We start from the raw sequence: 55,393 nt of genomic DNA, 5'->3' as shown, positions 1-55,393 counted from the left end.
GTCGTTCCTGCAAAAGAGAGGCTGCCTCTCAGTGAACCTCCCCTGAATAAATAAAGGTTAAAAAAAATGCACTTGGTCAGCTAGGGGTACAAGCCTTTTCCTTAGGGATCCAGTGTGAGGGTTCAACAACTCCACTCAGCTCTTTGACATCACAAGCTGACAAAAATGATCCTTAATAGAAACCAGGAAATAAAACAAAATTACATTTTAATTCCAGGAACGGAAGCTATATGCATATAGCAAATTCAAATGCCAGCACATTGGTCAGAATAGGATCAGGGAAACATAGACTTCTTGGACTGCATCAGCTTATCTTAGAACTAGGTGTGCCATGCATAATCATCTCTCATATTTGTAATATGCTTGTTTTCTCTCTGTCAAAGACCCTGTATCCCAGAGCCCAAAAAATACCATACAAAGTAAGTGCAACAAAAACAAAAAATATCTAGGCAGCTATGTAACAAAATAGCAATCATCAACATTGCCATTTACAAGGACAAAGCTGACATGAATTGAAGTTAAATCCTTGGATCTATTTTTTTATTTTTTATTTTATTACAGAGACAGTGCATATTAATAAACATTTCTGTCAATATGCCAGAGTTAGCCAGAAGGCTATTTTTCATCTGCAGTCTCTAGACAGATGGTAAAAAAGTCACCCTAAAAGAATGTAAAATTACACATTTACATAACAATATAACATTTAAAATACATTTGGTAAAAGGTACTATTAAGCCACAAAGTACAATAGGATCACAACAGACCACAATCAGACAAACATTAGACAAAGACATGAACACATAAACACACACAGGGCAAGAAGCCAGCAGGGGGCAGCTTGAGCAGGTCAAGAAGTTAATGGTAATGTTGACAGCTCTGATTATCAATTATCCATTTCTTTAACTGTATCTTGAATGTGCTGTAAGTGTTTAGATTTCTGATGGTTATGGGGGTAAGGTTCCACTCTGTAGCAGCTCGAACAGAGAAAGAAGTATGGCCAAATACACTTTTCTTAAATGGAATGATTACAACTGATCTGACCATAGTTGTCATTAATCAAGTGATCACTTGAGAACTACTGTTAAGGTTAACTGCATAGTATGCTATACATAGGACTGAGTCCCTTTATAAATGTTTCATGTTCTAGACTTTATAAGATAATAACTTTTTTATTTCTAAATTGGCTTATATACAAGAGCAATTCTTAGAATTCTAAATAGAGACCCCGATGAAAGTGAGTGAATTTAGGCTTGAGTCCCTGAAAAGTGCTATAAAAATTCAATTTATTTTATTAAGTGCAGCTGTTGATTATCCTACATTATGCTATAGTTGCAGAGTCTGGCAGTGAGATGGTGGTGGAACCAGCTCCAAAAGCAGACGAGGTAAAGTATTTATTCTGTTTATAATATATTTATACATTGCCACCACCACTTTTACTGTATGTACTACGTTATGGTCATACGATTGAAAGCACCTCACGTAACCCCTGAGTGTGTTTCCTAGATGGGAATCAGTTGTGATTGATCTATTAGCATAACTTCAATCAGCTGTTTCTTAATAATGTATAAAATGCAGGGGATACATTTGTGTTACAATTTACAATATGAACAGCTGTTCACTTCTACTTTAGCATATAAGTTATGTTTAGAACATGATGTTATCTATTCTCACATACAGTGAGAAAGCATTTGTAAGTTTGGCAGTAAAATCCATTGTTTTGGTCTTGGTTGAGCTTGTGTGTAAAATAAGTTAAATATAAGTTGATTTATTTTAAATTTTTGTACTGTTATTTATGAACTGAATGCATTTTGTGTCAAAGCAGCAATACATGTGTTAATTGTATAGCCTACACAGACGGATGTAGTAACTGTTAAAAGTATTGAAAAAATTGACATAGCAATCGGAAAAAACTGTAGTGTTTCTTACTTTTGTATGCTGTATGATATACTTTGATTATTTTAGTTTTGGATTTTTGGCAGATACAATTTGGGGAAATCCGACTACGGAGAGAGGCCTGGGCCAGGATCGAGAGGACTCCAAGGGACTCTTTATTTGTGAAAGAGTTGGCGGTGACTTTTTGGGGCACCAAAATACTGGGGGAAAGGAGCCTCATGGGAAAAGAGTTCCCGACAACCAAAACCACCAGACAGCCTTTGGCCCCAGAAAAATTCCACACATTGAAAGGTATGGCATTTTTAACAACAGTAGCCACATACTCCTTGTGGGATACCAAAGCATTTTGTCATTTGATATTGAGTGTTAAAAGTGCACAATGTTACAGCCTATAACAAGGCTGGTTTTCATCAAATTCCTTATATAGAGAACTCATGTGGACTGATATATTTTATACCATATTTGACACTTGTTTTTCTCTACAATTCTTTGTTTTCAGTCTGCTTCAAGGAGTGGCTTGTAAAAAAAAAACCTGGAGGAGGCAGAATTAAATGCAAGATGGGGAAAGGCTGTCTCAATCAGGAGAGACTTCATTTAAGAGTGAAAATAGTTGAATAACATGATGCATAATAGGTAATTTGACTCCATTGCAATCTTAAATTAACAAGGGTTATAGAGGCCATGGATATATTATTTATTATTTATTTGGGGAAGGTTTACTGTGAGGAAGCCTCTCTTTTGCAGGAACGCCCTGATCACATTCACACAGTTACACATTCATACGTGGAAATCGCCCAGTACAACCACAGTCTGATCTGCTTGCCACTGACAGACGTTTTTGGGTTAGGGCGTTGCTTAACGGCAGCTCAGTGGTGGTTATGAGGGAGAGACAAACGCTGTTCTTTCACTTTCCCCACCCATGCTATGTTTACACATGGCCCGCTATTTTCATAAACTGACTTTTCAACCTCTCCGTTTTCAAAAATAACACTGTGCACAGCTGTCAGTTTTCAGAAAAGCGGTCGTTTACACGAACCCGTGTATTTATGCCGTCAATGCCGTCGAGAGCATGCCAAAACTGTAGGTGGCAGTGTAACGAGAAGCTCAAGCCCACGTTAGCCAATCAGAATCCCGAAAATAGCAACAACAGCAACGAATCACTTCCTCTCTCTTCTCTTCCTCACTCCGCTGCCTAAACCTCCGTTTGTCTCAGTTTACGTGCAAATGTGCAAGCGAAGTGTTTCAAAATCTCCACTCTGGCCGGAGTTTTTAGAAAGAATCGTTTTCAGAGGAGAATTCTCAGTTTGCGTGTAAACGAAGGGCACAAACGAAGGGAAATGTCTCCATTTTTCAAAATAACCATGTATGTGTAAACAGGGTACCAGATTTCATTCTGTCGGTCTGGGGACTGAACCAGCTACCTCCCAGTCACAAGCTCAATTCTCTAACCATTAGGACACAACTGTCCCGTAAGGACGTTGCACAAGGAGGGTTGCTGTGGACAAATGGTTTGAACATGCATGCTGTGAGATATTTTATTAGATTCAGAATTCAGATTATATATGATAATCAGTCATGTGAGAATCTGATTAAATAGATCATTTAGTAATGTGCTCTCCTGGTGATTGTTTCCTTTCATGCGGACATCATGGAGTAGTGACAGTTGGTCTGGTGCTCCTGTAATGAAATAGAGACATATTTAGTACAGATTCTTCAAACACAAACTAAGAACACAACAGTTTGCTTTAGATGCATAAGAACAAATGAGCAACGGTAAACTATCGCTAACCTAAATTGCAATGATGTGTAATACTGTTGACCCTGAAGGTTAACTCACATTGGCTTCCATGAATCCAGGCATGTCCTGTATGATCACCACCTTGTCGCTCTCCTGCTGTCTTCTCCTCCTCCTCATCCTCCAGGCGTTCCCTGCGATCACCATGGAAACCACCAACATGACTGCTGCCACTGACCCTGCCACAGCTGTGACCAGCATGGAGTTATCAGCAGCTTCCTGCCGAGCCCCTTGGTCTACAGCCTTCATCATCAGACTGGCGTCAGCATGGACAGCCGAGCGGGGAAGAGGCTGAGATAGCAGCAGAGCAGATATATCTGAGGACAAGTAGAAGCACAGCCGTGACCTTTCAGAGACAGGTTGATCTTAGATATACAGTACAGTACAGTACAGCTGTCATGTCTGAATGGCTCCATACCTTCCAGACTGAAAACAAAGAAGGCATCTTCTCCTTTGATGAAGTTTCTGCTCTTCAGTCTGCTGTGAGTGATGAAGGCACTTGTTCCACTGCCTGGGCCTCGATAGTAATAGCTGCCATCAGACACAGTCACTTTACTGCCCACCTTCCTGGGATTGTCCCAGTAGTACTCAGTGCCTGGTAGAAACAAGTGAACTGTCATTCTCTGTCTGACGAACAAAGCAACAATTCATTGTAAAAAGCAGTGGTTCCCAACCTTTCTGGTCTCAGGTACCCCTACAGCCCTGTCAGATGAACTCACTTACCTCTTCATCAATTCACACTGTATGTTCTAAATATAACACTGTTCATTATATACAAGTGGATACTGTTAATTATTTCCTACAATTGAACTATCAATATTGAAGGTTACTCTAAGCCGTAATTTTTAGCTATTTAAAATTTTAGATTTTTTTAACTGTTTCTCTATTACTTTAGCTATCATTTGAACTGTTTCGTTACTTTCAACTAGTTATTTCTACCATTTATTCATTACTTTTAGCTAAACTGCGCTTGCTTGCTTACTTTTCACTCTTAGGCCAGTTACACACTGGCTGTGTGGCGTGAGCGTGGCGTTTCTGTTGCGTGTCAGCTGCGTGGATTTTTCTATGTCTCAACACACCAGAAACGTGTCTGACGCGGTGCTGCTGCTGCTAGCCTTGTCTGGACACATGTATGTTTCCCATTGATAAAATGAAATACCATGTTAAACATAAATATACACTGATTTGATTACAGCAAAGACAACGTCAGCAGTATTGATGGCAAAATAGGCTACAGAATATCTCGTTCTGTATTGACAGGTGCAATATTAGAAAATCTATTTTTTTATATTACATTTATATCTGCATTTATATCAAAACCTAGAGACTTTCAAACATCAAAATTTCATTTATTAATATGTATTTGTGTCTAAATGACATATAAACATCTTTTTGTATTCTATTTTGCCTGGAAACGCTTCCAACACGCTTGCGTGTCACGTGAAAAATAGGCATTGGTTCTAGTTCTAGCAGGCACGTGTTTTCGGAGATCTAACCTGTTAACACGGGAGCCGAAATATAAACGGACACGCCACGCAGCTGACACACTCACACCACGCTCACGCCACGCAGTCAGTGTGTAACCGGCCTTACATAACTGCAACATGTAGTGTTCAGGCCTTTTGTTGACTTCATGTTAATTTGTGGATATATTCTTCCATTTTTTTTTTAAATTAGTTGAGCTACTCTACAATCTTTCCACATAGCCCCTAGTAACTGCAGAAGTACCTCCTGGGGTACATGTACCCCTGGTTGGGAATCACTGGTATAAAAGGACAAAATGAGTGGCTAGTGAGGCTTGCTACACTACAAGTTATCCCCCCATCTCTTACCATCAGAGGACTTCTTGTCAGGGTCAGTGGTGACCATTCGGTGCATGTTCATTTGCTGTCTGATGTCAGACTGCTGATCTATCAGGGCCATAGTTGCCTGCTGCCACGGACACGGCCACTTGAGCTTGTGGTCGTTGGGACCTGAAGTCAGGTGGAGGTAGGCGGCCATTTGCCCTGGACTGTCCCTTGTTCCGTTCAGGTACACACCGACCTACAGATCACAGAGTAGTATGAAATACTATGCAAGGATGTGATGGTAATGTAAATTAATTGACCATTCTAAATGCCTCCCCAGATAAGCAATTGTCCAATCATAGCTTAGCAACCATAACTATACACAACAGGTGTGTAAAAACTTTGGATTTCTTCAAGATTGAGAGAATCACACACTTAAAAGACATTTACCTGGAAGGAGTAACCTGCTGGTGACAGAAAGCGAGGGCTGTAGAGTTTACCTCCTGCTGGTGTGGTGGCCAGCAGGCGGGTGATGTTGCGGATGTGCCAGATATGCTGAGGGCACTTTGTGGATGACAGGTTAATGTCATCCAGAGAGAAACCTCCCTTTGATGGACTACGTCCTCTCACGCCCTCAAAAACCACACGGCCCTTTTGGGTCATATTCAGATTGATGTTATGCAGTTCCCAGGAGCCCATGACACCTCCTGTAAAGAGAACAGGTAGAATAGAGAATCTCTTTCCGACCAAGTACTTACAGGAACGTAGTTATAGTGGCAGCCCACTTCAAAACCGGTTTTGCCATTTGCATTCGAATTATAGCATTGTCACTTGACTTTAGCGCCACATACAACAACAAACCAGAATGGAGGAGGCCATCGCAATGTTCCTGTTATGACAGAGTTTCTTGTGGATCCTTCCAGGTCCCTCTGCACCTCCTCGGTGGCGTACATGGCCAGCAGTGCCTGCACCTCCACATAAGTCCACTTTTCAGAGTTCAGCCTTCCGTCCATTCTTGTAGTAATTCACGTAGTCAATTAATTCAAGTAGTCAATGTTTTGCTAACACAGACTGCATGGCTTTTATAGATGGCGCGCTGCAAGTGTCGGTTTGACAGTGTGCGTGACTTATAAGTAGGACCAATCAACGTAGACCTACGTCACTATGCGGAAAAGGGAAAAGACCCTGCCCTGAAGTAGGACCTGAAAGAGTTACTAATAATCCCCAAATTGGTCCAGTCGGAATACGAGAAAAAAAGGGTTCTAGGAACGTTATGTTCTAGGAACTGCAAAAATCCCTCGGGTCAGAAAGGGACTAGTAATCACTATTAATCACTCATTTATTATATGGATAAGACTGAAGGTGAAATATTTGAGTTTTTAATTTGATTTCATCCATCCATCCATCCATCTTCTTCAGCTTATCCGGTGTCTGGTCGCGGGGGGAGCAGCTCCAGCAGGGGACCCCAAACTTCCCTTTCCCGAGCCACATTAACCAGCTCTGACTGGGGGATCCCAAGGCGTTCCCAGGCCAGGTTGGAGATATAATCCCTCCACCTAGTCCTGGGTCTTCCCCGAGGCCTCCTCCGAGCTGGACGAGCCTGGAACACCTCCCTAGGGAGGCGCCCAGGGGGCATCCTTACCAGATGCCCGAACCACCTCAACTGGCTCCTTTTGACGTGAAGGAGCAGTGGCTCTACTCCGAGCTCCTCATGGATGACTGAGCTTCTCACCCTATCTCTAAGGGAGACGCCAGCCACCCTCCTGAGGAAACCCATTTTGGCCGCTTGTACCCTGGATCTCGTTCTTTCGGTCATGACCCAGCCTTCATGACCATAGGTGAGGGTAGGAACTAAAACTGACCGGTAGATCGAGAGCTTTGCCTTCTGGCTCAGCTCTCTTTTCGTCACAACGGTGCGATAGATTGAATGTACTCCGACCAATCTCCCGCTCCATTGTCCCCTCACTCGCGAACAAAACCCCAAGGTACTTGAACTCCTCCACTTGGGGTAAGGACTCATTCCCTACCTGGAGAAGGCATTCCATCGGTTTCCTGCTGAGAACCATGGCCTCAGATTTAGAGGTGCTGATCCTCATCCCAGCCGCTTCACACTCGGCTGCGAACCGATCCAGTGAGTGCTGAAGGTCACTGGCCGATGATGCCATCAGGACCACGTCATCTGCAAAGAGCAGCGATGAGATCCCCAGCCCACCAAACTGTAACCCCTCCCCACCCCGACTACGCCTTGATATCCTGTCCATAAATGTTACAAACAGGATTGGTGACAAAGCGCGGCCCTGGCGGAGGCCAACCCTCACCTGAAACGAGTCTGACTTACTGCCGAGAACCCGGACACAGCTCTCACTTTGGTTGTACAGAGATTGGATGGCCCTGAGAAGAGACCCCCTCACCCCATACTCCCGCAGCACCTCCCACAGTATCTCACGGGGGACCCGGTCACACGCCTTCTCCAAATCCACAAAGCACATGTAGACCAGTTGGGCATACTCCCAGGCTCCCTCCAGGATCCTTGCGAGAGTAAAGAGCTGGTCCATTGTTCCACAACCAGGACGGAATCCGCATTGTTCCTCTTCAACCTGAGGTTCGACTATCGGCCAAACCCTCCTTTCCACCACCTTGGAGTAGACTTTACCAGGGAGGCTGAGAAGTGTGATACCCCTGTAATTGGCACACACCTTCTGGTCCCCCTTTTTAAAAAGGGGAACCACCACCCCAGTCTGCCACTCCTTTGGCACTGTCCCAGACTTCCACGCAATGTTGAAGAGACGTGTAAACCAGGACAGCCCCTCCACACCCAGAGCCTTGAGCATTTCTGGACGGATCTCATCAATCCCCGGGGCTTTGCCACTGTGGAGTTGTTTGACTACATCAGTGACTTCCACCCAGGAAATCGACGACAATCCCCCGTCATCCTCCAGCTCTGCCTCTAACATAGAGGACGTATTAGTCAGATTCAGGAGTTCCTCAAAGTGCTCCTTCCACCGCCCTTTTACCTCCTCAGTTGAGGTCAACAAAATTTGATTTCAGCTTATTTCAAATTATTCTGGTTACATAATATATGTTTTTTGTTTGTTAAAAAATTTGAGAATGCTGGTGAACATCGGTGCAGTCATAGAGTTGCTTGGAGTGGCCAAAGTCACAAACTTCCAAATCATGCATTCAGTGGGCTTTAACTATAACTATACAGGTGTGTCACACAATGTGTAATATTTCATTTGTTACCTGAAATACTCTTGAAGAGCTTCAGTTTACCGCTGGGGTTGGCCTCATCATACTCCCGCACCCAGATATTGAGAACATCATCATCTGCCCCGGTGTTATAGAGGAAGAACTGCAGACACTGGGCTCCAGGTTTCGGGTAAAGCAAACGACTCTCCAGGAATGCACGGTCACCAGGTTCTGCAGAGGCTGTGCTGAAGTGCATGAAGTATCCTTTTCCTGAGGGCAGGAGGAGACAACAGGGGCTAATGTTGGGCCTCAGGAGTTTGTCACATTACATTTTATGGTACCATATTCAAGAACATACTTCATCATTGTCAATTCAGTATGCTTACTATGCTTATTACATACCTGCAAACTCAGAAGGGCTAAAAAAGGTGTATATATATATTTACATTTTATATTTATATTTAAAAAGGAGCACCTTGTTTAATTTTTTTCTGTTCTGTATGTTAAAAAATATAAAACAATTAAAAGTTAATATATAAAAAAAGGAGCCCAAAACGACAGTTGGTGACTGTCAGGTTTACATGGACTTTTCTGTTGGTTTTCATGGACTTTCAAGGTTTTCATGGACTTTCAGTTTGTGTTTCACCTGCACTGCATTACGCCAGATCATCAGTTCACCACCTGCATCTCATCAGTTCACCACCTGCATCTCATCAGTGACCACCTTCATAAGCAGCACAGACACACTCACTCTTTGTCGAGTCTTACGTTTGTTCATGACACTCTGACTTGCTCTTGCATTCCTAGTTTATTTCAAGTACTTACTTACCTATTGTTTAGCATCCTGTTGTCTGCTGCTGCTCTGAGCATTACCTCGTCTCCTGCCGGTATCCTGCCTGTTCATACTACTCTCTGTTGGATCATTGTGAATAAAGCTCACTGCACTTACTCCAATCTGACTCCTGCTCCTTCCGTGCGTGACAGTGACATTAAAGAACGGCTTGTTTATTGCTTAGGCCACAGGGTCACAATGAAATGATTTATTAAAAATGTAATAATTTATAACAACTTATTTCACCAGTAAATTCCTGTTAAATGACAAAAACAACCACTGAATGGGAAAAGGGTATTTTACAACAACTTTGAATGAAAGTTGTTTTTCAGAGAACGGCAGCTACAGACTGTTGTTAGAATCCTCTCCAGTGAAATACAGACACACTTTTACACCGTTTAGCTGTCAGCATTTTAACCGTGTTTACTCCAGCTGCTAGCTAACAGTAGGCTAACGTTACCTGTTGCAAGGTGTAGTGTTAACTAGCATCCCGTGCGGCGATGTTTCAGTTGCCTCTAACGTCCGTTTTCGGAGCATCAGAGAGAAGCGGAGGCATTTAAGTGGCGCCTAAATAAAGCACCGAAATCCGCGTTGCTATTTGGTCCGGTAGATAACGGTCGTTAAGGCAGATATGTTATTATACCTACATTTCACTGGAGTTGTATTTTATATGATTACATGTGACTGGTTGGTTGGTTGGTTGGTTGATTAAAGTCTCCTTCCGTGGTACTGCCTGGACTTAGAACTAATTGGCCAAATTTCAGCAGAGACATCCATTACACTGTAGTTTACTGCATGTTTGTTAAAGGCTAATAAATAATTTTCACATGTTAATTGATGACATTGACAATGTACAGTAATTCCCAGATTATGTTTCAGCTTTTCATAACAAATAATGAAAGAAAATGCTCTAAATTCTATCTAATAAATTACTAATAAATTGGCATCTTCAAATAATCAGTGTGTTTTTAATGACAGCCTGTACTTTGTACAGGTTATGTTATAAATCACTTCAGGCACCTTTGTTTTTATCTTCAGACACTACACACCCACCCACCCACCCACACACACACACACACACACACACACACACACACACACACACACACACACACACACACACACACACACACACACACACACACACTGATACACTAAACACTAAGGCCAGCTATCTATGTATGAGGCTAGATGAGGTGATACAGTGATTAGCTTTTTTAAATAACTAACTGGACAACAACATAGGTATGTGTATACTATAAGATTATACTGTAGCCTGTATAGTTTATCTGCAGTTTCCAAAAATTCAAATGTTCAAACCCAAGATGCAATTTCTTGTGGCTGCCTTATTTCCTTAGAATTGGGAGTTCTAGATATTTTGATGCTCTTGGAGCTTTTTCCAGCAGATTTTAAAAGGAAAGTTGGTAACAGGTATTTGTTTGGATTGACAGCCACCTTTGCATTGTCCCATGTTGGAGAAGTCAGTCCAAGGCCCTCCCCTCGCAGATCTACGTTGTTCCCACTCAGCGTTGCCAGGACCCTGAATCATCCCACAGATGTTCTCCTCCTCAAAGTCACAGCTATCCACAAAGCTAGAAGACTTGGCTGTGGAGAGGGAACAGTCACAATTTCATTCAGTTACAATTTCAACAGTCACAATTTTACTTCGGTAAATCCTTACAGAGTTCGACACCAAACCGCGGCCCTTTTTATAGTAGTAGATGCCAAACTGTTAGTTGTATGAATCATTTCTAATTAGAGCACCAGTCTCAATAACTATTTGATGGAAACTTCTTATGTCAGTGTTTTTTAATCAGGATACCTTTGGTCAAATGTGTTATCACAAATCCTGCTTTCTTTTGCCCTCCATGAAAGGAGTGATAAATGTGTCGATATGCCACAGTCCTCTATCTGTCAGCCTGATAAGCATGGGCTGATAATGCAGATAGAGCCCAAATGTGCCACCACACAAATATGGTTACATCATCTTGCAACAGAAGTTCACGAGGACCAAGAAAAAAAAAATCAGAAAAGAGCTGGCTGGTACAGAAGAGGATTAGAACTAGGGCTGCACAATATATTGTTTTTTTTATCGACATTGCAATATCAACTGGCTCAATATACACATATCGCACAAGACACTCAGTGATGAAAGAAAAAAGCAGAAGAAAACTGCACTTTAAAATGTATCTCATTCTTCTTTTTTAGTGGTTCCAATTTATATTCAATTCAATGTTCAATTTGTTTCATATAAGAATGTTGGAAATGATTTCCTTTCATTTGTTTTAAATTCAACAAGTCATTTGTTGTATTTTAGAAGAACACTGTAAACAACAGAAAGGCATACGTAAGAAACACTTTCTGTTTATTTATTGCAAGTAATATCTTTATCGCAATATCGCATAACACATATTTCCTTATATCGTGCAGCCCTAATTAGAACCAATGTGAAAAATTGTTTTGAGTTCTGAGTTTAAAGTCTGAATTCTGAGAGGAATTATTATCAGTATTAAGACTTTAATCTCACAATTCTGATTTAAAACTCAGAACTCAAATACATTTTTCACATGTGGCCCTAATCCTCTTCTGTAAATAGGTTATTATGGGACAAAAATCATTCTTATTTTATAAGGTGATTTAGTTAATTGATTGTTGCAACACTCAAAGTGCAGGTTTTAGGTCTCATTTACTGGACAAAATGACAGGTTGAGAATGAGATGACTCACTGCAGTTGTAGAGACGGTTGAGCTTGGTCAGATCACTAGCACTGAACCCCATCCTCTGACCAATCACATCCATGAAGTAGGGGATCTTGGTGACAATGGTGGGCTCAGAGCCAATGTTAAAGGATGTCTTTGTGTAGTGCATCACAGAGCCGTAGTCATAGGCAACACCTAAAGCACTGGACACTTTGTCATCGTATTTTTTGAAGTTGTGCTCTTTACCTGAGGAAGGCATTAAAACAATAAGGAGAAAAACACAGGAGATTATACTTTTTGTACAGTTTGTCATTTATTGTATGAAGTTACTACATACACTAATTTAACAAGACCAGGTAGAAACCTAGTGTATAGCTTGACCTCATGGTCAATGTGCTTAATTGCGGCCATATTGTTACAGGGATAGTCAGTGGCGTCTATCACGTGAATTCTCGGATATCAAATGTTCATCAGTAGTGGTCAAGGTATTTGCTTTTAAAGTGTACTATTACTCATCCTAAGTGTCATTGTGTAATTAATGTTACTTTGTTAAACAGACCAGACCTACGTAGGTTGCAACCCATTAAAATTATGAACATGTTCATGGACAAACTAAAACCTACAGTGTAGGCTTTACTTAAAAGTAAAGGTACATGGCGCCTGGGTAGCTCACCTAGTAGAGTGCGCGCCCATATACAGAGGCTCAGTCCTCGACGCAGTGGCTGCAGGTTCAATTACGACCTGTGGCCCTTTGGTGCATGTCGTTCCCCCTCTCTCTCCCCTTCATATCTAAGCTGTCCTGTCACAAATAAAGGCCTAAAATGCCCCCCCCCCTCACCCCCACAAAAAAAAAGTAAATGTACAGTGTAGATCCTACACAATCGGTGTTGTAACTGTTGCCACAATTCATTTTGAAAGAGCAATGGGCAACTCCAACCCGACCAAAGTCATTACTCACCAATGGTGTAACTTTATCACTCAGCGACAGAGGGACAGAGCGTTCATAGACACCCCCCCCCAAGCTTGGCGATTCAGCCCAAAAAAAAAAAGTGTTGAGATGTAATTCAAGGTGTTATTACCAGGTTCAATGCGATCCCACATGATGTTGACATAATCATCGCGGTCAGCTCTGGACTGCTCATGCCAGAAGCCCAGAGCGTGCAGGAACTCGTGCTCAACGGTTCCAAGACGGTCACAGTTTTTACCAATGGACAGCCGCTGCTTCCCCACACGCTGGTTGCCTACAGAGGAGGAGCATCTATGGAGAGGGAAAGCAAGCACTCTTGACTAAATGGTCTTTCAAGCCACGGAGAGAAGGCCATCATTTAGAGTATGCCAAATACACCTATAAATAGCCTTAGCTAGCTGGCGTTAGCTCAGAATCAGCCTCAGTAACACTATTCATTAGGTTTTAGTAAACGTCTATGAGCAGTAATACTAATATGTTTTACCACTTGGGGACAGCAGATTGTATAGAGCTGGTAACAAACAGTGTCTATTTATGCATCTAGCAGACAAAGAACAACATTAGCATCATTTGGAGTCATGTTTGTGGTCAACCGACAACTCCAAATATTGACTCTCCTTTTACTTGCTGGTGGTTAACTTTATCAGTCTCCTGCTTTGTGCTCGGCAGGTAGTGTATTGTCAGTTTATCAGAGGTTTTTCCACTGAAAACGGCTAAAGTTATGTGCCGTAAAACCAGGTGCTAAAAGATGCTAAAAGGTTCTATAGAGCTGAGGGGAACTGCAGAGTCTGCTGATAATTCTCTGTGGGTTTGCTACTACAAGACATTTCACCCATTGCATATATAAAAGTATTTATTAGTGCACCTTCAAACATTTGTTGAGGATGCAGTGATTGCATTAATGTGTGTTGTGGCTTCATGTACTAGGACACATGTAACGAGCAGGCATGTAATAAGCACTGACAGTTTGGTTCAAGAATTCAGCGATATTAAGTGAACACGGTGCTCACCCGCTTCCTTTGTACACAGAGATGTAGTTCTTCTCTCCTTTCCATGGTGTAAAGTCAATGCAGGTCTTCAGTCTGTACTGGTCAAATGCTTTCAGGATCACTCCCTTTGCATTCATCTCTACAGTACATGTTACATGGTGTACGACAAAGAAACATGAGAAAGCATCCTAATTTAGTACATATCCATAATAACATAAGTACTAGGAATGTGAGTTTCTTACCCAGACTGTCCTCAAGGTAGTAGGGAATGGTTGTTGGCCAACGATACTTGTCTCCTATAATGGAGTTTCTGCTGAATGTCTGATGGAAATGCGGTGAACAACAGGTATAAAATTAGGGATGAATCAAGAAGTAACAGACTCACTGAGGTGAGTGCTTGTGGTCTTATAATATATATGGCTTACTTCCTCCTGATCGATGTCTCCCTCCAGCAGGTCCAGCCCAGCCTCTGCAAAGGAAAATTGTATTGGTTGATGAAAATCCTCAGATGCATCGAGACATTATACAATAAAGCAAAAAAATTGTGTGTCGACAAACCTTCATTGATGTTAAAGATGTCCCAGTCATGGCCTTCATCCACATCAGTTTCTGTAGATGTACAGCAGAATCAAAAATATTCTGCTCAGAAATGGGATTGCAGGATGATATTATTGACGTAATTATTATTGTGCTGTGTACTGGTGCTATTAGCATTGAGCCCTGCCCCACAGACCTGAGACATGTTTACTTTAAAATGTCACATATTTTAAAGCTTATTTATTTCTATATTTAAATTTTGCCATCTGACTCTTTAAGATTTGCAATGGACTTCCATGTTGTTCTGAGTGAATTATGCTAAAATTGATGTATGATTCATACATGAGGGTAATTCATCACTAATTCACTAACAAAGATACCAGCAAGCATGCTGTTCTTCCCATCGCCATCGAAGCATGGCAGCACAATATCATAAACAGTGCCCTGCTTTAGTTAGACCGTATTTCCTCGTACTGTGATGTTTGTTTGTGATACCTGTGTGGAGGTTTATTTTGGTCATTACTGATTATTATAGATTAGATTCTGCTGACAAAAAGCAAGTAGGCCTACATGCTTTCAGCTTGTTTCTTTGCAACAACAGTCGCAGTCAGTCCTCTTGTTCAGAAAAAATAAGCTTCCCTGAAAGCCACGGTATAGTTCGCACACTGATAATATGTGACTCACCTGTATCACCTGTCAGCTTAGCTGCTGCCTAGTAAATACATTAGAAAATACATTAATCAAAAGAGAAATTTGATTATAAAGAATGATCTGATATTCTGGGTGGCAACTCCACATTAAAGCAATGTCACTGTTTTGCACATATGTTATGTTTCACAAAATGACTTACCAGTCCTAGGCCAAAGAACAGAATGATCCACCTGAGTGCCATGGCTCCAGCTGCAGACACACACTCACTGTGTTGGTTCAACCTGCCTCAGTCCTGCGGCGTGCTTTCTTTTTGTACAGAACAAGAAACACTGCAGTGCACGCAACATTCACATGATGTACTCGTTTTTATGACTCAGGTTAGACACCTGTCAAATTAATTATTAATTTAATAGTCATGATTAGGTTATCTAAGTACTGTAGCCACATAGCCTACACATACACTGGTGCAGACGGTTTGCAAAAGTTCGAACACACACACACACTAGAGTCCGGATCGGGCCGAATTTTCCTGTCCGAACCCGCCCGAGCCTGACAGCTATTAAGAAATTTGTGTCCGAGCCCGACACAGTTAAAATCTCATTTTTTTTTCTCATACTAATGACACATGTAGGCTATGTTTTTGTATGGAAAGCTTTTATTGAGCAACTATAAGAAGGCATTCGGAAATGTCAACAGATGAGGCATCAGTGCACATGGGGCAACAAGCACACGTTAATAAGCTGTTAAAATGTTCAATGTGTTAACCTTTCCTGCTTGCTTCTTTTGTGGTCAGAAAATCAGGGGAGACTTCCAGGGCCAACGTTATAACATGAACATCGTCAGGGTTAATATCCTGTTTCTGGTGAGCAAATGAGTGAACTTGGCTTTCAGTCTGGGGTTTATATCGGACACCACACACACTGTGTAGCCTAGCTACAATAAAACTTCACATTGACCCGTTTAAAAAATTTTTATCAGAAAATATGGGACGTAGAAATAAGCGCTGAAAATGTGTAGAAGAAAAATTTAACAATTTAAAATGTTGGAAAACGCAAAAACAAACGTCAAAAGGCGTCAAAAACGCCGTTTTTTTCAAGGTTGACAGGAAGACAACCTGTTAAACTTATTGCACCAACTCTGCTCCGTTTGCATACAACATAGCTGCTTCCTCTTTCTCTCTTCTGCCCACTTTCCACACACACACACACACACACACAAAATCCCTTTGACACCCCTTTACTATGAAAATCTCATATTTTGAAACTGCTGCTGAAAACGGGCGTATCTCAACAAAGCTAGTTGCTTACATAAGCATCCCAAGACCTGTACCTTTGTCACGCCCATGGATGTATTAAGAGAACGGTCACGCCCCAACATTTACATAGGCTACACAACTGACCTGAGATCAGGTATTCTTCTGAATCTAGGTCATGCAGATCTCTGCTATTCCATTACAAAATTCACTTCTGAAACTTTTTTATGCGAGAAATCAACTATGTAAAGCTCAAATATGGGCCGTTTTACGAAAATGGATGGCTAATTGCAAATTTTGTCCGACTGTGTGTGGGAGTTCAGCGGCCGGTGCTGCCTGGGTTGCTACATCGCCACTGCTGTGAGCTCGATTGAGCTCCGTCACGGCACGACCCTTTCTGGGTGACTGGACTACCAAACGCCGCTGCCCTGACAGAGCTCCAGGGCCTGCAGCTCGCTGTTCTCCCTCCCCTCTTCCTGCTAAATGGCTGGTGGCTGGCAATCTCTTACCGCAGGTTCCAGTTAATCTTATAATGGATATGTGTGTTGAGTTATTTAAACAAACGATTGGGGAAATAAACGCCTATTGTCCGCGCGCGTCTCTTATGTGTGTGTATGGGGATTCGATCAACCAATCTGCGTGCAGCTCATCTAAATATTCATGAGCATACCATATTTGGAAGAAAAGCTCTTGTTACAAATAGGGCCAAAACACAGGGATGCATAAGGGCCAATAAAATATCAACCAGGCCATTTTCAGCCCAACCAATGTTACATACACCATTAGGAGACCTTAAGGAACAGTGTGAAATACCCTATATAATCATTGTATCACACCTTTAAAGCAACACTATGTAACTTTTCTCACTTTGGTCCCCCTACAGGTTGTTTCATTGGAACTACAGCTTGCGCGGCTGTAGTTCCAATGACACAATCTGTAGGGGGACCGAAGAGGGAAAAGTTACATAGTGTTGCTTTAACAGCATGTGGACACATTTTACATGTACAATTAGATGTACCTGCTGCTTGATGCCAGTAATTTTCAGATTCTGATTCAGGGATCATTAATCTGTTAATCAAACTGGACTGGAAAAAGAGCACCCACCCCTCTACCTAGTGGTGGGCAGATCGAGGCTTCGTGAAACAATGAAACCGTTGAAGCAAATGTGCCATATTGTGTCGAGGCTTCGAAACAATCCGACATCCGTCTCAACGATGACACCTAGTGGTCACTTGCAGGTGTTGATCTAAAACAACCTTGACAATGAGCCATTTTTTATTATTGTATTTTTCTAATATGTGAAGCTTGTAACCTGTAGGCTCCTCACTGTGCATAATGTTATTTTGGTCATGACAAAAGAATATTAATAAAAGAAATCAAGCCACAATGTCTCAATTCTTTATAGATTTTTATTCAAAAATATGAATGTCCCAACAGTTTATTATATTCCAATCCTAATTATCTATCTATATCTATATATCTATATATCTCTATCTCTATCTATATATCTATCTATCTGTGTATCTATATATGTATCTACCTATCAATATGTTAATGTGTCACTATGTATACTCTGTCTGTCTCTAGCCTATCAGTCAATGTGTAAATTTAAATGTAAGCCTAAATATAACTAAACAACTCGCACTATGAATGTCACTATATCACCAAAAATCCGCTATCTCAAAATCAAACTCCTCTCACAAAAACCCACGAGGTCAAGATGCGTTGACTTCACTTTTATACTGATGTGCGATTGTGTGTTCCCGACCCTGTCAATCAAACGCTGATTCATGCCACCTGTTGAAACACTTGTGAAACACTCCGATGTTTCATTTAGCCGTAGTCACGTGACATGGGTGTTTTGAATCACGCTTTGAATCAGTGTTTCGAAACATCTGCGCTTCGGGATCTCGACAAAGCTTCGGAACGTCAGTTTCACTTCAGCCATCCCTACCTCTACCCCACTCACCACCACCAACGCCTTAAGGATCCATTTCCTTGACCGCCCCATACCCCATGCATGCCATTTTTCTCTCTGCTTAGGGACTGTTCGTTATTTATTTAATGGGCCACAGGAAGAGTTTTGGGACCTTTAGCCAAAATAGACATGTGCCCCTGCTGGAAAAACCAGCATAGACCAGCATATGTTGTTAACCAGCATAGACCAGTATATGTTGTGTTTTGGTGCTTGGATGCTGGGATGCTCCCATGCTGGTGACCAGCAGGATGCTGGGATGCTGGTGAGGGGATGCTAGTCACCAGCACCCACTCACCAGCTGATCACCAGCAGATTGAGGATGTTATTGTTCACCAGCCTGGACAACCACATTGAATTTTTTGTGTGATGATAAGGCAGAGCACATGAAAATATTATAATATACAATTGTAATATTTTAACAATAGTATTTTTATTTAATAAATAGCCTAAGTATAATAACAGAAACAACATGAATATTCAATAAAAAGGAAAAATTGTGAGGTTTAATAAATAAAATAAATAATCTGTTAAATATTTAACAATAACAACAACTCTATCAATTTCATTTAACAATATAACAATAATAAATAACTGAATATTTGACAAAAAAACAATAACAAATCTCAAGTTTAAAAAAAATATTAATTTAATAAATAATTTAATAAATAAAATAATAAATAAATGATTAAAATTCTACAAAAAAGCAATAACAGTAATGGTTCCCTAACTATCTACATTTAATAAATAGGAATAATAAGTAAATAAATTAAAAATAAATTAATGAATGTGGTGCCATTTTTCAGGAACACAGGACGAGATGTAATACATCCACTGAGTGCAAGTGCGTACCACGAGAATGTACTTGACCTTCACAGTGTAATTGACCCAGTGTTTTCAGGTGGGCACCCTCCCTTAATGGGGGGGTGCTCATCAAGGGAGGGTACCCACCTGAATGACATGATTAGTTATTGTTTTGTTTTTTTGCTTGTTAATGTCCATTATTTTTTCTGTAATGTACCGCCCGGCCTTTCCCCATCTTGCATCTAATTCTGCCTCCTCCAGGTTTTTTTTTACAAGCCACTCCTTGAAGCAGACTGAAAACGAAGAATTGTAGAGAAAAACAAGTATCAAATATGGTATAAAATATATCAGTCCACATGAGGTCTCTATATAGTGAATTTGATGAAAACTAGCCTTGTTATAGGCTGTAACATTGTGCACTTTTAACACTCTGCCAAAAATCCAAATCTAAAATAATCAAAGTATGTCATACAGACAAAAGTCAGAAACACTACAGTTTTTATGATTGCTATGTCAATTTTGTCAATACTTTTAACAACTTTCCTAAACTCTTAACACAGTTACCACAACATCCGTCTGTGTAGGCTATACAATTAACACATTTATTGCTGCTTTGACACAAAATGCATTAAAGTCACAAATAACAGTACAACAATTTAAAATAAATCAACTTATATTTAACTTATTTTACACACAAGCTCAACCAAGACCAAAACAATGGCTTTTACTGCCAAATTTACAAATTCTTTCTCACTGTATGTGAGAACAGATAAACATAACTTATGAGCTAAAGTAAAAGTGAACAGCTGTTCATATTGTAAATTATAACACAAATGTATGCATTTTATACATTATTAAGAAATAGCTGATTGAAGTTATGCAAATAGATCAATCACAACTGATTCCCATCTAGGAAACACACTCAGGGGTTACGTGAGGTGCTTTCAATCGCATGCCCATAAGGTAGTACATACTACTACTACAGTTGTTCTACTGTTTTATTATTTAATAATTGCCTGCCAAAGTCCTATACTGTATACCTGGCTATATAGGCATATTTGATAAAATCATAAAAATTTAAATCAAATTGTTTTCTGCAAACTCCACCAGATTATTGTTCTTCATCTCATTGACTACCACTGTGGTGATTTTCATGGAGCTTTACTGTTTCATACTGTAATAATTGCCTGCCAAAGTCCACTACGGTTTACCTTGACATATAGGCATATTTTATAAATTCATTAAAAAAAGCATAAGTATGTCATTTATAATAATAATAATAATAATAATAATAATAATAATAATAATAATAATAATAATAATAATTTTAAATAGGATTTTAGTAACTTGGCTTTCCCAAGCCAACTTAAAGGAGAATTCCGGCCAATTTTTACGTTAATCTTGATCGCTATAGCTACGCGAGTACTTTCGATAGAAAAAACCCCGACCCAAATCAGTGCAGGTAACACGGAGAAGCTGCAGCTACGTACTACAAGCGTCCCCTGAGCTAAAACGGCAGTGCTCGGGGCAAGTTTTAGAGTGCCGTTGTGCCTCTTAACAGACACAATATGCAATTAATATGTCTGTGCCACATGAACAGGGCCCTTACGTGTCAACAAGATGCGTTTTCAACTCAGACATTGTTTAAATTCACCTACCCTGGTCCCTGTCTCGATCCTGCCAGTAGCTAGCTTGCCCTGCTAGCTGATAGCCGTTAGCTGCCGTTTGGTGAGTGTATTCAGACAGGCTTCTGTGATAATCATCCCAAAAACAATCCACGGAGCGGTGGTGGTGTGGCTATGTCCTCCAGAGGACAGGTCATGTCACGTCTTGAAGTGTATTCCCCCCTAAAAAACAATAGTGCTGTAGTAGCTGTTAGCTGCTAGCTGCCCTCCGGTGAGTGTGTACAGCCAGATAGCTGTTAGCCGTTAGCTGTTAGCTGCCGTCCGGTGAGTGTATTCAGCCAGGCATCTGTGATAATCATCCCAATAAAAATCCACGCCCGGTGGTGTGGCTATGTCCCCCAGTTACTGAAGGCTACCTTTAGCTTGTGCTTGGAGCAGCAAGTTCATCTGCCCGTTTCCCCTCTGTCTGTCAGTCTCGTTCTTTCCAACTCTTGAGGCTAGTTCTTCGTCTGTATACTCGGGTTTGAATATATCTGCTATATTCTTCATACTCCAAGCTTCTTCCCTTATAAACAACTCCGCTTTTCACTCTTCACACACACTATGCTCCAATCTGCAAATTACTGTTTACCTTTTTCTGCTACAACTGAATTCCCAGGAGACCGCGCGATGCAACAGCTAGGCTTCAGTGCTCAATTACCTATTTTGAGGGGGAAATAATCTAAACCTTTCACTGCGAAGGCATGATCTGTCCTATGCAGGATATCCACCAACCCACCGGGCGCTCCGTGGCTTTTTATTGGGATGATTAGCACAGATGCCTGGCTGAATACACTCTCCGGACGGCAGCTAGCAGCTAATGGCTAACAGCTATCTGGCTGTACACACTCACCGGAGGGCAGCTAGCAGCTAACAGCTACTACCGCACTATTGTTTTTTTTAGGGGGGAATACACTTCAAGACATGACATGACCTGTCCTCTGGAGGACATAGCCACACCACCACCGCTCCGTGGATTGTTTTTGGGATGATTATCACAGAAGCCTGTCTGAATACACTCACCAAACGGCAGCTAGCAGCTAACGGCTATCAGCTAGCAGGGCAAGCTAGCTACTGGCAGGATCAAGACAGGGACCAGGGTAGGTGAATTTAAACAATGTCTGAGTTGAAAACGCATCTTGTTGACACGTAAGGGCCCTGTTCTTGTGGCACAGACATATTAATTGCATTTTGTGTCTGTTAAGAGGCACAAAGGCACTCTAAAACTTGCCCCGAGCACTGCCGTTTTAGCTCAGGGGACGCCAGTACGTAGCTGCAGCTTCTCCGTGTTACCTGCACTGATTCGGGTCGGGGTTTTTTCTATCGAAAGTACTCGCGTAGCTATAGCGATCAAGATTAACGTAAAAATTGGCCGGAATTCTCCTTTAAATACATTTTTTAATATACAAATGAAATACCTTTTTTAAATTGACTTCCCATCTATCTATCTATATGTTTATGCTGTGTTTTGGGGGATATTAATTCTTATTATTTTTTTATCAACTTACTTAAATACACCATTAGAATGTATATGAAATATTATTTATTTTTTTGTGGGGGAAAAAAACGCTAATGATGATCAAAATTAAATATGAGTTGTTTCTGAATATTGATCTAGGTGTTAGATGCAGAATTCCGCCATCTGCTGGTGAGAGAAAAGTTTACGGTTGTTTTATTTTATAAGGTATTGGGCGATGGTGTCAAACCAGAGGAGTGCCAGTTTGTGGAAAGGAACATGAGACAAACACTATACAGAGCATTCCAAAACAAAAAGGCTCCAGTATTTGCTTACAAAAAAACCCAAGCAAAACCTGAAAGGGAAACAATTCAAGTGGAGGTTCACTGCATCTGCAAGACCTCACACTACAAAGAGTTGATGGTGCAGTGCAGCAACTGCAATAATTGGTACCACCCCAATTGTGTGTCTGTCCCACACCACTGCAGAAGAGTGGAACTGTGAAATCTGCACTAATTATGTATGTATGTATGTATGTATGTATGTATGTATCTTACATAAATGTTCATAGGTACTTTGGAGTACGTTGCAAAATACATGTTCATGTATTAGTCAGTGTTAGTCATGGAGTCCATTGATTTCCCTTTACCATATCTTCTAAAGAATAAATTAAGTTTTGGTTCACAGAAATTCTGGCTGGTGAATTGTTATCTTTATTGCTTTTGCAATATACAGTATATGTACACAAACAGTATTGGTCATGACTTTGGCAGGCAATTATTAAATACTAAAACAGTAGAAAAACATGAAAATCACCACAGTGGTAGTCAATGAGATGTAGAACAATAATCTGGTGGACTTTGCAGAAAACAATTTGATTTGAATTTTTTATCAATTTATTAAATATTGCTTTATAGGCAGGTATACAGTATAGGACTTTGGCAGGCCGTTATTAAATAATAAAACATTAGAACAACATGAAAATCACCACAGTGGCAGTCAATGAGATGAAGAACAATAATCTGTTAGTGTTTGCAGAAAACTATTGGATTTTATTTATTTTATTATGAATATTTTTTTAAAGTCTGCCAACACCAAGCGCATACACCTTGAGCCTACCACACAACCTTGTGTAGACACACAATATATTTCTAAGCGTAGAACGGCGTGACCACGCTTCTCCGAAGCACAGAGGGCATGACCGCAGTCAATTCTGGGTAGGGAAAGTGAAAGAGCAGCGCTTGTCCCTCCCTCATCACCACCACTCCAGTGGAGCTGCTCAGTGGCCAGCAGGTCAGACTGTGGTTGTACTGGGCAGCTTCCAGGTATGAATGTGGAACTGTGTGAATGTGACAGGTCGTTCCTGCAAAAGAGAGGCTGCCTCTCAGTGAACATCCCCTGAATAAATAAAGGTTAAAATAAATGCACTTGGTCAGCTAGGGGTACAAGCCTTTTCCTTAGGGATCCAGTGTGATGGGTCAACAACTCCACTCAGCTCTTCACAAGCTGACAAAAATTATCCCTAATAGAAACCAGGAAATAAAACAAAATGATTACATTATAATTCCAGGAACGGAAGCTATATGCATATAGCAAATTCAAATGCCAGCACATTGGTCAGAATAGGATCGGGGAAACATAGACTTCTTAGACTGCATCAGCTGTGATCTTAGAACTAAGTGTGCCATGCATAATCTTTATTTTTTTATCATCTCTCATATTTGTAATATGCTTGTTTTCTCTCTGTCAAAGACACTGTATCCCAGAGCCCAAAAAAGACCATACAAAGTAAGTGAAACAAAAACAAAAAATATCTAGGCAGCTGACATGAATTGAAGTTAAATCCTTGGATCTGTTTTTTTTTTTATTTTTTTTTTTTATTTTATTACAGAGCATATTAATAAACATTTCTGTCAATATGCCAGAGTTAGCCAGAAGGCTATTTTTCATCTGCAGTCTCTAGACAGATGGTAAAAAAGTCACCCTAAAAGAATGTAAAATTACACATTTACATAACAATATAACATTTAAAATACATTTGGTAAAAGGTACTATTAAGCCAAAAAAGTACAATAGGATCACAACAGACCACAATCAGACAAACATTAGACAAAGACATGAACACATAAACACACACAGGGCAAGAAGCCAGCAGGGGGGGGCAGCTTGAGCAGGTCAAGAAGTTAATGGTAATGTTGACAGCTCTGATTATCAATTATCCATTTCTTTAACTGTATCTTGAATGTGCTGTAAGTGTTTGGATTTCTGATGGTTATGGGGGTAAGGTTCCACTCTGTAGCAGCTCGAACAGAGAAAGAAGTATGGCCAAATACACTTTTCCTAAATGGAATGATTACAACTGATCTGACCATAGTTGTCATTAATCAAGTGATCACTTGAGAACTACTGTTAAGGTTAACTGCATAGTATGCTATACATAGGACTGAGCCACTTTATAGATGTTTCTTTTTCTAGACTTTATGAGAGAATAACTTTTTTATTTCTAAATTGGCTAATATACAGGAGCAATTCTTAGAATTCTATATAGACACCCCGATGAAAGTGAGTGAATTTAGGCTAAGGCTAAAGCGACTTTGAATCCCTGAAAAAATTCATCCATCCATCCATCCATCTTCGTCCGCTTATCCGGTGTCGGGTCGCGGGGGGAGCAGCTCCAGCAGGGGACCCCAAACTTCCCTTTCCCGAGCAACATTAACCAGCTCCGACTGGGGATCCCGAGGGCGTTCCCAGGCCAGGTTGGAGATATAATCCCTCCACCTAGTCCTGGGTCTTCCCCGAGGCCTCCTCCCAGCTGGACGTGCCTGGAACACCTCCCTAGGGAGGCGCCCAGGGGGCATCCTTACCAGATGCCCGAACCACCTCAACTGGCCCCTTTCGACGCAAAGGAGCAGCGGCTCTACTCCGAGCTCCTCACGGATGACTGAGCTTCTCACCCTATCTCTAAGGGAGACGCCAGCCACCCTCCTGAGGAAACCCATTTCAGCCGCTTGTACCCTGGATCTCGTTCTTTCGGTCATGACCCAGCCTTCATGACCATAGGTGAGGGTAGGAACGAAAACTGACCGGTAGATCGAGAGCTTTGCCTTCTGGCTAAGCTCTCTTTTCGTCACAACGGTGCGATAGATTGAATGCAATACCGCACCCACTGCGCCGATTCTCCGACCAATCTCCCGCTCCATTGTCCCCTCACTCGCGAACACAACCCCAAGGTACTTGAACTCCTTCACTTGGGGTAAGGACTCATCACGACTTACTACCGAGAACCCGGACACAGCTCTCGCTTTGGTTGTACAGAGATTGGATGGCCCTGAGAAGAGACCCCCTCACCCCATACTCCCGCAGCACCTCCCACAGTATCTCCCGGGGGACCCGGTCATACGCCTTCTCCAAATCCACAAAACACATGTAGACCGGTTGGGCATACTCCCAGGCTCCCTCCAGGATCCTTGCGAGAGTGAAGAGCTGGTCCGTTGTTCCACGACCAGGACGGAATCCGCATTGTTCCTCCTCAACCCGAGGTTCGACTATTGGCCGAACCCTCCTTTCCAGCACCTTGGAGTAGACTTTACCAGGGAGGCTGTGATACCCCTATAATTGGCACACACCCTCTGGTCCCCCTTTTTAAAAAGGGGAACCACCACCCCAGTCTGCCACTCCTTTGGCACCGTCCCAGACTTCCACGCAATGTTGAAAAGGCGTGTCAAACAGGACAGCCCCTCCACACCCAGAGCCTTGAGCATTTCTGGACGGATCTCATCAATCCCCGGGGCTTTGCCACTGTGAGGTTGTTTGACTACATCAGTGACTTCCGCCTGGGAAATCGACGACAATCCCCCATTATCCTCCAGCTCTGCCTCTAACATAGAGGGCGTATTAGTCGGATTCAGGAGTTCCTCAAAGTGCTCCTTCCACCGCCCTATTACCTCCTCAGTTGAGGTCAACAGTGTCCCATCCTTACTGTACACAGCTTGGATGGTTCCCCGCCCCCTCCTGAGGTGGTGAACAGTTTTCCAGAAGCACTTTGGTGCCGACCGAAAGTCCTTCTCCATGTCTTCTCCAAACTTCTCCCACACCCGCTGCTTTGCCTCTTTCACGGCAGAGGCTGCAGCCCTTCGGGCCTTCGGTGCCCTGCAACTGCCTCCGAGTCCTCCGGGATAACATATCCCGGAAAGACTCCTTCTTCAGTCGGACGGCTTCCCTGACCACCGTGTCCACCACGGTGTTCGTGGGTTACCGCCCCTTGAGGCACCTAAGACCCTAAGACCACAGCTCCTCGCCGCAACTTCAGCAATGGAAACTTTGAACATTGTCCACTCGGGTTCAATGCCCCCAGCCTCCACAGGGATGCACGAAAAGCTCCGCCCGGAGGTGTGAGTTGAAAGTCTGTCGGACAGGGGCCTCCTCCAGACGTTCCCAATTTACCCGCACTACACGCTTGGGCTTACCAGGTCTGTCCAGAGTCTTCCCCACCCTCTGACCCAACTCACCACCAGATGGTGATCGGTTGACAGCTCTGCCCCTCTCTTCACCCGAGTGTCCAAAACATACGGCCTCAGATCAGATGAAACGATTATGAAATCGATCATTGACCTTCGGCCTAGGGTGCTCTGGTACCAGGTACACTTATGAGCATCCCTATGTTCGAACATGGTGTTCAAGTATAGACAATCCATGACTAGCACAGAAGTCCAACAACAAACAACCACTCTGGTTTAGATCAGGCAGGCCGTTTCTCCCAATCACGCCTCCAGGTGTCTCCATCATTGCCCACGTGTGCGTTGAAGTCCCCCAGCAGAACAATGGAGTCCCCCACTGGAGCCCCATGCAGGACTCCAGTCAAGGTCTCCAAGAAGGCCGAATACTCCGAACTCCTGTTTGGTGCATATGCACAAACAACAGTCAGAGTTTTCCCCACAACCCGCAGGCGTGGGGAGGCGACCCTCTCGCCCACCGGGTAAACTCCAACACAGCGGCGCCAGCCGGGGCTTGTGAGTATCCCCACACCCGCCCGGCGCCTCACACCCTGGGCAACTCCGAGAAGAAAAGAGTCCAACCCCTATCCAGGAGTATGGTTCCAGAACCAAGACTGTGCGTAGAGGTAAGCCCCACCAGATCTAACCGTAGCGCCTCCACCTCCCGCACCAGTTCCGGCTCCTTCCCCACAGAGAGGTGACGCCCACGTCCCCAGAGCCAGCGCCTGCCGCCCGGGTCTGGTCCGTCGAGGCCCCTGACCTTCACTGCCACCCATGTGGCATCGCACCCGACCCCAACGGTTCCTCCCACAGGTGGTGGGCCCATGGGATGGAGAGGGAGTTGCCACATAGCTTGTTCGGGCTGTGCCCGGCCGGGCTCCGTGGCAAACCCGCCACCAGGCGCCGGCCGACGCCCCACCGCCTGGGCCTGGCTCCAGACGGGGCCCCGGGCTTCCTCCGGCAGGGTCACTCCATCTCTGCTTAGCTTTTTCATTGGGGTTTTTGAACCATTCTTTGTCTGGCCCCTCACCTGAGACCACTTTGCCTTGGGAGACCCTACCAGGAGCACAAAGCTCCAGACAACACAGCCCTCAGGTTCACAGAGACACACAAACCTGTCCACCACGATAAGGTGATGGTTCACAATACGACAACGCAGAAGGCGGAGGAGCACGAAAACTTGTTTGTGTTTCTCAGAGCAGCTGTTAGCTTGATATCCATGTCTCCATGGTGAGTATTTAAGTGTGTGTAGCATGGGTGTATGAATGATTTAGCATTTTTGTGTGGCTCAGTATTTCTGAGCACTGTTGAGCAGCAAAAAAGTGATCCGTTTCATCCTGAAAAGTACGCTTTTTCAAAAACCAACATGGCTCAGTTCAAAATTTTGTTTCAAAACAAAAATTGAAATTGGAAAGGATTTCTTGACATGCTTTGTATAATTTTATAGGCGTACAAGGTTTTTAACTATTTTTAGTTAAAAAAAATGTCAATTTCAATTTATTATTATTAAGTGCAGCTGTGGATTATCTTACATTATGCTATAGTTGCAGAGTCTGGCAGTGAGATGTTGGTGGAACCAGCTCCAAAAGCAGACGAGGTAAAATATTTATTCTCTTTACAATATATTTATACATTGCCAACACCACTTTTACTGTATGTACTACCTTAAGGTCATGCGATTGAAAGAACCTCACGTAACCCCTGAGTGTGTTTCCTAGATGGGAATCATCTATTAGCATAACTTCAATCAGCTGTTTCTTAATAATGTATAAAATGCAGGGGATACATTTGTGTTACAATTTACAATATGAATAGCTGTTCACTTTTACTTTAGCATATAAGTTATGTTTAGAACATGATGTTATCTGTTCTCACATACAGTGAGAAAGCATTTGTAAATTTGGCAGTAAAATCCATTGTTTTGGTCTTGGTTTAGCTTGTGTGTAAAATAAGTTAAATATAAGTTGATTTATTTTAAATTTTTGTACTGTTATTTGTGAACTGAATGCATTTTGTGTCAAAGCAGCAATAAATGTGTTAATTGTATAGCATACACAGACGGATGTTGTAACTGTTAAAAGTATTGAAAAAATTGACATAGCAATCGGAAAGCCTACACAGACAGATGTTGTGGTAACTGTGTTAAGAGTTTGGGAAAGTTGTTAAAAGTATTGAAAAAATTGACATAACAATCGTAAAAAACTGTAGTGTTTCTGACTTTTGTATGCTGTTTGACATTCTTTGATTATTTTAGATTTGGATTTTTGGCAGATACAATTTGGAGAAATCCGACTACGGAGAGAGGCCTGGGCCAGGATCGAGAGGAATACCAGGGACTCTTGATTTGTGGAAGAGTTGGCGGTGGCTTTTTGGGGCACCAAAATACTGGGGGAAAGGAGCCTCACGGGAAAAGAGTGCCCGACAACCAAAACCACCAGACAGCCTTTGGCCCCAGAGAAATTCCACACATTGAAAGGTATGGCATTTTTAACAACAGTAGCCACATACTCCTTGTGGGATACCAAAGCATTTTGTCATTTGATATTGAGTGTTAAAAGTGTACAATGTTACAGCCTATAACAAGGCTGGTTTTCATCAAATTCCCTATATAGAGAACTCATGTGGACTGATATATTTTATACCGTATTTGATACTTGTTCTTCTCTACAATTCTTTGTTTTCAGTCTGCTTCAAGGAGTGGCTTGTAAAAAAAACCTGGAGGAGGCAGAATTAGATGCAAGATGGGGAAAGGTTGGGCGGTAATGGCGGTAAAAATAATGGACATAAACAAGCAAAAAAACAAACAATAACTAATCATGTCATTCAGGTGGGCACCCACCAAACAATCAATTTCTGAATGCGAATAAACGGACTCCATATGAGGCTCCTTTTTCAACTACAAGGTCAATATTGTTTTTCAATAACGACAAAACAACGAGTTATCCGTGCATTTATATGGAACTAAGTTTTAGGAGCTTTCCGTCTTTGCTCTCCTCCCTGTTACATTGCATTCAGAAATCGATTGTTTTTGACTGATAAAATGGCTGCGGCCGGAAACAACAGCTGCGGTGAGTTGCTCAAAAACTTTCTTTTTAGTAAATCTTTGTACACAAAGAATGTTGTCAATGCTTGCGCTAAGGTTTAGAGCCCCTGGTGATACTTGAAGAAAAGTTTCATGTTGTGTCGAGCCTTCTTAGTATTTCTTAAATAGCTATTTTGAGACTAGCATGAGAGTGCCCCTAGCACTCCCATTCAAAAGGCCATTTGACCCAAAAACGAGAATACGGTGAATCTTAAAAGTGGCGATTCGGTCCTAAATATGCTTTTAAACTAAAGTTTGACTCACGTACATTCACAAAAATACCCTAGTATGCATTTTGGCGAGAGTTACGCGTTAACATAGGGGTGTACTCACTTTTGTTGCCAGCGGTTTAGACATTAATGGCTGTGTGTTGAGTTATTTTGAGGGGACAGCTAGTTATACAAGCTGTACACTTAATACTTTACATTGTAGCAAAGTGTAATTTCTTCAGTGTTGTCCCATTAAAAGATATAATGAAATAATTGCTAAAATGTGAGGGGTGTACTCACTTTTGTGAGATACTGTATATAATTTGTGTGGATAAAGTAAATAATTTGCATATCAGCGATTTAAAAAACTGTTACCCTGTGCTTTCGTCCATAAATACCAAGGATTTTAAACAACGGCTCTCAATGAAGGAATGGTTGTGGCTTTTTGAGCCGACACTAAGGTGGAGCTAAAACGCTGCCGACCACTGATTGGTCAGGGAGAGAGTCATCACTAGCCCGACACGGGACATCCTGCACAAACCTGCCATTTAAATAGCCATGCTACCATCAATAGTCACTGCAATTTTCTTATTTATTTAACCCAGATTCAAGAAAGTGGCAGGCCGTAAAACCACACCGAGGTTAATTGATGAAGTGCAGACGTTCCTCTGTTTGGTTGCTGATAAAAGGATCCAGTGAGAGAACACACCATGTTGGTGTCGCGTTGAATATGATGTAATGGCAGTTCAATCAGGAGAGACTTCATTTAAAGGAACACGCCGACTTATTGGGAATTTAGCTTATTCACCGTAACCCCCAGAGTTAGACAAGTCGATACATACCCTTCTCATCTCTGTGCATGCTGTAAGGCTGTCTGACGGCTCCAGCGGCAGCAGGCCAGCACAGAACATGCAGGTGAATGGTTCCAGCAATCCTACTGCTCCGAATAAGTGACAAAATAACGCCAACATGTTCCTATTTACATGTTGTGATTTGTAGAGTCACAGCGTGTACAAAAAACAACGTAACATGAGACACAGCCACCTTCTATCCCTAAACAAACCAGGAACTATATTCTTAGGCGGAAGAATATAGTACTTTGGCGGAGTGATATGCTTGCAGCAAGCCTGTCTGAGAATATAGTTCCAGGTTTGTTTACTGTTATTTTGTCACTTTTGTCACAATTTGGAGTAGTAGGATTACTGGAACCATTCACCTGCAGGATCTGTGCTAGGCTAAGCTAATGCTGGAGCCGTCAGACAGTGTTACAGCACGCACAGAGATGAGAAGGGTATGTATCGACTTGTCTTACTCTGGGGGTTACGGTGAATAAGCTAAATTCCCAATAAGTCGGCGTGTTCCTTTAAGAGTGAAAATAGTTGAATAACATGATGCATAATAGGTTGATATGTTATAGTCTTTGGTAATTTGACTCCATTGCAATGTTAAATTAACAAGGGTTATAGAGGCCATGGATATATGACTTATTATTTATTCGGGGAAGGTTCACTGTGAGGAAGCCTCTCTTTTGCAGGAACGCCCTGATCACATTCACACAGTTACACATTCATACGTGGAAATCGCCCAGTACAACCACAGTCTGATCTGCTTGCCACTGACAGCCGTTTTTGGGTTAGGGCCTTGCTTAGCGCTGTTATTTTACTTTCCCGTGTATATATGCTGTCAAGAGCATGCCAAACCTGTAGGTGGCAGCATAACGAGAAGCCCACGTTAGCCAATCAGAATCCCGAAAATAGCAACAACAGCAACAAATCACTTCCTCTCTCTTCTCTTCCTCACTTCCTCGGTTGCCTAAACCTCAGTTTGTCTCAGTTTACAAGCAAAGTTTTCCAAAATCTCCACTCTGGCCAGAGTTTTTAGAAAGAATCGTTTTCAGAGGAGAATTCTCCGTTTGCGTGTAAATGAAGGGCCATTTTTCAAAATAACCATGTACATGTAAACAGGGTATCAGATTTCATCCTGTTGGTCTGGGGACTGAACCAGCTACCTCCCTGTCACAAGCTCAATTCTCTAACCATTAGGACACAACTGTCCCGTAAGGACATTGCACAAGGAGGGTTGCTGTGGACAAATGGTTTGAATATGCATGCTGTGAGATATTTTATTTCTAACAATTTTTTAATATAGATTCAGAATTCAGATTATATATGTGTGAATACATGTGAGAATCTGATTAAGTAGATCATTTAGTAATGTGCTCTCCTGGTGATTGTTTCCTTTCATGCGGACATCATGGAGTAGTAACAGTTGGTCTGGTGCTCCTGTAATGAAATAGAGACATATTTAGTACAGATTCTTCAAACACAAACTAAGAACACAACAGTTTGCTTTAGATGCATGAGAAGAAATGAGCAACGGTAAACTATCGCTAACCTAAATTGCAATGATGTGTAATACTGTTGACCCTGATGGTTAACTCACATTGGCTTCCATGAATCCAGGTATGTCCTGTATGATCACCACCTTGTCGCTCTCCTGCTGTCTTATCCTCCTCCTCATCCTCCAGGCGTTCCCTGCGATCACCATGGAAACCACCAACATGACTGCTGCCACTGACCCTGCCACAGCTGTGACCAGCATGGAGTTATCAGCAGCTTCCTGCCGAGCCCCTTGGTCTACAGCCTTCATCATCAGACTGGCGTCAGCATGGACAGCCGAGCGGGGAAGAGGCTGAGATAGCAGCAGAGCAGATATATCTGAGGACAAGTAGAAGCACAGCCGTGACCTTTCAGAGACAGGTTGATCTTAGATATACAGTACAGTACAGTACAGCTGTCATGTCTGAATGGCTCCATACCTTCCAGACTGAAAACAAAGAAGGCATCTTCTCCTTTGATGAAGTTTCTGCTCTTTAGTCTGCGGTGAGTGATGAAGGCACTTGTTCCCATGCCTGGGCCTCGATAGTAATAGCTGCCATCAGACACAGTCACTTTACTGCCCACCTTCCTGGGATTGTCCCAGTAGTACTCAGTGCCTGGGAGAAACAGGTGAACTGTCATTCTCTGTCTGACGAACAAAGCAAGAATTCATTGTAAAAAGCAGTGGTTCCCAACCTTTTTGGTCTCAGGTACCCCTACAGCCCCGTCAGATGAACTCACTTACCTCTTCATCAATTCACACTGTATTTTCTAAATATAACACTGTAATAAACATAAATATATACTGATTTGATTACAGCAAAGACAACGTCAGCAGTATTGACGGCAAAATAGGCTACAGAATATCTTGTTCTGTATTGACAATATTACAAAATCTTTTTTAAATTACATTTATATTGCATTTATATCAAAACCTAGAGACTTTCAAACATCAAAATGTAATTTATTAATTTGTATTTGTGTCTAAATGACATATAAACATCTTTTTGTATTCTATTTTGACTGGAAACACTTCCAACACGCTTGCGTGTCGCGTGAAATATAGGCGTTGGTTCTATTTATAGCAGGCACGTGTTTTCGGAGATCTAACCTGTTAACACGGGAGCCGAAATATAAACGGACACGCCACGCAGCTGACACACTCACACCACGCTCACGCCACGCAGTCAGTGTATAACTGGCCTTACATAACTGCAACATGTAGTGTTCAGGCCTTTTGTTGACTTCATGTTAATTTGTGGATATATTCTTCCAATCAAAACATAATTTCAATTTTTAGTTGTATAATAATAACAATAATTAGTTGAGCTACTCTACAATCTTTCCACATAGCCCCTAGTAACTGCAGAAGTACCTCCTGGGGTACATGTACCCCTGGTTGGGAATCACTGGTATAAAAGGACAAAATGAGTGGCTAGTGAGGCTTGCTACACTACAAGTTATCCCCCCATCTCTTACCATCAGAGGACTTCTTGTCAGGGTCAGTGGTGACCATTCGGTGCATGTTCATTTGCTGTCTGATGTCAGACTGCTGATCTATCAGGGCCATAGTTGCCTGCTGCCACGGACACGGCCACTTGAGCTTGTGGTCGTTGGGACCTGAAGTCAGGTGGAGGTAGGCGGCCATTTGCCCTGGACTGTCCCTTGTTCCGTTCAGGTACACACCGACCTACAGATCACAGAGTAGTATGAAATACTATGCAAGGATGTGATGGTAATGTAAATTAATTGACCATTCTAAATGCCTCCCCAGATAAGCAATTGTCCAATCATAGCTTAGCAACAATAACTATACACAACAGGTGTGTAAAAGCTTTAGATTTCTTCAAGATTGAGAGAATCACACACTTAAAAGACATTTACCTGGAAGGAGTAACCTGCTGGTGACAGAAAGCGAGGGCTGTAGAGTTTACCTCCTGCTGGTGTGGTGGCCAGCAGGCGGGTGATGTTGCGGATGTGCCAGACATGTTGAGGGCACTTTGTGGATGACAGGTTAATGTCATCCAGAGAGAAACCTCCCTTCGATGGACTACGTCCCCTCACGCCCTCAAAAACCACACGGCCCTTTTGGGTCATATTCAGATTGATGTTATGCAGTTCCCAGGAGCCCATGACACCTCCTGTAAAGAGAACAGGTAGAATAGAGAATCTCTTTCCGACCAAGTACTTACAGGAACGTAGTTATAGTGGCAGCCCACTTCTAAACAGTTGTAGTAACTACTGTCCCCCAAAACGGTTTTGCCATTTGCATTCGAATTATAGCATCGTCACTTGACTTTAGCGCCACATACAACAACAAACCAGGATGGAGGAGGCCATCTGAATGTTCCTGTTATGACAGAGTTTCTTGTGGATCCTTCCAGGTCCCTCTGCACCTCCTCGGTGGCGTACATGGCCAGCGGTGCCTGCACCTCCGCATCAGTCCACTTTTCAGAGTTCAGCATTCCGTCCATTCTTGTAGTAATTCACGTAGTCAATTAATTCAAGTAGTCAATGTTTTGCTAACACAGACGGCATAGCTTTTATAGATGGCGCGCTGCAAGTGTCGGGATGACAGTGTGCGTGACTTATAAGTAGGACCAATCAACGTAGACCTAGGTCACTATGCGGAAAAGGGAAAAGACCCTGCCCTGAAGTAGGACCTGAAAGAGTTACTAATAATCCCCAAATTGGTCCAGTTGGAACACGAGAAAAAAAGGGTTCTAGGAACGTTATGTTCTAGGAACTGCAAAAACTCCCTTCGGTCGGAAAGGGGCTAGTAATTACTATTAATCACTCATTTATTATAAGGTTAAGATCGTAGGTGAAATATTTGAGTTTTTAATTTGATTTCAGCTTATTTCAAATTATTCTGGTTACACAATATATGTTTTTTGTTTGTTAAATAATGAGAGAATGCTGGTGAACATCGGTGCAGTCATAGTGTTGCTTGGAGTGGGCAAAGTCACAAACTTCCAAATCATGCATTCAGTGGGCTTTAACTATAACTATACTGGTGTGTCACACAATGTGTAATATTTCATTAGTTACCTGAAATACTCTTGAAGAGCTTCAGTTTACCGCCGGGGTTGGCCTCATCATACTCCCGCACCCAGATATTGAGAACATCGTCATCTGCCCCGGTGTTATAGAGGAAGAACTGCAGACACTGGGCTCCAGGTTTCGGGTAAAGCAAACGACTCTCCAGGAATGCACGGTCACCAGGTTCTGCAGAGGCTGTGGTGAAGTGCATGAAGTATCCTTTTCCTGAGGGCAGGAGGAGACAACAGGGGCTAATGTTGGGCCTCAGGAGTTTGTCACATTACATTTTATGGTACCATATTCAAGAACATACTTCATCATTGTCAATTCAGTATGCTTACTATGCTTATTACATACTTGCAAACTCAGAAGGGCTGAAAAAGGTATATATATATATATATATATATATATATATATATATATATATATAAAAAAAGGAGCACATTGTTCAATTGTATTTGTCTGTTCTGTATGTCCAAACATATAAAACAATAAAAAATTAATAAATTCACAATGAAATGATTTATTAAAAATGTAATAACAATAACTTATAAAAATAACTTATTTCACCAGTAAATTCCTGTTAAATGACAAAAACAACCACCGAATGGGAAAATGGTATTTTACAACAACTTTGAATGCAGCACGAGGCTGGCGAGGTGAATTTCAAGTGAACGCAACATCTGAGTTATTTTTTCAGACAACGGCAGCTACAGACTGTTGTTAGAATCTTCTCCAGTGAAATACAGACACACTTTTACACCGTTTAGCTGTCAGCATTTCAGTGTTTACTCCAGCTGCTAGCTAACAGTAGGCTAACGTTACCTGCTGCAAGGTGTAGTGTTAACTAGCGTCCCATGCGGCAATGTTTCAGTTGTCGCTAACGTCCGTTTTCGGAGCATCAGAGAGAAGTCATTTAAGTTGCACCGAAATACGTGTTGCTATTTGGTCCAGTAGATAACGGTCGTTAAGGTACCGGTGCCGTATTAGCACCGGATCTCGGACCCCCCCTCCCCCTTCCTCCAAATAAAAACTCTTCGGATCTGCACGGTTCACGTAGATGACATTTTCCCAATCAAATGGTGATTTTCGCCGAAAAGCGACTAGTTTGCAGGTATGTTATTAGGCCTACATTTCACTGGAGTTGTATTTTATATGATTTCATGTTACAAATTGATTGATTGATTGGTTGATTGATTGATTGATTGATCAAATGTCTGTAGCGGAGCGCTTCCAGGACTCAAAAAATTAGCTTGAGGTGCTCTTTGGATGGGATGATCATAATGTAGAAACCAAAAAGGAAACTCCAAGGCACTCTCTTTTAGAAAAATACAAAGCCTTTATTTATGGCTTTGTCACATTCTCTCAGTTGGAGGCTGCGCAGTAAAGCTGGCCATCACCGGAAAAGTGCTTCTAATAGCCTTCACTGGTCTCCGTCCAGAGCAACGGGGTCTATTGGTCCATTATATACTGTCTATGTTTCAAACAGACCAATCAAGAAACACAACCAATGAAAAGCCTTCATTTTGGTAGAGGAAGGTTCAGAGTTGTAGGATTATAGAATGACCACTAGATGTCCTCATTGGTCATAAATAGACCAGTGTATTTGACTACAAACCAAGGTTTAATTCAAAATTCAAAACATGTACAGCACAAATAGAAATAGAAATGGACCCTATTGAAAAATAAACAAAATGGTTTTAAAGAAAAACACTGAGATCAAGGTCTTCAGGGCCTGGATAACTAGTAGCCTGCAGTTTATCAATCCAGAAACTTTCTCTCTGGTTTAGTTGTTTTCGTCTGTCCCCTTTCCTCAGTGACAATGGAATATGATCAATTCCACAGATCTGTACGGTCGATGGATCACTATTATGGTGTTCCCTGTAGTGCCTCGCCATAGGATAGTTCATGTTGTCCGTCAGGTGCATATTTATGTTCTGCCAAACGGTCCTGTAAACGCCTCTTAGTCCTTCCTATATAGAACACTTTGCATTCAGGGCATTCCAGTCTGTATATAACAAATACTGTTTTACAGCTTATGAAGTGGTTGATAGTAAACTGTTTTAGGGATACAGTATCAACAAAGGTTCACCTTTGGTCACTTTCAGGAGATGTCCTACAATTCGAGACAAACTGGTCCGCAGCCATTTGAAACCAGAAGGCCAACAAACTTGGTTGGGATCTAAACCCAAAGGGTCATATAAATGTCAACACTGTAATCATTGTACAAATGTATTACAGTCTAAAACCTTTGTTGATACTGTATCCCTAAAACAGTTTACTATCAACCACTTCATAAGCTGTAAAACAGTATTTGTTATTTACAGACTGGAATGCCCTGAATGCAGAGTGTTCTATATAGGAAGGACTAAGAGGCGTTTACAGGACCGTTTGGCAGAACATAAATATGCAATTCGCACGGACAACATGAACTATCCTATGGCGAGGCACTACAGGGAACACCATAATAGTGATCCATCGACCGTACAGATCTGTGGAATTGATCATATTCCATTGTCACTGAGGAAAGGGGACAGACAAAAACAACTAAACCAGAGAGAAAGTTTCTGGATTGATAAACTGCAGGCTACTAGTTATCCAGGCCTAAATGAAGAACTTGATCTCAGTGTTTTTCTTTAAAACCATATTGTTTATTTTTCAATTGGGTCCATTTCTATTTCTATTTGTGCTGTACATGTTTTGAATTTTGAATTTAACCTTGGTTTGGAGTCAAATACACTGGTCTATTTATGACCAATGAGGACATCTAGTGGTCATTCGATAATCCTACAATTCTGAACCTTCCTCTACCAAAATGAAGGCTTTTCATTGGTTGTGTTTCTTGATTGGTCTGTTTGAAAGCTTATAAGAAGGTCTCTTCCTGTTTTGGAAATTGATTGACTCCCTGACGAAGGCTTGTATGCCGAAACGCATCGGAGTACTTTAAGATTTATGATGACTAAGCCATAAATAAAGGCTTTGTATTTTTCTAAAAGAGAGTGCCTTGGAGTTTCCTTTTTGGTTTCTTGATTGATTGATTGATTGATTGATTGATTGGTTGATTGGTTGATTAAAGTCTCCTCCTGTAGTTCAAATCAAGGCTGAAGACCTATCTTTTTGATGTTGCCTTTCTTTAAATAACCTATTTTATCCGCTTTTATATGTTTAACTGTTTTAACTGCTCTTTATTCGCATATTTTATCTCTCATTTCTTTAAATTCTTATACTACACTGTAAATTCTATTCTTTTCTTTTAACGTTTTTAAATTGTCTTTAATTGTTTTCTAACTGCTCTTTCATGTTTTATGTAAAGTACTTTGAATTGCCCTGTTGCTGAAATGTGCTATATAAATAAAGCTGCCTTGCCTGCCACACACACACACACACACACACACACACACACACACACACTGATACACTAAACACCAAGGCCAGCTATATATTTATGAGGCTAGATGAGGTGATACAGTGATTAGCTTTCTTTAATAACTGCTAACTGGACAACAACATAGGTATGTGTATAATATAAGATTATACTGTAGCCTGTATGGTTTGTCTGCAGTTTCCAAAAATTCAAATGTTCAAACCCAAGATGCCATTTCTTGAGGCTGCCTTATTTCCTTAAAATTGAGATAGATATTTTGAAGCTTTTGAAGCTTTTTCCGGCAGATTTTAAAAGGAAAGTCGGTAACAGGTATTTGTTTTGGTTGACAGTCACCTTTGCATTGTCCCATGTTGGAGAAGTCAGTCCAAGGCCCTCCCCTCGCAGATCTACGTTGTTCCCACTTAGCCTTGCCAGGACCTTGAATCATCCCACAGATGTTCTCCTCCTCAAAGTCACAGCTATCCACAAAGCTAGAAGACTTGGCTGTGGAGAGGAAACAGTCACAATTTCATCAAGATACTTCGGTACAGGTACTGAATCCTTACAGAGTTCGACACCAAACCGCGGCCCTTTGTAGTAGTAGATGCCAAACTTTTAGTTGTATGAATAATTTCTAATTAGAGCACCAGTCTCAATAACTATTTGATGGAAACTTCTTATGTCAGTGTTTTTAATCAGGATACCTTTGGTCAAATGTGTTATCACACATCCTGCTTTCTTTTTCCCTCCATGAAAGGAGTGATAAATGTGTCGATATGCCACAGTGCTCTATCTGTCAGCCTGATAAGCATGGGCTGATAATGCAGATAGAGAGCAAATGTGCCACCACACAAATATGGTTACATCATCTTGCAAGAGAAGTTCATGTGGATCAAGAAAAAAACAAACAGAAAAGAGCTGGTTGATAGAAAAGGATTAGAACTAGGGCTGCACAATATATCATTTTTTTAACGTCATCGCAATATCAACTGGCGCAATATACAAATCACGAAAGGCTGCAACATATCGCACAAGACACTCAGTGATGTTTTGTGTCAGCTGAAAGAAAAAAGCTGAAGAAAACTGCACTTTAAAATGTATCTCATTCTTTTTTTTAGTGGTTCCAATTTATATTCAATTCAATGTTCAATTTGTCCCATATAGGAATGTTGGAAATGATTTCCTTTCATTTGTTTTAAATTCAACAAGTCATTTGTTGTATATTTAGAAGAACACTGTACTCTCTCTGGTATTAAAATCCACACCTTCTTTTCATGGGTATAAATAGGTGGGGTGTTGAACATAAGCTCTCATTATACGCTGATGACTTGCTTCTTTACATCTCAGATCCTTTATCATGCATCAATGATATTATCAAAATCTTGCACAATTTTGGGGCTTTCTCAGGCTATAAAAGTGAATGCATGTCTGTTAACACACTTGCCAGGCATATGCCTGACTCTGCGTTCCCCTTTCGCTTGGCAAGATCTGGGCTTAAATATCTGGGCATCAATATTGTACATAACTTTAGAGGACTATTTGAAAATTATTTTACTCCTCTTTTGATTAAACTTAAATCCGATCTTCAAAAATGGAGGATTCTTCATCTAACCCTGGCTGGTAGGGTGAACTGTGTTAAAATGACAGTCCTCCCGAGATTCTTATATTTATTTCAATGCCTACCCATCTTTCTATCCAAAGCTTTTTTCAACAGATTAGACAAACTTATTTCCAGTTTTATATGGGATGGAAAAAACCCTAGGATTCGGAAAGAGTTTCTCCAGAAGAATAGGAGGCATGGGGGTTTAGCCCTCCCTAATTTCTTATATTATTATTGGGCAGCTCAAGTTCAAAAGATAGTCTACTGGATGCACTCATCGGGTACCACTGATTGGTGTGAAACAGAATCTAAATCCTGCACAGAAACCTCTCTACAAGCCCTATTAACATCTTGCCTACCTATTAAAATAGCACAATATACATTAAATCCGGTTGTTCATTCTACTCTTAAAATTTGGACTCAGCTATGCTAACATTTGCAGTTAAGACAAGCACTTTAGCTTCAGAGTCCAATGTAAATGTTTGATAAATTTCACTTTACAGTGTATGTGTTAACAAGACATTGTAGTTCTACAGTGCCACCTTGTGGTCTGTTCTGCTTTTATTTTGAAAAGCGCCGTTTTCTTCTTCTGATGTTTTTGTGATGCTAAACTTCCTGCTACTTACTCTTCACAATGTGGTGCTCACATATCGTCGGAGGAACGGTAAAAACTTGTAAACATATTAGTTATTTATCGTGTTCATACATTTGAATCCTGTAAAGAAAGAGTTTACAACTTCATTATTTTTGTATTGTTCGCACCTTTTATTTCTAAGAGCTCCGAACTGTGAGGGTGTGTCGAGGCATGCTAGCTGATGGAAGAAACTCTTTTGATTAGCGCCCTTGGAGAGCGGGATGAGGTATGAAGGAAAATGTGTGGAGTTTGTATCATTATCAGAAAGGATTTTGGAAAAGAGAATGTCATTACTTAATTTGTTTATGCGTTAATTGCACGTCCTCAAGATAAAAGCAATATATTCTTTCTGTATTTCATTCAAAGGAAGCATGTGATATTTTATTTGTCATAACAGCTTAAAAACATATTTCATTTCATATTGGTTATTAGTTAAAATGTTAAAATGATTTGTATTGGGTATAAACATGATAAATATGTGAACATGATTTATGTGCGAGTTATTTGTGAAACTACATAGAAGCATTATATATTTCTTCTGTTTTATTCTGTAGTTTTCACGGTGTTCGTGGTGTTCATGGTGCTTATGGTGCTTATGGTGCATGGTGGTCGTTGAGAGGAAGAAATAAATCGACACCCATTTGAAACTCTCTGCATCTTGATCAATTTGACTCGAAGGCAACTAAACATTGCTTTTGCATCCTTATTGGCTCACAGACGGGTGTTATTACATTGGAAATCCGCAAACCCACCTAAAGCATCGCATTGGCTTCAGGATCTGATGTTATACCTACATTTGGAAAAGATTAAATATTCAATTAGACGCTCCCATAAATGTTCCTATGTCTGGCAACCCTTATTATCCTATTTCTCTGCCATAAAGGTACTTCCTGGGGAGTAGTGGGATTTACATTGGTACCTTTTGATCACACCTCTCTATATGACAAACTCGTGGTCTTCGATGCTTAGGCACAAGTGCTCCAGGTGTTTCTCCAGGTATTTACATACTGTTGTATCATTGTTACACTTTTGATTGTGGTGTCCAGCTGTTTTTCTCTCTCTTTTTATTTATTTATTATTAATTTATTTTTAAATTTTTTATCTTATTTTATTTTAATATTGTATCACTATTATTACTATTATTATTTTTCTCATCATATTTTGTACTATTACTATTAATGATTATCATAAAGCAGACTGTTCTGGGTTGGTTGTGGAGGAATTGAAAATGTAAAAAATCCAATCTCTGTATAAACAATAGCATTTGTCCTTGAAATAAAAAAAAAAAAATAAAAAAATATATATATATATATATATATATATATATATATATATAAAAGACGAACACTGTAACCAACAGAAAGGCATAAGTAAGAAACACTTTCTGTTTATTTATTGCAAGTAACATCTTTATCGCAATATCGCATAACACATATTTTCCTTATATCGTGCAGCCGTAATTATAACCAATGTAACATTTTTTTTTGAGTTCTGAGTTTAAAGTCTGAATTCTGAGAGGAATTATTATCAGTATTCAGACTTCAATCTCACAATTCTGATTTAAAACCCAGAACTCAAATACATTTTTCACATGTGGCCCTAATCCTCTTCTGTAAATAGGTTATTATGGGACAAAAATCATTCTTATTTTATGAGGTGATTTAGTTTATTGATTGTTGCAACACTCAAAGTGCAGGTTTTAGGTCTCATTTACTGGACAAAATGACAGGTTGAGAATGAGATGACTCACTGCAGTTGTAGAGACGGTTGAGCTTGGTCAGATCACTAGCACTGAACCCCATCCTCTGACCAATCACATCCATGAAGTGGGGGATCTTGGTGACGATGGTGGGCTCAGAGCCAATGCTAAAGGATGTCTTTGTGTAGTGCATTACAGAGCCGTAGTCATAGGCAACACCTAAAGCACTGGACACTTTCTCATCGTGTTTTTTGAAGTTGTTCTCTTTACCTGAGGAAGGCATTAAAACAATATCAGGAAGAATATAGCCCTTTTGTTTTTGAAAATGTATTCAGATAGCAGGCATGCATAAGGAGAAAAACACAGGAGATTATACTTTTTGTACAGTTTGTCATTTATTGTATGAAGTTACTACATACACTAATTTAACAAGGTAGAAACCTAGTGTATAGCTTGACCTCATGGTCAATGTGCTTAATTGCTGCCTAATTGTTACAGGGATAGTCAGTGGCGTCACGTAAATTCTCGGATATCAAATGGTCATCTGTAGTGGTCAAGGTATTTGCTTTTAAAGTGTATTATTACTCGTCTAAAGTGTCATTGTGTAATTAATGTTACTTTGTTAAACAGACCAGACCTATGTAGGTTGCAACCCATTAAACAGGATTTGGTTTGGGGACTCTCCACATTGTAACATGTTGCCACTGCACTTGGCACTAAACCAACTTGTGTATTGTAAATATTAGGTTAAGCACTCATTATGTAAAAATAAGTATTTAAAGACTAGAGACCTATTAGCAGAAACACTATCTTTAAAGAGACCGGCTCTGTTATGAGCTCTATTGTGGGACATATCAAACGCTCTTGGGGGCCCTCTGGTAGCCACGGGGCCCTAAGCAGCTGCTTAGTTGGCTTATGGGTCGGGCCGGCTCTGCGATTAAAATTATGAATGTTCACAGTCTCAAATGTTGGTCTTGAAAAGCAGCATTGACAACCTAAAACCTACTGTGTAGGTTTTACTTAAAAGTAAATGTACAGTGTAGATCCTAAACGATCGGTGTTGTAACTGTTGCCACTATTCATTTTGAAAGAGCAACGGCCAAATGGGCAACTCCAACCTGACCGAAGTCATCACTCACTCCGATGTTGTAACTTTACCACTCGCGTTTATCACAATTTTTTTAAATATTTGATGATATTTGAATAACGAAGTTCGGAATCAAAGCCCTACCAGGTTCAATGCGATCCCACATGATGTTGACATAATCATCGCGGTCAGCTCTGGACTGCTCATGCCAGAAGCCCAGAGCGTGCAGGAACTCGTGCTCAACGGTTCCAAGACAGTCACAGTTTTTACCAATGGACAGCCGCTGCTTCCCCACACGCTGGTTGCCTACAGAGGAAGAGCATCTATGGAGAGGGAAAGCAAGCACTCTTGACTAAATGGTCTTTCAAGCCACGGAGAGAAGGCCATCATTTAGAGGATGCCAAATACACCTATAAATAGCCTTAGCTAGCTGTTGTTAGCTCAGAATCAGCCTCAGTAACACTATTCATTAGGTTTAGTAAACGTCTATGAGCAGTAATACTAATATGTTTTGCCACTTGGGGACAGCAGATTGCATAGAGCTGGTAACAAACAGTGTCTATTTATGCATCTAGCAGACAAAGAACAACATTAGCATCATTTGGAGTCATGTTTGTGGTCAACCGACAACTCCAAATATTGACTCTCCTTTTACTTGCTGGTGGTTAACTTTATCAGTCTCCTGCTTTGTGCTCGGCAGGTAGTGTATTGTCAGGTTATCAGAAGTTTTTCCACTGAAAACGGCTAAAGTTATGTGCCGTAAAACCAGGTGCTAAAAGATGCTAAAAGGTTCTGTAGAGCTGAGGGGAACTGCAGAGTCTGCTGATAATTCTCTGTGGGTTTGCCACTACAAGACATTTCACCCATTGCATATATAAAATTAGATCTTAGTGCTGCATTTGACACTATTGACCATACAATCCTGTTACAGAGATTGGAACACTTAGTCGGAATTAAAGGAATTGCACTAAGCTGGTTTAAGTCTTATTTTTCTGATCGATCTCAATTTGTTAATGTTAATGATAAATCCTCTAAGTACGCGAGGGTTATGCATGGCGTTCCACAGGGCTCGGTGCTTGGACCAGTTTTGTTCTCCTTGTATATGCTTCCTCTTGGTAATATCATTAGGAAAAACTCAATTAACTATCACTGCTATGCGGACGACACCCAATTATACTTGTCAATCAAACCACACGAAACAAGTCAGTTAGCTACACTTCAAGCATGTATTAAAGATATAAAATCCTGGATGACCTATAATTTTCTGATGTTAAACTGTAACAAAACTGAAGTTATTGTGCTGGGCCCTAAACACCTCCGAACTTCATTATCTACAGATATAGCTACTCTGGATGGTGTTGTCCTGGCCTCCAGCACTACTGTCAGAAATCTAGGAGTTATTTTTTCAGAATCTGAAAATTACTGGCATCAAGCAGCAGGTACATCTAATTGTACATGTAAAATGTGTCCACATGCTGTTAAAGCAACACTATGTAACTTTTCCCTCTTTGTCCCCCCTTACCTACAGGTTGTCTCATTGGAACTACAGCCGCGCAAGCTGTAGTTCCAATGAGACAACCTGTAGGGGGACCAAAGTGAGAAAAGTTACATAGTGTTGCTTTAAAACCTCCAAAATGTCCAGAAAAAATACTTTGGCCAAGACCTCAGTGTAAGGTGACCAGATTTCTGTGACAAAATCCGGGGACATTTTCAGCTCAGACGCGTAAATACCTCCAAAAAAGGTAATGTTTTTATCTTTGAAGGGAGCATAGCTCTGCGATTCCCTTCAATGCTCGGCCACGTCCTGCTGCGTCTGCTACACCCACCCATGCTCTGCAGCGCCACGTTTCATCCCGCAACGTCCTGCTGTGACATTAACTACAACGACTACCTTCAAAGTCACTGTTCCACTATTTTCAATGCGACTATTATCGCCTTCACACCCCCAACCGGCCCCGTCAGACACCGCCTACCAAGAGTCTGGGTCTGCCGAGGTTTCTTCCCAAGAAGGAGTTTTTCCTCGCCACTGTCGCAATAGCCATTTATAATGCTTGCTCTTGAGGGAATTACTGTAATTGTTGGGGCTTTGTAAATTGTAAATTATAGAGTGTGGTCTAGACCTACTCTATCTGTAAAGTATCTCGAGATAACTCTGTTATGATTTGATACTATAAATAAAATTGAATTGAATTGAATTGAATTTAAAGTATTTATTAGTGCACCTTCAAACATTTGTTAAGGATGCAGTGATTGCATTAACGTGTGTTGTGGCTTCATGTTATATTAAGTGAACACGGTGCTCACCCGCTTCCTTTGTACACAGAGATGTAGTTCTTCTCTCCTTTCCATGGTGTAAAGTCAATGCAGGTCTTCAGTCTGTACTGGTCAAATGCTTTCAGGATCACTCCCTTTGCATTCATCTCTACAGTACATGTTACATGGTGTACGACAAAGAAACATGAGAAACCATCCTAATTTAGTACATATCCATAATAACATAAGAATAATAAGAATGTGAGTTTCTTACCCAGACTGTCCTCAAGGTAGTAGGGAATGGTTGTTGGCCAACGATACTTGTCTCCTAAAATGGAGTTTCTGCTGAATGTCTGATGAGAATGCGGTGAACAACAGGTATAAAATTAGGGATGAATGAAGGAGTAACAGAGCGCAAACTTCAACAGACTCACAGAGGTGAGTGCTTGTGGTCTTATTATATATATATATATATATATATATGGCTTACTTCCTCCTGATCGATGTCTCCCTCCAGCAGGTCCAGCCCAGCCACTGCAAAGGAAAATTGTATTGGTCGATGAAAATCCTCCGATGGATCGAGACATTATACAATAAAGCGAAACAATAGTGTGTCGACAAACCTTCATTGATGTTAAAGATGTCCCAGTCATGGCCTTCATCCACATCAGTTTCTGTAGATGTACAGCAGAATCAAAAATATTCTGCTCAAAAATGGGATTACAGGATGATATTATTGACGTAATTATTATTGTGCTGTGTACTGGTGCTATTAGCATTGAGCCCTGCCCCACAGACCTGAGACATGTTTACTTTAAAATGTCACATATTTTAAAGCTTATTTATTTCCATATTTAAATTTTGCCATCTGACTCTTTAATATTTGCAATACATGTTGTTCTGAGTGAGAGCCCTTTTGGCAAGGAAGCACAGATTTATTTCAGGTATTCAGTTTGCTGACACCTCTTAAAGGGAAATATTGGTATTTTTCAACCTAAACCCTATTTTCCCATGCATGTGTGTCTAAATGACCAATGTGAACACAAATCTTTGAAATCGGTCCAGTATTGAGCGAGAAAACTGTAACTGGCAGCAGTGAACCAGGCTGCAATGTTATTCTATAGGGCAAATGTGCACCCTTAATTTCGGTTTTGGGGTTGTTTTTGCCACTGACAGGCTCAGATTGATATTATAAGTGTAACTGCATTACATAATTATGCATAACCACATCATAGAAAGATGGTGAAGTCTCATTCTGAAATCTCGTGATGTGAATGCCGGAAGACAGTGGTGTGGAACCATGGATGTATAGTGTGGAACACGAGTGGGGAGAGAGGGTTACAGATGGAGTACAGACAGCTTAGTTTTGTGTTATCTAAAATATTTTCAATTGCACATTTCCGAACGAAATGTCAAGCTATATTGACAAAATGCTATTTATGCCATACATTTCTATTATTCTGTATCTATATCATGTTGGATCATGCGTAAAATTAGGCTATTATTGATGTATGATTCATATATGAGGGTAATTCATCACTAATTCACTAATAAAGATACCAGCAAGCATGCTGTTCTTGCCATCGCCATCGAAGCATGGCAGCACAATATCAAAAACAGTGCCCTGCTTTAGTTAGACCGTATTTCATCGTACTGTGTTTGTTTGTGATACCTGTGTGGAGGTTTATTTTGGTCATTACTGATTATTATAGATTAGATGTGCTGACAAAAAGCAAGTAGGCCTACATGCTTTCAGCTTGTTTCTTTGCAACAACAGTCGCAGTCAGTCCTCTTGTTCAGAAAAAATAAGCTTCCCTGAAAGCCACGGTATAGTTCGCACACTGATAATATGTGACTCACCTGTATCACCTGTCAACTTAGCTGCTGCCTAGTAAATACATTAGAAAAAACATTAATCAAAAGAGAAATTTGATTATAAAGAATGATCTGATATTCTGGGTGGCAACTCCACATTAAAGCAATGTCACTGTTTTGCACTGGAGATACAATATGTTATGTTTCACAAAATGACTTACCAGTCCTAGGCCAAAGAACAGAATGATCCACCTGAGTGCCATGGCTCCAGCTGCAGACACACACTCACTGTGTTGGTTCAACCTGCCTCAGTCCTGCGGCGTGCTTTCTTTTTGTACAGAACAAGAAACACTGGTGCAGACTTTTTGCAAAAGTTCAAACACACACACACACACACACTAGAGTCCGGATTGGACCGAATTTTTCTGTCCGAGCCAGGCCCTCATCCGACAGAGCCGTGACCGAACCCGGCCCGAGCCTGACAGGCATTAAGAAATTTGTGTCCGAGCCCGACCTGAGCCCGACACAGTTAAAATCTCATTTCTTTTCTCATATTAATGAATATAATTTAATTCATATTAATTTAAAAAAAGGATCTTACAGACAGAAAGACTGACCTCCTTAGAAATCCTTTCCATAATGTTTTCAGACACTTAGAATATTAATCTGAGCCTGTCAGCGGCAAAACGAGCACTTCTATGAACGTAAATACAAGCTGGAAAATTGTCCTATTAACTTACATTGTAGCTTGTTTCACCGTTGCCGAGAGCAGCGATCTGGTTTAATAATGGACCAATGTCATTTCCTCAATAGTTTTAATTGTAGGCTATCCGATACTCAATGAGCTGTTGCAGAAACAAGCCAGCCTGAAGCAATAAAGCAAAAGCTGTCAGATAAATGTAGTGCAGTTAACATTACAACATTTCCCTCTGAGGTGTACTGGAGTACACGTATTCAGTAACAGCAGGGGCGATTCTAGGATCAGACCTTTAGGGGGGCTCAGCCCCTAATGAGAATGTGACATGGATATAGTGCATGCAAAAGTGTTAATCTGCACCATGAAATTACCAACTTTTTCACAACCGCATTCCTGCGCTCCCTCCGACAGATAGAAACTCAGATATATATCCCACTTACAAATATGAATATATATTTCTACTGGTATGCTTCCTAGTGACATTAATGCACATATATGAAGACAAAACTATTCCACCTGTGTGTGCATGGTTATAATTTGGAAGTGCAAAATAGTTAGACTGCAGCACAAATATTTACTATTATTAGATAAGAATAATCAAGTCTAACCTCTGAATTTCTTTTCAAAGTGCACCAGATTGATGCATTTAAACGTTAAAATAGACAAACTTTTCTTACAGGGGAGCATGCCCATGGACCCCCCTAGGGGGGTTTGGGCCCCAGTGCAGCTCTAGGTCTAGTGACGCCCCTGGGGCAGTGTCCCCGTTTTAAGTTTTACAAAGATAAAAACATTACCTTTTTTGGAGGTATTTACGCGTCTGAGCTGAAAATGTCCCCGGATTTTGTCACAGAAATCTGGTCACCTTACACTGAGGTCTTGGCCAAAGTATTTTTTCTGGACATTTTGGAGGTTTTAAAGCAACACTATGTAACTTTTCTCACTTTGGTCCCCCTACAGGTTGTCTCATTGGAACTACAGCTTGCGCGGCTGTAGTTCCAATGAGACAACCTGTAGGTAAGGGGGACCAAAGAGGGAAATGTTACATAGTGTTGCTTTAACAGCATGTGGACACATTTTACATGTACAATTAGATGTACCTGCTGCTTGATGCCAGTAATTTTCAGATTCTGATTCAGGGATCATTAATCTGTTAATCAAACTGGACTGGAAAAAGAGCACCCCCCCCTCCTCTACCCCACTCACCAGATTTGGGACCTTTAGCCAAAATATATATGACCCTCTACTTCCCAGTAAAACATTTCTATGACCCTCCAAAACAATTTTGAAAAAAGGCATGACCCTCCCCCAATAATTTATCAATACCTTCTGTAATGGTTTGCGCTTGGCAAAAATATACAGCTTACTGTTGTTTTTTTACAGCCATGACATACATAACTAAACCTCTGCATTCTGATGTGTTATTGTGTGGTGGCCATTTCAGTAGATTTACTCACTAACGTTGTTGTGGAAACACAATAAGCATGGAAACTAAATGCACACTTCCTGCATTACTGCATTACTTCAAATACTAAGTTACTCCTCTAGTAAACTAGTATTCACCTGAAATAAAACAATAAAATATTGAGACCATTCAGCAAGGCACTCTGGGTAACATTCAACACACAAACTGGTTGCTATGGACTCTTCACTAGGCTTTGCCGTTTAAACAAAGTGGAATAAAAGTAAGTCCAAATCAGTGGCGATTTCTTTAAGACTGCAAGGGAAGCTCAGCTTCCCCTAAAATGTCTCAAATTTAAATGGTCAAATATGTACTATTGTGTTAACATTTTATTGACTAAAATACGTTCATCTCGAAGATGGGTTGGTTCAGAATTGGCTGACTCAATTTCCTTCTCATACATTCCCGTAGCGTCCATTGACATATATACAATGGACCAATAGACCCCTTTGCTCTGGACGGAGACCAGTGAAGGCTATTAGAAGCACTTTTCCGGTGATCTCTTGCTTTACTGCGCAGCCTCCAACTGACAGAGACAACGTAAATGTGACGTGAGAAATGTGTCTGAAAGTTGTAAGTCTTCTGGTAGCTGTGCCAAGAGAAATCTCAATCATTTCCAATCTTACAGAGACGGAGAGTGTAGGTATATGTAAGGAGATAACATAAGCACACACAGCCTTTTATACATTGTTGTGTTTCTTTATAAATAAACAATGGACAAATAGAGTCTTTAAACGCTTCAGATGTAAAGTTATTCGCAGTCAAGTGACGAAAAGAAAAAATGGCATTTAGTGTAATGCTAACAAGAGGTGATCGCTTTGTAGCAACAAAATGGCGCCATCGGAGGTTCGCGTTCTGAAGCGAAGCTTACCCCCTTGGTAGCGTCTCAGTGCATTTCCCCGTTGAAGCCTAGCGTCCGTTGACTTCAAATGGGTCTGCTTTGAGCAGTTTTTTTCAGTGCTTCGAAACTAGATGGTCATTGGATAAATGCTGCGATTGTGTCCCGCCCACGGACGTCTCTGGGGGTCAATGGAGCAGTGGGCTGGCCTGGACGCTGGGCTTCTGCGTGATGATTGGAGGGTCTGTCGACTGTATCTCCTTTTGATTGACAGCGATTTTGTACTATAAAAAGTCGCCAAAGCTGTTCAACGTCAAGCAGAGCTCAGCTCCTCAGTTCCATCGCGGATTTTATAGTTGAAAGACGAACTGCTGCAACCTGTTTCTTGGTATTTGCTTGGCAAAATTGCTAGCCAATTTTCATCATACATTTCATACAATTATACACCACATTCCTTGTTTCAGTTTAACCTAATTCCCACATTTCCTCCTTCGAGTTTAATATCGTTTTGTTAGATCGTTTGTTCATTCATTCATTCATACAGTAGGCTAGGCTAGTGTTGTAGGGGTGAGCTAGCCAGCTAGCAAACTGCACACAATGGCATACAATGCTAATATTGTCGACCTGATTTTGGCAAAGCCATTTGAAAGTCTTCCTTATGAGGAGAAAGTTAGAATTAAACAGCAGGGTTAGATCAACACTTAAGATTGATTTAGTGAAAAGACAGGGCAAAGTAACAGGTATGTTCAGCTCTCCTGGTATGACAAAGTTAGCTGGCTGTGCTGTGACAAAGAAAATGTACTGCTGGCCATTCCTCTTGATGAAACCTTCCAATGGATATTATAAATTATTATAATAATTATATTTATTATTTTATTATTATTATTATTATTATTATTATTATATAATTATTATAATTAAATTATATATATATATATATATATATATATATATATATATATATATATATAATATTAACATTAACATAAATAAATGGACAATTTGTATGATGTAGGCCAAAAATGAGCTTCCCCTCTTTGAATGACCAGCAGCCGCCACTGGTCCAAATCTACACAAAACCCGCAATCAATTAGTAAGCTGACATCAAATGCGGCATTTAGGCAGTGACGGACTGGGAACAAAAAACGGCCCTAGCATTTCCACCCACCAGCGGTGGGGGGGGGGGGTCGCTGTTAGAACTTTTGACGCACGGAAAGAACACACACTTTTGATAGCCCCAGTGATGGTGAACGGAAACTCCCATGCTATAAACAACTGCACCAAAACATAGACATATATATTAAAAAAATTAATAAATCATCAGAGCCGCTCCATAATAATATAATATTCTGAAGTAGCCAAACTTACTATACCTACACTCCCTCCTGCAGCATTGGTCTCCATCTCTGTTGCTTCTGGTAATCTACATTCAGACTCACAGCAGGCTTGTTGATCTGTGTTGGTTAGTTCCATAGATTTGTTATCTATGTCTAGCTATCTTTTCATCCTCCTCTTGCTCGTTTTGTTCTTCCTCTTCCTCATATTCCTCACTGTCCTGTCTTTCTCCCTGGTGTGCTGGCTCAGATGTGTCGCTCACATGCTAGCAGTATTAGCGCTAGCTGAAGCTGCACTTGATTTTAAAAACAAATCAGTCAGTTTGCAGCATTTTTCAACGTCAGCCAACAGTGCTCTCTTATATTTCTCTCTCTTTTTCTCTGCTCCCCCTCCCCTTGTGTCGCTTGATGCCTTGATTCATTTTTTTGTCAACAGTACAGCTTCCAACTTCCAACGGTAGCTTCCAACTTCAAATTTTCAACTTCCAACAACCACGCTGGACGCAGACCATAGACAGTATAAAGATGCAGACGCGGTCTACTCGATTGTGTCTTGAAATTCCCAGAAGGCATTGCTTTTTTTTTATTTTTGCAAACAAATATTTAAATAAAAGAAATGCAGGTAGATCTGTTTTATTTCAAATCATGCACGTTTACGTTTTTGAACATCTGATCTGAATAAGTAACTTTGCTACAAAACAATACAGACTAATGTAAAAGTTCGTGACTGTAGAGGGTAACCATGACTGTGATATTGAGAGACTCATATGTGGTATAAATACTGATCAGATTATGTTATGTTATTACTAGGTGTGAAGGATTTGGACAGGTATAGCTATCCTAAGGCTGAAGGTCTTTATTATTGAAGCTTTGAAAGGGGGCCGAAAGAAATTATATGGGCTGCTGTTTACAATTGAGTGGCCACATGGCTGTGACAATCATGTGGCTCTTATTGGCCGGCCGGCCCAAATGGCCCATGAGGGCCCGCGGCACCTCTGACATCTGCCCAAAATACCAGATTAGGAAACCTTTATTGCAACCTTGGCACTGTAAGATGTCCAGACTAGCAACATTCATTTTTGTTTTTTGCGTCCTGCTGCTCCCATCGTCAGCCAGGAAATACTTTTTTAAACAATGCAATTACCAGTTTGGTAGCGAAGGAAGGCCGAGACTAAGAGCTACATGGAAACATATGCACCAAACAAGCCACTTTGAAATTTTGCTGTTTCATGAATACAAAAGTTGGGTGACCCCCCCCTCCCCTCTGGACTGAAAAATGTTGGATGACCCTCCCCTCAAAAAGAATAAAAAAAGACATGACCCTCCCTATTTTCCTCCGTGGTCCATTCCATAAATTCTGAACGGTCCCTTACCCATTCCCCCGCCCCCATGGTGGTGTTTGCTGACCAGATGAAGTAAAACGTTATCAGAAAACAGTATTTCAATGAAACTTTCGTTTAGCTTCATTCCTCTACACCCGCACTATCTTGGATCTCAGTCCATGAGCATGTAGATCATTTCAATTCTAGAATTACAAATGTTATTGATGCCATTGCTCCCACTAAGGTGAAAGCTGTCTCTGGTAGAAAGAAAAGATCTGAACGCAGCTATTAAAAAAAATAAACTACACATCTGAGTTGACAAATATGATATGCAGAGTTCCCCAAGGCTCCATTCTTGGGCCTCTTCTATTCAACATCAAAGCTTCCACTGGCTCAGATTATGGAAAACAATCAAATAAGTTAACATAATTATGCAGAGGACACACACATTTCCATAACCATATCACCAGGGGACTATGTTCCAATGCAAACACTGAGTAAATGCATTGAACAAATCAACCAGTTGAAGGGGCCAGAACTTTTTTTAAATTAAACGAGGACAAACCAGAGGTAGTTATTTTTGGAGCCAAAGAGGAACGATTAGAAGTCAGTGCTCAACTTTAATCGGCAATGTTAAAAACAATGGACAAAGACAGAAATCTGGGTGTAGTCATGGACTCAGACCTGACGATTACAAAGCCAGCCTATTAACCCTAACCTTAAGAATTAAGGCATGGATACCTGAACCGAGCCCAACGGGTACTGATGGTACCCAAAGGGCCGGGCTGGGTTCGGACAGATATTTAGAAATTATGGTCGGGGTCGGTAACATCAGCGTGATAAGGCATTTGTTGTAAAATGGTGCTGTGGCTCCTTTAAGAGAGCTCAGTGTGTGTGGGTGTGTGTATGTGTGTGGAAAGTGGGCAGAAGAGAGAAAGAGGAAGCAGACGTGTTGTAAGCAAACGGAGCAGAGTTGTTGCAATAAGTTTAAGTTTTATTGTAGCTACACAGTGTGTGCGGTATAAACCCCAGACTGAAAGCCAAGTTCATTAATTTGCTCACTAGAAAATTATATTATATTATAAGGATATTAACCCTGGACGATATTCATGTTATAACGTCGGCCCAGCAGAAAAGGTTAACACATTGAACATTTTAACAGCTTATTAACGTGCACTTGTTGCCCCGTGTGCGCTGATGCCTCATCTGTTGACATTTCCGATTGCCTTCCTATAGTTGCATAATAAAAGCTTTCCAAACAGAATCGTAGCCATGTGTCATTAGTATGAGAAAAAAAGAAACAGATTTTAACTGTGTCGGGCTCGGGTCGAGCTCGGACACAAATTTCTTAATACCTGTCAGGCTCTGGCCGGGTTCGGTCACGGCTCTGTCGGACGAGGGCCTGGCTCGGACAGAAAGATTTGGCCCGATCCGCACTCTATTAAGAATATATCAAGGGTTAAAGAACTTATGTCTCTGCAGGATTTAAATTTATATATTAAATTTCTATTTTATCTTAAATAGACTTGACTACTGTAACAGTGTAGTGACAGCTGCAGCTGAATCAAAATGCTGCTGCTGGAGTCCTCACTAAGAC

The 55,393-nt window shown here is 41.0% G+C and overlaps 2 protein-coding genes and 1 long non-coding RNA gene across 7 annotated transcripts; 1 reads left to right on the top strand and 2 right to left on the bottom strand.

Annotated features, from left to right (window-relative positions):
• Positions 1 to 3,479: 3,479 nt before the first annotated feature.
• LOC114573835 (meprin A subunit beta) lies at positions 3,480 to 15,642 on the bottom strand. Its single transcript, XM_028606101.1, has 15 exons — positions 15,539 to 15,642; positions 15,373 to 15,400; positions 14,710 to 14,760; positions 14,577 to 14,620; positions 14,394 to 14,472; positions 14,173 to 14,290; positions 13,275 to 13,453; positions 12,223 to 12,441; positions 10,952 to 11,101; positions 8,719 to 8,934; positions 5,926 to 6,182; positions 5,521 to 5,731; positions 4,107 to 4,283; positions 3,731 to 4,005; positions 3,480 to 3,570 (listed from the first exon to the last, which is right to left on the bottom strand). Exons 1-15 carry the CDS (start codon positions 15,578 to 15,580, stop codon positions 3,529 to 3,531), a joined length of 2,088 nt encoding a protein of 695 aa, XP_028461902.1. The 5' UTR covers positions 15,581 to 15,642; the 3' UTR covers positions 3,480 to 3,528.
• Positions 15,643 to 32,392: 16,750 nt separating this feature from the next.
• LOC114545668 (meprin A subunit beta) lies at positions 32,393 to 52,783 on the bottom strand. Of its 4 annotated transcripts, none has more exons than XM_028564111.1 (16): positions 48,887 to 49,162; positions 48,368 to 48,474; positions 48,192 to 48,219; positions 46,955 to 47,005; positions 46,822 to 46,865; positions 46,606 to 46,684; positions 46,383 to 46,500; positions 44,223 to 44,401; positions 43,043 to 43,261; positions 39,413 to 39,562; positions 35,704 to 35,919; positions 34,537 to 34,793; positions 34,132 to 34,342; positions 33,093 to 33,269; positions 32,717 to 32,991; positions 32,393 to 32,556 (listed from the first exon to the last, which is right to left on the bottom strand). In XM_028564111.1, the coding sequence occupies exons 2-16, from the start codon at positions 48,407 to 48,409 to the stop codon at positions 32,515 to 32,517; spliced, it is 2,088 nt and encodes a 695-aa protein (XP_028419912.1). In that variant the 5' UTR covers positions 48,410 to 48,474; positions 48,887 to 49,162; the 3' UTR covers positions 32,393 to 32,514. The 4 variants fall into 4 exon arrangements, with proteins under 4 accessions (XP_028419912.1, XP_028419920.1, XP_028419928.1 ...); XM_028564119.1 differs by having other exon boundaries at positions 48,368 to 48,470; XM_028564127.1 differs by having other exon boundaries at positions 48,368 to 48,417.
• Positions 41,264 to 42,302, top strand: LOC114545691 (uncharacterized). Of its 2 annotated transcripts, XR_003690925.1 has the most exons (3): positions 41,264 to 41,322; positions 41,435 to 41,518; positions 42,176 to 42,302. It is a non-coding gene; the product is annotated as an uncharacterized LOC114545691 (long non-coding RNA). The 2 variants fall into 2 exon arrangements; XR_003690923.1 differs by lacking the exon at positions 42,176 to 42,302 and having other exon boundaries at positions 41,435 to 42,135.
• Positions 52,784 to 55,393: the final 2,610 nt, after the last annotated feature.

Source organism: Perca flavescens, chromosome 2 (genome assembly GCF_004354835.1).
Source record: "Perca flavescens isolate YP-PL-M2 chromosome 2, PFLA_1.0, whole genome shotgun sequence".
NCBI lineage: Eukaryota > Metazoa > Chordata > Actinopteri > Perciformes > Percidae > Perca > Perca flavescens.
Note: the sequence above shows the minus strand (reverse complement) of the source record. Positions and strands in the feature narration are given on the sequence as shown.

Bases quoted from the DNA above. Each gene is read 5' to 3' on its own strand.
- LOC114573835 (XM_028606101.1), bottom strand. From the start codon at position 15,580: ATGGCACTCAGGTGGATCATTCTGTTCTTTGGCCTAGGACTG. The intron at 14,761-15,372 runs GTGAGTCACATA...GTACATCTACAG, and splicing joins TAAGCTGACAGGTGATACAG to AAACTGATGTGGATGAAGGC. The intron at 11,102-12,222 runs GTGAGTCATCTC...CCCTCTCCACAG, and splicing joins CAACCGTCTCTACAACTGCA to CCAAGTCTTCTAGCTTTGTG.
- LOC114545668 (XM_028564103.1), bottom strand. From the start codon at position 52,613: ATGGAACTAACCAACACAGATCAACAAGCCTGCTGTGAGTCTGAATGT. The intron at 39,563-43,042 runs GTGAGTCATCTC...TCCTCTCCACAG, and splicing joins CAACCGTCTCTACAACTGCA to CCAAGTCTTCTAGCTTTGTG. The intron at 32,557-32,716 runs GTGAGTTAACCA...ATTTCATTACAG, and splicing joins CTGGATTCATGGAAGCCAAT to GAGCACCAGACCAACTGTTA.